Raw genomic sequence first — 72089 nt, forward strand, 5'->3', positions numbered from 1 at the left:
TCTGAGGGGAAAGGTCTATGAGAATGGCATCTTGGGGAAGACCACTAAATCTGTAAGCCACAAACCGTCCATTAAATTTCAATATATAATGCATTCTGGTGGAGAAGAAATTCTTACTTTCGTATACAAAAGGAGTTTAATAGTTATTGGAAGTAAGAGCAAAGGAAAATATCAGAAGACTTCCAAAGAGCAAAGGAAAATATCAGAACACTTCCAACCAACAAAACGATAAAAATAGAAAAGTTGAATTTAATGAGCAACCAAGACAGACTCATTTAACAACTTATGAGTCAGAATTTTATGATACGGTAATATGTTTACACTAGTATAGATGGAATTTGAATGTTGTTTTAAAACATATTTATGTTGATATTCAAAATTACTTTTAAATTTCATTATACATCCCAATATTTTTTTTGGCATTATCAACTATACAAATGAAAACAGGTTCTGTTCTATGTGGACCTATCACTCAGAGGAGGGGAGAGTTTTTGCCTTTTTTTTTTCTTTTTTCTTTTTCAAGTATATGCACTTGGTTTAATTCAGTCACAATAAATTCAATTTCAATAAGTACATTTCATTTTTGTCTTCCACTTATTAGAATACATTTCCTTCACTATATTAGAAAACAAAGATAATTTTATAGTATTTTCAAATTCTATATACATCGAAGACCTTGACCTAATGGCTATCATATACGGAAACAAATTGACCAAGTTGGATCATAAACACGCACTAAATTTACCAATTACAAATGCATTGTTATGGAGCCTTGTAAGCCACAAACCATCCATTGGATTTCAATATGTAATGCATTCTAAGTGAAGAAAAAGGTTTTAATTTCATACACGAGGAATTTAGCAGTTATTGGAAATAAGAACAAAGGAAAAGATCAGAACAACTTCCAAACAACAAAAAGTTTTTTTTTAAAAAAAAGGCTTAATCCATGAGTAAGCCATGTATAGTTTCATTAATGACTTTTGAGGCAGAATTTCATGATAATGAAAATATATATCTACCTTTAAATTTTTATTGTAAATCCCAATATTTGTTTAAGCATTCATTATGTCGCTAGCAAATAAACTCTCTTCGTCATAAACTATCTTTCAATGACTTTAGCTAATTGGGTGATAAATATTACTGCTACTATTTAAAAAAAAGGCAATAATTTTTTCATGAAAGTTGGCACTTAAAATGTAAATGATATTTTATAGTCATTAAGCTTTTTTTTTTTTTTTTTTTTGGTTTATATCCAATATTCTACATTCGTTATTTCAAATCTTAAAAGAAGGTCTTCGTCCTTCTATGTTTCTCAAACTTTAACGTTTAAAACTTTGTACTCAAATGTTCATTACTTCGATATATATATATATATATTTGTTTTTCGTTTGTCAACGTAAAAAATTCAACATGATAGGGAACTTTTTTATATATAAGATTCTTTATTTGAAAATAATTACAACAGAAGAAACAAATAAATGGGGGGGAAGGGAAACGGAAACAAAAAACAAAAACCAAAGAAATGACAAAAGTACTAAAAAAAATAAAATGAAATAAAAAACATGTACATTGCTTACAAAGAATTTAACTCAGACTGAGTTGGTGACTACAAAGAGAAGACTTTAAAAACACCTCTACACAAAAGCATTTTATAGTAGAAGCGTATTTCTTCAGCGGTTGGGTTATAATCAGAAACCAGAAATGAAATTGAAAAATAAACTGTGTCTTGGTGAAGAAGGAAGAAGCATCTTATATAAGAACAAACTTCCAATTAACCTACAATAATATGAAAGTATAGAAAATTTGGATTGAATGAGAAACCAAAATATGAACAACTTTTGAGGAAGCCATGGAAAAAAATTCATGATCATGTAAAGCTAATTTATCCTTTTTTCTTTTCATATTTTCCGCAGTCTCATGGTAAAATATAGTTATAATTGTCAAAAAGTATGGAAAATTGTTTATAGGTATAAAATAAAGCTATGCATGCCTTTCCACCTTATATATTCACATAATATATTTCTTCATGATATAATTTCTACAAGTTGCCTATTATATTTATATTCTATGTTTTAACCAATCATGGTCTTCTCTCTACAACTTGAATTGATACATTTGCTCTTCTATATTTCAACCATGCATGTTGAAAAGTCTATGGGAATCTAGTATTGTAAAACTATATATAAAAGTAATCATTTTCTAGTGTTTGATGAAATGTGTATTTTATTATAATAATCAAATAGAGAGTGACCCTCAAGGCAAGTATGTCGCTTTACCAAGTCAGTGATAAAGCAATTTTCTCTCCCTGATATTGATATACAAATTTCTTTCCTCGACCTTAGCTCCCTTTATGGCGGACAAGAATAAAACTATAACAAAAGTGGCTAAAAAGCAAGTCATTTTGGTTGTTAACATAGATAATAGTGATAATCAGATTCATTTTTTTCCAAATTTGTTGAAATTTTATCCACGAAAAGGCTTACTTTAAGGATGACATTTGCGAAATTTTATCCATGAAAAGGCTTACTTTAAGGATGACATTTGCAATAATAGTTTGAAGATGTTGCATCCTTATCTTTTGATTATTCAAACCTGGTTTCCCACTTTTCTTTCTCTGCAAATTTTAAAACTTGCTCTCTTTGGATTTTCAGCAAACTCTATGTGTTCTTTATTCTCTCTCTTTCTCTCTCTCTCTCTCTCTTTTTAGGGTAAATGGTGGCACTTTGATCCTTAAAGTCAATTTTTGCTTGAGATTTTGTCCTTCAAGTGCTAAAACATGATTAGTTTAAGGACCATTTGTGCAAGCATAATTCAAGTTCAGGGACCAAAGTATAAAACAAAGTTCAGGGACTGAAGTGCCAAAACATATTCAGTTCAAGAGGAAACGCACCAATTACCCTTTTTTTAACATCAATCATACCTACTGTAGTTTTCTAGTAGAAATTAGAAAATAAAGAAAAAGAATATAAAGAAATGAAACACTGAATATGCTGCCATGGGAATACCATTTCTCGTACTTTCGGTAACAAGATCCATATCAAATAGAAGAGATTAGGAAAGCCCCACATAAAATAATCATCTAGCTTTTCGCCTTTCATATATTAGAGTAGCTTAACATATAAAATAATTCCTTTTCACCACCATTCAATTATTGTCTAACAATTTTACAACGATGAGTGATTCACAGCTATATCAATCCATATTATTTACTAATTATTTTCTACTTTTGTCTAGTCAAAATTCTGGTAGCATAAGATCGTAAAAGTTGTTTGCCTTCCTTTTTATTAACTGTAAACTACTATCACGTTATGTTATAAATAAAACCAAAGCTTAGCAGGTTATTTAAATAATTGACTGAAAAAGGCATGTGAATGCCTGAAAAATTAGATATCCAACCCAACTAAGAATGCATTATTAAGATTTAAAAAAAGAAAAAAAAAATTATAGCCTTTAAAACTGTGGTTTAATAAGCAATACAAAGCATGTCAATGTCTGATTTAGTATTGTTAAGGGAACGATCCCATTATGCTGATAGATGCTTAAATCAAGCGGAAATTGAAAAAAATGAGAAAACTAACTGAAGATGGATCAAGAAAACCAATTTTTTGTTTATCAAATCATTTTTATGCATGTAAAGTACTCACTCTGTAGACTGTAGGCAATATTAATAAGTAGCTGTTCGTGATTCTAAGGAGCAAAGACTATATTTAACAAACCATTTATTGACAAGTATTTCTTGAAACATTTATAAATAGCAAAGTTTGTTTGGGTCGAATGAGACTTGACAAAATAAAGCATTAAAAGCTATTGGTTTTAACATTTTTCATCAATCTGCAAGCATTAAAGCCCTGTTTAGACGTCGGATTTTAGCAGAAGTTCTCTCCTTTAATATCAAATAAAGTTGTGAAAGATATTATAAAGGCAATTCAACTTTTGTAATATGGAGATTAACTCTCTAGTCTTGAGTAAAGAAAAACACTCATGTCTGATTAGTTCCCATTAAAATCTTGGGAGAAAATAATTTTTTTTCAAGAGCTATATATATAAAATGTGCGGCAAAAGTAATGACTTTTTTGCTTTTAAAGTTTCTTATCAGATGTAAGAATAACATGGTATCTAATACAAATGATAACTTTTGAAGCAGTGAGCTTCTATGCAAGGAAATTATGGAAAACCAGAAATGACAAAAGGCTTTGCTTATTACTTGAGTTGACAAAAGGTTTTGCTTAGTATAGTTTCAAATTATATTTTTGTTTACATGCATAACTAATTAATGTTGTTTTTTAGAACTGGAAAGCTATTTTGCAATTACAAGGCTAAACAGAGGCAAGTCCTGTTTTTGTTTTCTGTTTTGGTGATTGATTTTTCCTTTTTTTTCCTTTCTTTTTTTTTTTTTTTTGGGGGGGGGGGGGGGGCGGGGGGGTGGGTTAGGGAAGGAAAGGGGCGTGTTTAAAGTAAGAATGTCAAGCGAGCAAGGAAGTTATGCTCCCTCCTCCCTGTAAAATTGGTGTAACAACCTCAAACATATGAAATTGACACGATGGGGAAGCCAAGAATATGCATGTCAATATTCAAGCTAATACGCTTCACGGCACTTAACCAGAAATTTCACAAATATCGTAAGGCTGAAAACTAGTAGAAAATTAACATTTACTATAATATTGATTGAGCACGGCTTTTAAAACCATCACAAATTACAGCAGGTAGGGATAGTGAAACAGAAAAAAGAAATGTACTACTTGTAATTATATAATCTACAAGGAGATCCTTCTCCTTCAAGGTTTCAACAGTGTCCCTGAAATTCACTTCCAAAGAAATGAAGTTGACATTGAAAACCTCTTTGCTTCCTCCTTGAATATTTCGTGAAGCTTCTCATCTTCCCCAACTGGAAGTAGTCACAAACAGAAATGACATTTTCTGAGTTTAGTACAGTAAGTAAATGAGAAACACATTGTCAAAGAAACATATTATTATTTAGGAGTGAAACTTTAGAAGTACTATTTAACAAAACATATTATTATTCAGGAATGTTACTTTAGAAGTACTATTTATCAAAAAGTCAGTTTGACAATGTAACCTGACATGAACAAAGAAAGGAAAGCAGATATAGTAACAAACTGAAGAAAGAAAACATACTCTTTATCTTCTTCGCTGATTCCCTCTAGTCCTCTGCTTTATGGTTCTATATTTCAACCACAGATATAGTATTCTATCCACAGCTTTATCAACAACATCAAAGTAGGCTCCACTCCACGGTTTTCTCATTGCCGTTATCAAATACGGGACAAGAATTCCAGCTGCAAATCCCAATCCAATGCTCAAATAAAACCACTTATCAGTGAAGCTGTCACCATTACCAGTATCCATGGGAGTCATCCATTCCTTATCCGATTTCCCATTTTTGTCATCACCTGGACATTTTACAGCAAGTGGACCACCACAAAGGCCAACATTTCCAACAAAGGCCAACATTTCCAGCAAAAGAGGATTCATCAAACGTGAACATCTGATCTTTATAAGGAATAGGATCAGACAACTCATTGTTTGACAGATTCAGATACCCCAGGAATGAGAGTGGCCCCAAGCTTTGAGGAATAGCGCCGGAGAACATATTACTTGAGAGATCAAGAGAATACAATTGCTTCAGCTTCGAAATGCTTTTGGGAATGTGACCAGTGAAATGGTTTCTTGACAAGTTGAGAACGATCAAACCCAACAAGTTTGTCATTTCTATAGGAAGATCTCCACTCAAGTTATTCCCTGAGAGGTCTAGCATGGTTACAAGAGAGAGGGTCTTGGTGTATCTTAGGAGTTGGCCTTTCATATTTACAATAAAGCTTTCATAGTAGTTGCCAAGCTGCATGGTACTTGTTGATAAACATGAAATATGCTGGTAAAATACACCAGACAAAATGACCATAAACTATATAGAAATTCTTCTGTTAAAACATTCATATATCATTTCTTCATACATAAATTCATTAAGTTTTACAAGGCTATTTAAACTAGGAATATAATTTCAGAAACAATGAATATGGATGTGGACTGAGAACAATAATTACATATCATACTCCTAGAAGTCTTAGTACATGCATACATGCATCTGTGTCTATAAACTTATCAACTTTCTAATAAATAAACTTTATCTTCAAGATACATGGACTAATTCTCAACTAACAGTACCTACGTAGCTATCAGGATGCTTCCTAGTTTCGGAATTTTGGTGTGTAGGGGCAGCCCCATACAATAGATAACGGTTAATGATTTGGGCTTGTAACATAGCTTTAAAATGTCCAAAGCTAGCTGGAATACTGCCTGTCAACTGATTTTCTGCTACATCCAGGACTTGTAGTGAACTTAAATTTGATAACAGAGCTGGAAGTTCTCCTGAAAATGAATTAGACCTCAAGCTAAGAATTCTTAGATTTTCAAATCCTTTCCCAATCCATGGTGGAATTCTACCCTTTAATCTGTTGTTTCCAAGATTTAGGGTCTCCAAACTCGATAAGTTTTGGAAAGATGATGGGAGCTGTCCGTAGCGATTGTTGTCGTTTAGGTGCAATGATTTAAGCTCACTTAATTCACCCAAGAAGGTAGGAATGGCTCCAGACAAATGGTTGTAGCCTATGTAACATTTGCATTGATTTTGCAAATGAGCTAGAAGAATACAGCATCAATTACTTTGTTACTTCCCTATAGCATGTAGTACAGTTAACTAGTTACATATCGTTTTCCAGTGTTAAATCTGTTTCAATATTGATAGTATATAATGCTTATCTACATGCCATTTACATTGTTATTAGTATTGTTACAATTTCAGAAACACAAACATTCAAGAAATTAAATAATAAACTAGATCAAAACACCACAGAATTTACGAGGTTCGATTCAAGATTGAATCTACGTTCTCGGAGCTCCACAAGGAGTTCAAATGCACTATAACTGAATGTGTTTTACAGCTTATCTAGTTCTCTTTCTTTGTTTTAGAAGCTCCACCTAAAACCCATATACCAGACCCAAAATCCCCTTTTACAACCTTTCTCACCTCACAACTCTCACCTAAGAGAATACTAAAGAGAAAAACTTAAAGGGAAAGAGAAAGAGAACAAAATATATTAACATCAAAGAAAACGGTTGCTGCAGAATTGTTGCTGCTGCAGAACTGTTGCTGCTGTAAAACTATTGCTGCATATCTCTATTGCTGTTAGGACTCTTGGAAAGCCTTTACGTGACTGCCAGCTTCTCTTTAAACCACCAAGCCAAAACTCACAGTTTTGTTTAATGATATAAGGTTGAAACGACGTAGTTTTGATGACAGCAACTATGCAGAAAAATAACTCCAGCTTTGACTTCTTTGAATCACATAACCAACAATCTCCACCTTGATTCAAATAAGTCAAGCAATATAAAGTGCATTGAACTTCCTTTGCTTCTCAGCTCACTTTCTTCATTATCAACCTGTATCAATCTTGAGCAAACTTTTGCAAAACTCAAGCTTGCTCACAGGTAACACCTTAGTTCCCATATCTGCAGGATTCCTTTCTGTGGATATCTTTTCCAACTTTACCAAACCTTCCTCAACCACATCTCTATTAAAATGATATTTAATATCAATATGCTTAGTCTTCTCATGAAAAACTGGATTATTACAAAGTTGAATAGAACTCTGACTATCTGAATAAACCACTACCTTTTGCTCCAACAACTTCAACTCTTCTAACATGCCTTTCAACCAAAGTGCTTCCTTCATAGCTGCTGTTGTTGCAACATATTTAGCCTCAGCTGTGGAAAGAGCTACTTGAGACTGTAATTGTGATTTCCAACTAACACAATTGTCACACACAGTAAATATATAAGCTGAAGTAGATCTTCTTCTATCTCTATCTCCTCCATAATCAGCATCTACATAGCCTCTAAGTACCACACCATCTTTGCAATGATTAAATACTAAACCAAAATTTGAAGTTCCTTTCAAATACCTTAACAACCACTTCATAGCTTCCCAATGTTCTCTTCCTGGATTAGCCATATACCTACTCAAAACACTAATCGCATAAGCCAAATCCGGTCTACAACAAATCATGGTGTACATGATAGAACCAACTGCATTGGAGTATGGAACACCAGCCATTTCCTCTTGTTCTTCTTCAGTGCTAGGACAAAGCTTTGCAGATAACTTGTAGTGATTTGCGAAAGGAACACTTGTTAATCTTGATTCTGAAATTGAAAACCTAGAAAGAATTTTTGGAATGTAATCTTCCTTATTCAAGAATAACCAATTCTTTCCTCTGTTTCTTTTAATACTCATTCCCAAAATCTTCTTTGCAGGTCCAAGCTCCTTCATATCAAATTCAGCTTTCAAAGCTTCCTTAACTTGATTGATAGTCTCTAAACTTTGACCAGCAAGCAACATGTCATCCACATATAGAAGTAGATAAACTGAAAAATTAATATTTTCACCTTTGTAATACAAACAGCTATCATAACTACTCCTCTTAAAACCAATTCTAATTACATAGGTGTCAAACCTCTTGTACCATTGCCTAGGGGATTGTTTAAGCCCATATAATGACCTTTTTAATAGGCAAACCAACTCCTGTTTTGAATTCTTCACCTCAAAACCTTCAGGTTGTTTCATATAAATTGTCTCATCTAATTCTCCATGTAAAAAAGCTGTCTTAACATCCAGCTGCTCCAATTCCCAATTGAAATGAGCTACCAAAGATAGTATTACTCTAATAGTTGTATACTTGATCACAGGAGAAAAGATTTCCTTGTAATCTATACCTTCTACTTGTGTGAATCCTTTGGCCACAAGTCTAGCTTTAAATCTTATAGATTCTGAATCTGTCATACCTTCTTTCACCTTGAATATCCATTTGCAATCTACCAACTTCTGATCTTTTGGTTTGGGAACTAAAATCCATGTCTGATTCTTATGTAGAGATTCTAACTCCTCTAACATGGCATTTTGCCACTGCTTAGCTTGTTTACCTCTTACTGCCTCGGTATATGACTGTGGTTCATTTTCTAAAAGATCCTAATATGAAACCAAAGCAAACATATTATAATCAGAAGGATTAAATTTGGTTGGGGTTCTTACCACCCTTCGTTCTCTATCTCTGGCAAGTTGGTAATATTGTAGTGGATTATACTGCTGTGAGATGACAGATCTTTGATTTTGTTGAGGTGTTGTCTCTCCTTAGGGTACTTCTACTACTTCCAGCGGTTGTACTTGCTGAAATTCACCTGTTTCACCTACTGGCTGTTGAGTTTCTTTACTACTTGGCTGGTTATAAGGCTCCACCTCAAACTGTACTGGATTTTTAGTAGGTGTTTTACTAGAATCTGCAATTTGGTCACTCAAACAAGGCATTATATCTTCCTTAAACAAAACATCTCTACTAATAATTGTTTTATAGCTTTTTGAGTCGCTAACCCATAGTCTATATCCTTTAACTCCCTCGGGATAGCCTAGAAAAACACATTTAATGGACCTAGGCTCAAGTTTTCCATCATTATGATGTACATAAGCTGCACATCCAAAAACTTTCAGTTTTGTATAATCCCCTGGGTGACCACTCCACTTTTCTTCTGGAGTTTTCAACTCAATAGCTGTTGAAGGGCATCTATTAACTAAATATGCTGCTGTCATAATAGCCTCACCCCAGAAAAGCTTTGGTAAACCAGAACTAGTGAGCATACATCTAACCTTTTCTAATAAGGTTCTATTCATCCTCTCAGCAACACCATTTTGTTGCGGGGAATATGGAACTGTTTTGTGTCTCAAGATGCCATTTTCTTTACAAAAATTATCAAATTCATAATTGCAAAACTCAAGACCATTATCAGTTCTTAAAACTTTGAGTTTCTTGCTGGTTTGGTTTTGCACTAAAGCATGCCAGAATCTAAATTTTGTAAAAGCTTCATTTTTATGCTTTAAAAGAAAAACCCAAACCTTTCTAGAGAAATCATCAACAATAGATAAAAAATACCTATTACCTCCATGATTTAGTGTTGTTGAAGGTCCCCACAAATCTGCATGTGCATAATCCAAGATTGAGGTTGATTTGTGTGATCCTAGCTTGAAACTCAACTTGTGTTGCTTCCCCAAAATGCAATACTCACAGAATTCTATTTTACTGATCTTATTTGTTCCAAAGAAACCTTGTTTGTTCAGTACTTGAAGCCCCTTTTCACTAATGTGCCCCAATCTTCTATGCCATAGTTGTGTTTCATCATGACTTTCTGAACTTGCAGCTGCCGTAGAGCCTATTACTGTTTGGCCTTGAAGAACATATAGTCCATTCCTCTTGATACCTTTCATAACTGTTAAAGCTCCCTTTGAAATCTTCATTTGTCCATTTTCAGATTTGCAAGTGTATCCAGCTTCATCCAATACCCCAACAGAAATCAAATTTCTTTGTAAATCTGGTACATGCCTCACATTGCTCAATATTCTAACCACTCCATCTGCCATTTTGATTGAGATATTGCCTATCCCAACCACATTGCAAGCCATATTGTTTCCCAATAGAACCTGTCCACCACTGATCCTTTTGTAGTTCCTAAACCAATCCTCTCTTGGACACATGTGAAAGGTGCAGCCTGAGTCTAGTATCCATTCTTGACTTGCTTGATCAGTTGATACAGCAAGAACATCACCAATTTCACTCTCATTGCTGGCTAGAGCAGCATCTCCATCTTCCTCAGATCTTTCTCTATTTTCTCTGCTTTCTTTGTTCTTCCTTTTGTAACAATCTTTGATAAAATGCCCTTCTTTTTGACAATAGAAGCACCTTTTTCCTCCTGTTCTGGACTTAGATCTACTCTTCCCTCTAGATTTGCTTCTCCAATTATTATTATACTTTCCAGAATCTCTACTACCTTTTCTGCCTCTAGTAATAAGTCCTTCTCCATGTATATTTTCTTGTTTTTCAATTTTCATCTCCAATTCCTTGGATCTTAAAGAACTTATTACAATTTCAGTAGTTAGAACCTCTCTCCCATATTTAATTACATTCTTTACTTCCTTGTAGCTTTCAGAAATTGAATTTAGTAAAATCACAGCTTGGTGCTCATCTGAAAACTTCTCATTACAGTTTGCTAAATCCAAGCACAACCTATTAAGCTCATCTAGATTTTCATCTAAATCCTTAGAAGGATTCATCTTGAATCCAAAGAATTTTTCTAGAAGATATATTTTGTTGGGAAGAGATTTTACAGAATATAATTCTTCTAATTTTTTCCAAAGAGCAAAGGTAGTAACTGAATCATTTACCTTTCTCAGAACACTATCTCTGCAAGATGGAGGATTATGGTGCTATAAGCTATCTCATCCATATCCTTCTTCTGTGATTCGGTCAGTTCTGGAGGGAAGGAATTGTCTAGTGCTTTTGCCACTCTCTGCTGGACTAGAATAGCCTTCATCTTTTGCCTCCAGAGAAGAAAATCCCCTTTGCCATTGAATACTTCAAGTTCAACTTTTGAACCCATAAGTTGCTTCTTAGGAATTTTATCAAACACGTTGCAGGCAGGAATTAATTTCTCTCATCCTTGAATGTATTGAAAATGCTCTGATACCACTGTTACAATTTCAGCAACACAAACATTCAAGAAATTAAATAATAAACTAGATCAAAACACCACAGAATTTACGAGGTTCGATTCAAGATTGAATCTACGTCCTCGGAGCTCCACAAGGAGTTCAAATGCACTATAACTGAATGTGTTTTACAGCTTATCTAGTTCTCTTTCTTTGTTTTAGAAGCTCCACCTAAAACCCATATACCAGACCCAAAATCCCCTTTTACAACCTTTCTCACCTCACAACTCTCACCCAAGAGAATACTAAAGAGAAAAACTTAAAGGGAAAGAGAAAGAGAACAAAATATATTAACATCAAAGAAAACGGTTGCTGCAGAATTGTTGCTGCTGCAGAACTGTTGCTGCTGTAAAACTATTGCTGCATATCTCTATTGCTGTTAGGACTCTTGGAAAGCCTTTACGTGACTGCCAGCTTCTCTTTAAACCACCAAGCCAAAACTCACAGTTTTGTTTAATGATATAAGGTTGAAACGACGTAGTTTTGATGACAGCAACTATGCAGAAAAATAACTCCAGCTTTGACTTCTTTGAATCACATAACCAACAAGTATCATTCTCTTTCCCTAATCATATTAGTTATCATTTTGGACTATTTATATATGTATGTTTTATTTATTCAAAAGTAGGTCTATTTGAAGATATAGTCCGTGTTCAAATATAACCTGTCTATGTACATCATGTATTAGAGGAGGTGGAGAAAATTTTTGAGCAAGGGCAGAGAAACTGCATATAAATTGACATTCTTCACAAGACTTCACTAATTATAGGTGTCTTCAATTATGTGAATTCCAATAGCCTTCTCATATGTGCATAAAAATTGAATGCAATAGGAGATTGTGGGGTTCAATCATAAGGTCATACTGCCATGACCCTACAAGTTATCCTCATCGTTCTTCAATTTTATATTTTTGCTACTTATGTTTGGATTTTTTTCTTAGAACTTATATATTTGCATGATAGACTTGCTTATTACCTGCACACGTACATGTTTGTGCATGATAATCTTTTTTTATTATTTCTGCAGTTATTACAGTTGGTCTTTGGCTTCCCTTTTCTTTTTTATTTCTGCAGTTATTAAAGTGTGGTCATTCTTGTTTTGTTTTATTTTATTTTATTTTATTTCTACAGTTATTACAGTTGGTCTTCGGCTTCCCTTTCTACACAACAGAAGACATTTCATGGATGTTTAAATAAGAAAATGTGAGGCGTTATGATTGTTGTAAAGCAAGGTTGAGTCCTGCTATGATAACTCTTCTTAATAAAAAAAGATGATGAAGTTTTTGGTGTTTGGGTGAAGAGAATCGCACGGGATTGCCCAAGGTTCTCTTCCCTCTTGTGTGGGTTTGTGGTCGTCTGCGTCTCTCTTCTTGTCTCTCATTTGCTTCCTTTCCTTTTCAATTTTTCTCTCTCCAATTTCTCTCTGTTTCTATCTCTGCATTTTCTTTTTCCTGCTTTTCCCTCTCCTCTTTCTCTATGCTTTCTCTCGGCCTTCTTTCTCTATTTGGTTTTTTTTCTTTATTTTCTGTTTTTTGATATCTCTTTAAATTTTCTAACTACTTTTTCTTTATAATACTTCTTTTCCATTTTTTCCTCTCTATTTTCTTTCTCGACACCCTCTATTTTCTCCTCTGGTTTTCTACTCTGTTTCTTTTTTAACCTTCTCTTACTGCTGTTTTTTTCTCTCCACTTTTCTTTCTATTTTCTTTTACTAATTTCTGTGTGCTCTTCATCTCTATTTTGCTTTCAAAGTTATGTTATTGCCATAGGGTAAACTACTTATTCCACATGCTATCAATGCTTACTTTTGATATGTCCTTAAAAAATTAAATATTAAAAAAAAAAAAAAGCTTTACTTTTATTAGAACTGTACTATTTACCAAAAAAAACATAAAATAAAATAAAATGAAACATATTGAAAAAACTAACCACTAAACAAATAAGAAACTAGTAAGATTAAATGTATATATATATATATAAAAAAAAGAAAAATCAAGTAAAGAAAAAAAAAAAAAACTAAGATAGGCATATAGGAGAAAAAAAAAAAACTAAATAAGAAATTAGAAAGACACGTTAAGAGAATGTATAGAAACTAATAAACCTACCTAAGGTAAGAAATTAACAAAATTTTGATATTGTTTGTAAATTAATATTGCCAAATTTTAATGTATATTGTTATTTTTTTAAAGAAAAACTTTTAATATATTCTTTATCTTAGTATATTTTAAAATTTTATTATAATTAAAAAACTTAAAAAGAAAAAAGAACTTCAGGTAAATTCTTTCACTACATGTAATAATTATTTAGAAAATAGTATTAAATGTAAATAGATATTCATGTCGTCTTATAAACTTAAATGTAAATAGAAATTAAAATTTACCTTAAAAAACAGTTATTAGATAAAAGACTTACTACATTGCTTGTAAAAATTATCAACATAATAGTAATAATGTATTAGAAAAGAAAATTTATTTTTAAAAAAATTATCCAAACGAAAACATTAAACTAAAATTAATTAATACATAAATAAATATAGTAATGGATGAAAGACTTACTATAACTAATTACTATAAATATAAATAGGGAAGTAAAATTTACCTTGAAAAACAGTTGTTTTGATAAAAGACTTAAAAAGTTTAGCATAAAAAAAATATAGAAAAGAAAATTTAGGAACATATTAGAAAAAAAAATTAGCTTACAAAAAATTATGCAAACGAATTCATACTCCTAATGGATGAAATACTTAAAAGTAATTTATATAATTAAGGACATAAAATAGGATCTTACAATAAGGCATTGATAGCTTGTGGAATAAATGGTTTACTTTTGTGGCAATAACCAAATGGAGAAAGCAGCTAGAATAAAGAGTTAGAGTAATTAGAAAGAGAAGGTAGTATAAAAAGTGTAGGGTAAGAAAGTAGAGATAGAAAGTTTAAAAAATACCATTGAGATTAGAGATTCATGGAGAAAGTTGTGAAAAGTGAGAGATAGTTTTTGGAAGAAGAAAGTGGCGACAAGGTGTAAGATAAGTTGAAAGAAATGTAAATAAGAGATAAATTAAAAGAGAGATTGGAGATAAAATGTAGACAGGGAAAATGTTGTGGGAAAAAAGGTAAAGAGAGGGTGGAGTGGATAAAAGTAGGCAAAAAGAAACAATCCTGAAAGTATAGAAATGGGGGTAGAAAATAGAGAGAAAAATGGAAACAGGAAGTAAGTAGATAGATGGAGGTGGAAGAGAGAAGGTGAAGAAAGAGACAAAATCAGGGGGGGAGTTTTTGCCTTTTTTTATATTTATTTTATTTTATTTTATTTTAAGTATATGTACTTTGTTTTATTCATTTGTAATAAATTCAATTTCAATAATTACATTTTATTTTTGTCTTTCACAATATTAGATACATTTCCTCACTATTATTACATAATCAAGTTAGCATTCAATTTTCAAAATCTATTTAATAGACCACGATCTAATGGCTATCATATACATTTTTTTTTTTATATATATAAATTAATGGCTATCACATACTTGGAAACAAATTGATTAAGTTGGATTATAAACACCCACTAAATTTATCAATAAGAAATGCATTGTCAAAAAGCCTAGTTTGAGGGAGGGAAAATGCCTATGAGAATGGCATCTAGGGGAAGACCGTTAAATATGTAAGTCACAAACCATTTATTGAATTAAAATATATAATGCATTCACGTGAAAAAGACGGTTTTACTTTCATACACAAGAGGGCTATTGGAAATTATTAGAAAGAAGAGCATAGGGAAAGATCAGAACAATGAGCTCATTTAGTGACTTTCGGGGCAGAATTGCATATAATAATGTAGATATATAAGTTTATACTTGGAGAATAGATGGAATTTATATGTCGTTTGTGAACCATATATATGCTGATATTCAAAATTACCGTCAAATTTTCATTCTAAATCCCAATATTCGTGTAAGCATTTATTATCTGGCTAATAAATAAACTCTCTTGTCATAAACTATTATCCCAATATTCGTTGGCGTTAGCTAATTGGGTGACAAATTGTACTGCTACTATCTGAAGGAAAAAAAAAAAAGGCAATACTTTTTTCGACAAAGTTGTATTTAAAATGTAAATGGTAGCTTATACTCATTAAGCTTCTTTTAAAAAATAGAAAATTTAATCCAGTATTCATTCCCCTGTTTCAAATCTCAAAAAAGGTCTTCCTGTTATATTTATTAAACTTTACCATTTAAAACCTTGTATCCAACTGTTTATTGTGTCAAAATATTTATATGTACTTTTATTTTTCCTTTGCTGAACGTAAAAAAATACACATGATGCGAAGCTATTTTGTAAGATTCTTTATTTGAAGATGATTACAACAGAAGGAAATAAATAAATGAAAAAAAAAAGCAAAAACAAAAAAGAAAGCCCATCAACAAGTAAAGGTGAAGAGATTTGATACTGGTGTTGACTTTCAACAGGTAAGAGATGGAATGTGTGAAGTCCCACATCGATTGGAAAGGGGAACGAAGCATGCCTTATAAGAGAGTGTGGATACCTTTTCCTTAAGACGTATTTTGACAAAACCATACGAGCTGAACTCAAAGCGAATAATATCTCATGCAGATGGTCTGGGCTGTTACAGAATGAGTCTAGACAAGCTACGTAAAAAAAAGAATACTGCAACTCAATTAACCATGGAAGCTTGTTAACAATCCCAATCAACTCTAAACCCTCCACCATTGATCGATCAACTCCATTCATAACAAGTTACCTTAAAGAGACAAGACCAAAATCCATTTCACGTCATCAACAACCAAACTCCTATCAATATTCAGATCGAGATACTTCAAATTTGATATTTTTCCTAAACTTGGAGTTCCGAAACTTGGAGGAATCACACCAATGAATACAACATTTGAGATGTTTAGATATTGCAGATTCTCCAAATATTCAAAGAAATCAGGAATTGGGATGCTGGGGAATGTGTTCAAGCTCAAGTCCAAATGTTTCAATGATTTGAGCTTTGTTAATGAAGGCCTGATTTGGGCACTGAGATTAAAGAATCCATACTTGCTACAAGAATCATGAGATTGCAGATGTGGGTCATGGAGATCAACTGCAATAACAACTCCTGTATTGCTATCACGACTTATTCCCCACCATTGACAATAGTGGCTTCCTTTCCAAGAAAAAAGCCTATTTTCAGGATCATGAAGACCATTCTTGAAGTTTATAAGAGCCTCTCTATTTGAGTCCAAGCAATTCATCAACTGTGCATAAGTTTTAGAAAGAAAATGTCTTGTTACTGTAAAGCAGAAAATCAATAACCTCATAATCCTTTCCATCAAAGGTCCAACCTTTTCTGCCAGAAAGTATTGATGAAATTTCAATATAAACTGGCTTTTGGTAAAGAGGAAGAAGAAACTTTTATTTCATATTATAAGATCATATAAAGAGTTACTAAAAATAAAAGCTGGGAAAAAGATAAAGAACACCTATTAACCAACAAAAAGATTGAGAACTATAAAAGATGAAATCAATGGGGAAGTGAGGACTTATTTGTGGCTTTTCAAGTAAGCGACTCCTTTTTGTAAGTCAGTGAAGGAAGCTACAGAGAAAGTCATGATTATGTAGTTGCTGAAAATCTATGTACTATAACATTAATTATCTGAATTTTTTATTTTTGTTGAACCACATGAGCTTTGATCGTCATATTAGTCTTTGCATAGTAATATTATCCATTGTACTAAAGAAATTGGGTTTTACTGTATGTGAGATGTGTTACTCATAAAATTAATAGAAAAGAAGACATAGAACTTCAGAAAAGATAACATAATAAGTTTGCTGTGTACATATGATATCTAAAATTATGTACTTTCTAAAATGTAGCAGTATGCTAGCTCATAACCGATTCCAAGTGAGTTTTGACCGTTAATAAAGTTTTTGAGCAACTAAAAAGATGGTCTAAATAGAGACTTAACTCAAGCTTTATGAGTTTAAAAGGTGATTTATCCAAAGTTTTACACTAATTAAAAAATCCTAATGAAAAGCTTCTTAGGCATAATACAATTATTATGGTTTCCATTTGAAATGCTAGGCATAACACAACTACCCGGGTTGGATTCAGTAATTGTAATAGAACCTTGCTTAACTTGTTTTCTTCAATTCTTTCCTTGCCCTGTGTTTAATGGAAAACAAGCGGCAATTTTTCACAGTTTTAATTGCTTTAGTGTAGGACACTCTGTGCTGGCCTTTCTTCATGTTTTAATTGCTTTAGTGTAGGAGACTTTGTGCTGGCCCAACCAGATGATGATCTCTTGGCCGAGAAAAGGAAAACCTAAAAAAACATTTCTAATTGCTTGCCATCACTATTTGAATGTCGGGACCCATCCAAGATCCCTCATCGGAATCCTGGACAAGCCTTGATCCCAGGGAAACACCACTGAACCTTCCAATGGAAAATCCGACAGTATTTCCCCAAAGAGAATGACTTACCACAAAATTTACCTGCACAAAGTTACACTCCTATATGGTACCACCTTATCCATCTCACCTTACTACTATAATTTCTACAGTGGCAACACTTCGATAACAATTTATATAAAACACATACGTATATATATGCAATAGGAATAATCAACTAAATAAACAACCAATTATACCTTTAATCATTCACGTCCGCCCACACCACCCACTGATTGCTGTACATTTCAAATATTATGTTACAAAATATACTGATGCGTAATATAAGAAGTAAAACAATCATCACATCAACAACAATAATAATAATAGCAATCGTTTTCATGATAAAAATAGTACTAATATCATCTGTCATATTTACTCGAAGGTAATCACTTGTCCAAGAACTATCACATAATCATAGCTATCCCAAGGACTATCTCACCTGCCCAAAGGCTACCACTTGTCCAAGGACTATTATACTTACCCAATGGCTATCTTTCTTGTCCGTAGGCTGTGATACTTTTCCGGATATATCATATGCTAATAATAATAATAGAAATAATAAAAATAATAAAAATAAAAATAAATAATGGGAATAATAATAAAAATAATAATAATAATCATAATGATGATGATAATATTAGTAATAATGAAAATAATTGTAAACATAATTCTGATAAATAATAATTGTAATATTAATAATGAGAATAATATTAATAATAGTAATGACAATAAAAGGAATTAAGTATAATGCTAAAAAATCAGGTTATGAATAGATAGAATAATATGAGATCAAATAATAATTTAAAATTCAAAAAAATATTATCAAATATACACTCGTATCAGGGGTACAAACAATAGCCTCCAACATGTTGAGCAATCCATGATTCCAGCTGTCGCCAGTACACTGCTACCAATACAGTCCAAGATGGTTGCCTAGATTGGCTGTCCAGTCCCTTGGACTCGTAGGCAACATAGTGATGAGGCTAGCTCTTCTTGTGGTGTCCCACCGCATTGTTGCTTACCGTCATCCCGGCCATGGACGGGGACGGCTATGGCCAATATCAAACTTGCCTGCCCTCGGTCCGATGGCAACTCACGGGAGACATTATAATCTACGCGCTAATTACATCCACATCCACCTGTGCGCTAATCACATCCATAACTATAGAACACCGGTACGTGTATGATGCATCTAAAAACTATAAATTTTTTATAGTATTATTAAAATAATAAGTTTCGATAAAATAAGATAAAATCAAATTTATGAATAATAATTTAATTAATTAATTAATTAATTTATAAATATATTTTTTGGAAATACTAAATTTTAAATAAATATTTTTCTTCAAATCCATGAAATCAACTTTTACCAAAACAATATAAAAATTCTTACATAATTTAAATCACATAATATATTTTTGTTATCACGGTAGTTTAACACAATTAATTCCTTAACTTTTAGATCAATTCACAACAAATATCATTTAATCCACATATAATTTCACAACTTCACATATAAATAAGTATAAAAAAATATATTCTAACAGATACCACAATCTCACAATAAAATTAATAATAATTTAATAGCGGCTTAAAACTACAACTTCCTAAACTTTCGAAAATATTATTTCAAATCCATACTTATTCAATTCAACATGCATCTGGCATTTTTACAATAAATCATTATTTATATGCTACACATATACATTTTTTCAGACTGCCACATTAAAATAATATTTTATGTTAAAATGGCATCTTTCAAAATGCTCCATCATAATTCACAAATGAGGTACCTATAAGAAGCTAAAGAGACAAGAAATATGTTATCGAATTCCATTGGACTCAAATCGACTGGCGATTACCGAAAAATGGACGGAAAGATTCGATCAAATTTTAACTTCTCATATCTCTCAAACAATAAGGAATTGAGCTAAATGGATCTCAAAATTGAGCTCAGAAGGTTCGAAAATAGTACAAAGGAGTATCAATTTTGTAACACCCCGTCCCAAAGTACAACGGAAATTTTCCAACTTTGACCAAGGTTGTCCGTTGACCGTTGACTTTGACCGTTGACCGTTGACTGAGGTACCGTTACGAAGTACACGTTGGCACGAGTTCATAGACTAGTAGCACATTGAAAACGGAGCTACGGTTTGAAAGATATGAGCAAAACAAGTTGAGGTCCAAACTGTCCAAGGGATGCCAGAGTTGACTTTTTATTCATGCAAAGTTGAGCTTTGAATCATGCATGGTTGTGAAGTACTCATCGATATGAGTCCTTAGACTAGCGGCACGTCCGATTTGGACATGTGGTTTGAAAGTTATGGACCTATAGAGTTTTTTAAATACTGTATTATTTTAATATTATTTTTAAACGTGTAACAATGTGCCACGTGTGACTTAATAAATATGACCATGTGTCACCATGTTGAGATGCCACATGTCAACCATGCTTAATACTATATTATTTTATTATTGTTGTTTTATATAATAATATTATTTTTAATATTATTTAATTATTTTAGTTTTATTTCTTTTTCTTTCTTTTTCTTTTCTTTTTTCTTTTTTTTCTTTTTCCCCACGTGGGAAAAACACCCGAGCCTCTTCTTCTTCTTGTTCCTCCTTCTTCTTCCTTCTTCCTTCTTCCTTCATTTTTCTCCCTCCCGCCGATACATCTCTCTCTCCCGTGTTCATCTTTCTCCGGCCACCACAAGCCACACGCGCTGGCCACCATCCAAGACCACACGCCGGCGAGCTCACCAGCCAAATTTTGCCACCGGCCGGCCGGCGGCGGCGAGTTTAAATTTTCCAGCGATTCCGCCATTTCCGGCCAGCCCAGTCCAAATTGCCACCCCTTTTCCCCTATTTTGGGTCCTCTGAGTTCAATTATGGTCTCCAATCATTTAAATTCAAAGTGGTTCATGAGATACGAGGAGATCAAGACCGGCCGAAGCTTTCCGGCCAAATTCCAGCCACCGCCGGTCGAATTGAGCTCAATGGAGGTCAGTAATGTGATCCTCATCTCACAAGCTTTCCATAGACATATAATTTGTCAATTTTGGTTAACGTTTGTGTTAGACCCCCCGGATACCCGGTATTATTTGCCCGAATAAAATATTAATTTATTTGACTGTGTGTGAATTGTGTTCTAGGAGCACGGGTGAGTCGTGGAATTGATCCCATGGAGGATCTTAGGTTAATTGCGTGCTCCAAGTGAGTGACCCACCTTTAAAAATATTTTGGGGTGATTAATTATATTTATGTGGTGTTAAATTGATATTTGGAAATTATGCTCATGTGGTGGAATTTAAATATAATCGGGGAAAATATTATTTTATATATATATATATATTTACCCATTGATGCTAAACGGAATTTTGAGTCATTATGAAATTCCTGATTATTATTTTAATACGATTTAATTGTATTTATTATACATGAGCAAAGTATTTTCATTAATTAATTGTATTTGGGTTTCTAATATTATTTTTGGGCATAATTGGTTTAATTGGTGGTTTAAATTTTATAATTATGCCCGTAGAATATTATTTGTTGAACCTCGTGTTATGAGAAAAAATTGTTTTTATATTGTTATTGATAGTTTCGTACTGGGTATGTTAAAGGAAAATATGTGGGATGGTAAATTTGAAAACTGGTATATTTTCCACGGTGATTTTTGGAAAATCGGTATGGTAATAATTAATTTAATAATTATTTTAAACGCACTCATACAATATTGGTGTTCCGGTGTATATGTGGTTAGCGCGCAAGTATTATGTCTCCCGTGAGTTGCCATTGGACCGAGGGCAGGCAAGTCTTATATATTGCGCATCAGCCGCCCCCCTCCTTGGCCGGGATGACGGTTTCAGCAGCGGTACTATCGGGACGCCGAAGTGCCGTATGCAAGTTTCTCTCTTTAATCTCCCGCCAGTCGGTGCTCGGGACGCTGGGTATCGGAGGGCATCACTGGTATATGGTGTGGTGCGTCAAGTATAAATTTTCAGATAAAGAAATTTCAAACCCCAAAGTGTTCAAAAATTATCTATTATATTTTATAACATTTTATTTATATTTGGGGTATTTATCTATTGTTTATTAAATTGATTGATCCCTTGGTTTTCGGGAAGTACGAATATCAGGTTTTGTGAAAATGTTTTAAAAGGGGAAATTTCCAACGGAGTGAATAGTGAGAGTTTTGAGTGAAATTATTACTTTCAATTGTTTATTATTATTTATTTATTTAATTATGGTATTAATTAAATTCCTTTATTTTCTATATTATTAATGTTAAAAGTGTTCAGTAGATAGGGTCACTCACTGAGATGATTAGCATCTCACGTTTTTAAATTCTGTTCTCCTAGGTCCAGGTTGGGAGACGTTGATCGTCCGGAGCGAGCCCAACGTCTCAGTTCATCGCTGAAAGTCCAAGAAGTATTTTCTCTCTTTTTCCTCTTCATCTTGTATTACTTCTTTATCTGTCATCATATAAATTCCACATTTATTGTATAATGCTCTGTACACTGTATTGGACATGTAATTATCATAGATGCACTGGATTATTGTTACTCTTTGAAGTGCTGTAAATTTGTGCAATCAATTTGTAGTATTGTGGGAGGAATAAGGGGATGTTTTTAGAAGTGTGTTTCAGTGCAGGAAAGTTTTGGTATGTCCTACCCTTAGGGGAGGTGCTGTCAGATTTTCCGTTGGAAGGTTCGGTGGTATTTCCCTGGGATCAGGGCTTGTCTAGGGTTCCGGGGAGGAATTCTGGATGGGTCCTGACAAATTTGGCCAGGTGATGGCTGGATCACCAGAAAACCAACTTGCCATTGCCGACGATGAAGGGCCAATCCCCATGCATCCGGCAACGTTCGGCCTTGTCCTTCCGGTTACTGGCCGGGTTTTCCACCGGCTTGACATTTCTCGATCAACAACGGCCAGCTTGAGAAAATTCCCGATGTATTTCGAGATGGGATGTTACATTGAAACTACTAAAATTGTAACTAATATTTGAACTTCCTTTTTGTTCTTCGCTCTAGATTTTTTTACAGTTTCATACAAAAATATTAAGTCAAAAGAACAAGACAAAGAAAAAACAAGATGCAGAAAAGTAAAAAACTCATTCATACGGATTAAAGGCATCCATGCATTTCCATCTTATTCATTCATTTTTAGATTCCTTTACAAAGCAATTTCAACAAGTAGTAAATATAGCTAAAATATCAATAAAAAAATCACAATCTTGACAAGTAAAACGACAAAAAAAGGAAGAAAAAAACTATATTCACTGTTGTTTCCCTTTATTCCTCTTTTGCATGGTTCTATGTTTCAATCATAAATATAGTATTCTTTTTAGAATTTTATCCACAACACCCAAATAGCTCCAGGATTTCCTCATAGCCAATATCAGAAAAGGAACCAGAATTCCTACTGTAAATCCCAATCCAATGCTCAAATAAAAGCACTTATCAACAAACTATCACCACCATTATTATCCTTGGGAGTAGTCCAACCCTTATCTGAATCTTCTTCATCATCTCCTGGACATTTTACAGCAAGTGGAGTCTCACAAAAGCCAAGGTTTCTAGTAAAAGAGGGTGAATCAAAAGTTGATAGATGATCCAAATAAGGAATCCTTCCATATAAGTTATTGTTTGACAAATTCATATACCCCGAAAATGAAAGCAATCCCAAACTTTAAGGAATAGTACATGAAAACTCATTGCTTGAGAGATCAAACGACAACAATTGCTTCAACTCTGAAATGCTCTTAGGAATGTGTCCACTTATATGGTTTCTAGACAAGTTCAAGACCACCAAACCCAACAATTTTGTTATCTTAATAGGAAGATCGCCACTCAAATTATTTCCTGAGAGGTCTAGTGTAACACCCCGTCCCAAAGTACAACGGAAATTTTCCAACTTTGACCGTTGACCGTTGACTTTGACCGTTGATCGTTGACCAAAAGGGGTCAAAAGTTGACTTATTGTTCCGGTTGGAATTCTAGGTTGACTGAGGCACCGTAACGAAGTACACGTTGGCACGAGTTCGTAGACTAGTAGCACGTTTAAAACGGAGCTACGGTTTGAAAGTTATGAGCAAAACAAGTTGAGGTCCAAACTGTCCAAGGGGTGCTGGAGTTGACTTTTTATTCATACAAAGTTGAGCTTTGACTCATGCATGGTTGTGAAGTACTAGCCGATACGAGTCCGTAGACTAGCGGCATGTCCGATTTGGACATGTGGTTTGAAAGTTGTGGACCTGTAGAGTTTTTCAAATATTGTATTATTTTAATATTATTTTTAAACGTGTAACGATGTGCCACGTGTGACTTATTAAATGTGACCATGTGTCACCATGTTGAGATGCCACATGTCAACCATGCTTAATACCATATTATTTTATTATTGTTATTTGTTATAATAATATTATTTTTAATATTATTTAATTAAATTATTTTATTTTCTTTTATTTCTTTTTCTTTTTTTTTCTTTTTTTCTTTTTTTTTCCCTTTCTTCTTTTCCCCCACGTGGGAAAAAAGGCCACGGGGCCTGTTCTTCTTCTTCCTTCTTCTTCTTCTTCTCTTTTCTTTTCTTCTCTCCCTCGGGTCCACCGACCTTCACCAATTCTGGCCACCCATTGCCCACACGCACCGGCCACCGTCCAAGACCACACGCCGGCGAGCTCACCAGCCAAATTTGGCGGCGGCCGGCCGGCGACGCGCCCAGATCGGGCCGGTGAAGTCGGCGGCGGCGGGTTGAAATTTTCCAGCGATTCCGCCGTTTCCGGCCAGCCCAGTCCAAATTGCCACCCCTTTCCCCCTATTTTGGGTCCTCTGAGTTCAAATATGGCCTCCAATTTTCAAAATTCGAAGCGGTTTTGTCAAGACCCGTCCAAAATTCCTCACCGGAACCCTAGACAAGCCCTGATCCTAGGGAAACCCTACCGGACCCTCCTATGGAAAATCCGGCAGAACCTCCCCTAAGGGATGGACTTACCACAAATTCCTGCACTGAAAACACACTTCTATAACGTTCCCCTTATTCCTCCCACAATACTACAAGTTGATTCCACAAATTTCAGCACTCCAAAAATAAATAACAGTAATCCAGTGCATGATAAATACATAAGTGTCCCATACAGTATACAGAGCTTCATGAAGTACTACTAAGTATAGAATACAACAAGAGTGAAAGAAATATTACAACTGCAATAAAAGAAGAATAGGGTACTTCACGAACTAAGACAGCGATGAAGATCAAGTCCGCTCCGGATGAACACCGACAACCTGGTACCTAGAGGAACGGAATTTGAAAATATGAGATGCTAATCATCTCAGTGAGTGACCCTATTTACTATACAATATAATACCACGGCAATAAAGTAGATAAATAATATACTTGGAAATAATAATTTCTCTCAAAACCCTTACAATTCTCTCCGTTGGAAAAGTTTCCCTTTTAAAACCTTTTTACAAAACCCTTTGTTTGAATTCCCCGAAAACCAAGACATCAAATAAATACCAGAAATGGTAATAATTATATTTTTAATTCCAATACAGTTTCAAAATATTTATTTTAAAATCCCAATTCTGAAATCACTTGATGCACCCACTATATACCTGTGGCGCCAACAGTACCCAGCGTCCCAAGGTACCGCCAGACAGGAGGTTATAGAAAGAAACCGGCATACGGTCGCGTGGCATCCCACTGTGCCGCTGCTAACTGGTGTCCCGGCCATGGAGGGGCGGCCTACCCTTATCCGATGGCAACCACAGGACAACCTCATAAAATCACCTGCGCGCTACTCACACCCACCTGCGCGCTAATCACATCCGTGTGCACACTAACCATATCACATATAAACAGAACACCAGTACGTGCATGGTGCATCTAAAAATCATAAAATCCACATATTTAATTTATATATCAAAATCTCAAATCTTCCATAAACATAGCGGGTTTATTCCATCCAATTAAATCCGGAAATTCTCCACAATTTCTTTATAATCAGCATCATAAATCCCATGATTTTCAAATCCACCAACTCCCAAATCCACCAATTTAAGTATTCACATTTTCCCAATAGCATAAATAATTCTTGAAATATAATAATTAAATCACATAATATGCCATGGGCATACTTTATAAAAATTGAAGTCACCAACATAAACAAATATTTTCCTTGAAATATTTGAAAATCAAATCATGCCCAATTTAATGTTAAAACCACAAGAATTTCACAATCCTCAATACCATAAAATAATTTTCACATTTGCATAAATTTATATAATGCATATTTTCTTTAATCAAAATAAATTCACCAATAATTCCACAATAAATCAATTAAATATTTGGCACATAGAATTTAAATTCCAAATATTCAAATCACACATAATAATCACAAATTTAATTCCCGAAATTAATTTGAAGGTGGGTCACTCACCTTAAGCACGTATCTCAATCAAGATCCTCCGTAGGATCGACTCCGCTACTCGCACGTGCACCTAAAACATCCACAATACACCAAACCACAAATATTAATATTTTAATCGGGTAACTCCCAAATGGGTACTCGGGGAGCGAACACCAAACGACATCTAAAATTTACCAGTTATATACCGAATCGAAGCTCGAGTGATGAGGATCAGGGATTCGGTCTTAATTTCCGGTGATCGGACCCGAGGTGGTCGGAATCTCGCCGGAAAGCTTTCGGGTTTTGACTCCGTAATTCTCCCAAACCATCGCGAATTGGCCGAAAAGGATGCCGGATTCGGGTTCAGGAGGTCGAACACAGTCGAGAGGGATCAGTGGTGCAACTGGGTACTCGCCGGAACAGTAACTTCCGGCAAGCCGCCGCGGTCACCGGCAACCGTCGCCGACGGCGGTGCGTGCGGTGGCCGTTGGCTGAGATTTTTTGCAGATTTGTAGATCGAGGGGAGAGGAATCCAATGGGACCGGCGGTAAGGCAAACGGAGGCCGGACCCTCGCCAGAAAAAGGTCCGATCCCAGCGCGTCGGAGGTCCGATGGCCGTGAAATTTGGTGGGTAGGCCGGACTTGAGGAGGTGGTGAGGGGTGGCTGGCGCGTGTGGCCGGAAAGGGGTCAAACGGCGGTGGCCGGCGGTGGAGGGAAAAATTGCCGCCTCGATCTGGGCGCGTCCGACGGCCAACGGCCGTGAAATTTTGGGGTTTTGCCTGAAATGAGGAGAGGCTTCCTGCTGGCCGGCATGTGTAACGAGAATCGGCCGGAAAATTTGAAAATTCCGGCGGCCAGTCGGTCTCTCTCTCTCTCTCTCTTTCTCTCTCTTCCCCGAGATTTTTGTCAAATAAAAGCCACTGTGTGACACTGTTCATTCCACGTGGACCAATCAGGTGATGACACGTGGCATCACTGTGCACTTAAGCCAGATATAATAAAATATTATGGTATCCGGCGAACTTCAAACGTCCATAACTTTTTAACCAAATGTCCGATTTAAGCGTGCCGCTAGTCTATGAACTCGTATTGACGAGTACTTTACAACCATACAAGATTCAAAACAAAATTATAAAATGATAAAAAGTCAACTCCCGGCACCTTCTGGACAGTTTGCACCTCAACTTGTTTTGCCCATAACTTTCAAACCGTAGCTCCGTTTTCGACGTGCTACTAGTCTACGAACTAGGGGCATCATGCACTTCACCACGGTACCTGGTCAACTCAAAATTTCAACTGGAACAAAAAGTCAACTTTTGACCCGCTCGGTCAACGGTCAACCTCGATCAATGTGCACGGATTCCGGTGCGATTTAGGATGAGGTGTTACAAGTTTGCGAGATACGAGGAATTGAATCTTGGCCGAAACTTTCCGACCAATTATATTTATGTTGTGTTAATTTGATATTTGGAATTTATGCTCATGTGGTGTATTTTAAGTATAATCGGGAAAAAATATTATTTTATGTATATATATTTACCCATTGATGCTAAATGGAATTTTTGGTTACTAAGGATTTTTCGATTATTAATTTATTGTGATTAAATGGTATTTATTACACATGAGCAAGTATTTTCAATAATTAATTATGTCTGGATTTTATATTATTTTTGGGCATAATTGGTTTGAATATTTTAAGAAAATTATTTGTTTAATTTGGTGGTTTAATTTTTATAATTATGTCCGTGGTATATTATTTGTTGAACCTCGTGTTACGAGAAAAATTATTGTTTTATCGTTATCGATATTTTCGTACTGGATATGTTAAAGGAAAATATGTGGGATGGTAAATGTGAAAATTGGTATATTTCCCACGGTGATTTTGGAAAAACGGTATGGTTATAATTAATTTAATAATTATTTTAGACGCACTCATACAGTATTGGTGTTCTGCTGTATATGTGGTTTAGCGCGCAAGTATTATGTCTCCCGTGAGTTGCCATTGGATCGTGGGCAAGTAAGTCTTATATATTGCCCATCAGCCGCCCCCCTCCTTGGCCGAGATGACGGTTTCAGTAGCGGTACTGTCGGGATGCCGAAATGCCGTTTGCAAGTTTCTCTCTTTAATCTCCCCGCCAGTCCGTGCTCGGGACGCTGGGTATCGGAGGGCATCACTGGTATATGGTGTGGTGCGTCAAGTATAATTTTTCGGATAGAAATTTCAAACCCCAAAGAGTACAAAAATTAATTATTATAATTTATTACATTTTATTTATATTTGGGGTATTTATTTATTTGTTGTTTATTAAATTATTTCATCCCTTGGTTTTCGGGAAATACGAGTATCGGGTTTTGTGAAAATGTTTTAAAAAGGGAACATTTCCAACGGAGTGAATAGTGAGGGTTTTGAGAGAAAGTATTACCTTCAAATGTTTATTATTTATTTATTTAATTGTTGGTATCAATTAAATTCCTTTCTTTGTTATATTATAAATATTAAAGGTGTTCAGTAGATAGGGTCACTCACTGAGATGATTAGCATCTCACGTTTTTAAATTCCGTTCCCCTAGGTCCAGGTTGGGAGACGTTGATCGTCCGGGGCAAGCCCAACATCTCAGTTCGTTGCCGAAAGTCCAAGAAGTATTTCTTCCCTTTTTCCTCTTCATCTTGTATTACTTCTTATCTGTCATTGTATAAATTCCACATTTATTTGTATAATGCTCTGTATACTGTATTGGACATGTAGTTGTTATTTATGCACTGAGTTGCTGTTATTCTTTGAAATACTGTAAATTTGTGGAATCAATTTGTAGTATCGTGGGAGGAATAAGGGGATGAATATAGAAGTGTGTTTTTCAGTGCAGGAAATTTGTGGTAAGTCCTACCCTTAGGGTAGGTGCTACCGGATTTTCCGTTGGAAGGTTCGGTGGTATTTCCCTAGGATCAGGGCTTGTCTAGGGTTCCAGGGAGGAATCTTGGACGGGTCCTGACATCTAGGCTGGTTAAAAAGGAGAGGGTCTTAGTGTATATTCAAAGCTATCCTTTCAAATTCACAATAAAGTTTTCTTTGTAGTAGCCCTCCCATACAAGAGATAATGGTCGAGTTGTAGCACCTCGTCCCGAAGTACACCGAAAATTTCTCAAATTTGACTGAGGTTGACCAGGTTTGACCGTCATTGACCGAGAAGGGGTCAAATGTTGACTTTTTATTTCTGGTGAAATTTCACATTGACAGAGGTCCTGTTACGAAGTACATGTTGGCACGAGTTCATAAACTAATAGCACGTCGAAAATGGAGCTACGGTTTGAAAGTTATGAGTAAAACAAGTTGAGGTCCAAATTATCCAAGGGTGCCAATTGACTTTTTATTTTTGGGGATATGAGTTTTGACTCATGTACAAATGTGAATTATTCATCTATACGAGTCCGTAGACTAGTGGTACACCTGATTTGGACATTTTGTTGAAAAAGTTATGGATCTATAAAGTTTTTCAAATATAGTATTATTTTAATATTATTTTTAAATATGTGAATAGTGTGCCACTTGTGACTTAATAAAGGGTGTCATGTGTCACAATGAGGAGATGCCACATGTCAACCATATTAAAAACTATATTATTAATATTATTATTGTTTAAAAAAAAATTTCTTTTTTCCTCACGTGGGGAAACACCCACAAAAATTTCTTTCTTTTTCTTTTTATTTTCTTTTCTTCTTCTTCTTCTTCTTCTTCTTCTTCCTTCTTCCTTCTTCCTTCCTTCTCCCTCTCGGCTTCACCCTGTTTCTTTTTTTTTTTTTTTTCGATCATATGAAGCCACATGGGCCTGATGGGGAGGAAGAGGGGGAAGACTCCGGCTAGCAGCCGGAAAATGGCGGCCAACCGTCGCCGGATGCGGCCGGATCGAGCTTCGTTGCCGGCGACGGCAAGATTGGCTCCATCGGCAATCTGGCCACCACCCGGCCAAATTGATACTCCTTTCCACCTATTTTGGACCTCCAAAGCTCGATTTTGAGGTCCATTCAGCTCAATTCCCAGCCGTTTGGGAGACACGACAAATTAAAGTTCGGCCGAAAGCTTCCGTCCACTTTCCGGCCACCTCCGGTCGAGTGGAGTCCAATGGAGATCGGTCACATATTCCTCGTACCCTTAGCTTTCCGTTGATACCTTATTTACGAATTTTGAACACCGTTTGTGTTAAACCCCCCGGTACCGGGTATTATTTACCCGAATAAAATATTAATTTATTTGACCCTGTGTAATGTTGTTGTTTTAGAAGCACGTATGAGCCGTAGAATTGATCCTATGGAGGATCTTGGTTGGATTGCATGCTCGAGATGAGTGACCCACCTTCAAATTAATTTCGGGAATAAAATTTGTGAATATTTGTATTAATTGAATATTTGAAATTGATATTTTATGTGATAAATATTTAGTAGATTTATATTTGAAAATTTGATCCTCAATTGGGTGAATCAAAATATTTATATATTAAGAAATATTTTGATCCAAAGAATTTTATAAAATTGAAATTGAAATTATTAATTATTAAATTAATTTGTTGGAATATTTCATAATTGAATATTTCGAAAATATGTTTATGTGTTCGATATTATGAGAATTTCTATCTAGAATTGTATTACCAATTTATAATGTTTTTAATAAATGTTTTGGTGCCAAAAGAATATATTTGGAAATTTAAAGAAATAGTGGTTTTGATTTATTTTAATTATTGCTATGGCTATTATTCAATTATTGTGCACAATTATATGAATTAATTATATATGGAATTTATATGGTTTTCATATTATTGATTTAAATTGATTTTTGAGAATTTGAGAAAAATATGGATTTAAATTATTATGTTTCAAAAATATTTATGCATTGAAATATTAATGGCTTGACCGTATGCCATTGAAAAATTTGTATATTCAAATTGATAGATTTGAACTTGATGGATTTATAATGATGATTTAAAAGAGAATGTGGAAAATTATGGGTTTAATTGGATGGAATAAATCCGATGATATTTATGAAATTTTGAGATTTTGAAAAATATTGATTTATGATTTACGAGTTTTTAAATGCACCATACATGTACTGGTGTTCTGTGTATATGGATGTGATTAGTGCGCAGGTGGATGTGGTGAGTGCACAGGTGGGTGTGAGTCGAGCGCAAGTGATTTATGGGGTTGTCCTATGGTTGCCATCGGATGAGGGTAAGTCGCCCCTCCATGGCCGGGATGCCTATTAGCAGCGGCACGGTGGGACGCCACACGACCGTCCTCCTATCTGGAGGTGCTTGGGACGCTGGGTACCCTTCGCGCCACTGGTATATAGTGGATGCATCAAGTGGTTTTCGGAACATGATTTTCAAAATATATATTTTGAAATTATATTTAAATTAGAATGTATTTAATGTTGTTTTTATTATTTATTTCAATTGGAGATTTTAATACAAATTTTATGGAATTTTATTATGTTTTTAATTACCTATTTATATTAATGTTTTAACAATGCATTTTATCTTGATTTTACTATTTACATTGATTTGATGATTTTAAAGAGATCATACTATGTTCTTACCATTTATTTTAAATGGAGGTTTTAATTTGGTTTAATTATTCCTTTATTTAATTGTTCAATTAATTAATTCATTCTAATTATTTTAATTATTTCCTGAATTGTCTTAATGTAAGTTTCATTAATATTTTTGTATTATTTGTTTATGACATTTATCAATTATTTAGTAATTGTTACAAAATTATTTTTATTTCTATTTATATTTTATTTTCATTATAAATTTTGGATCCTTGATTTATTATACTTTATTTGATATTTAGTTGACTAATTGTTTCCTTGGTTTTCGGGGCATAGAAATAGCGGGTTTTGTAAAACGTTTTAAAAAGGAGAACATTTCTAACAGAGTGATTTGTGGGAGTTTTGAGACAAAACATTATTTCAAATATTTATTATAATTATTTATTTGATTGTTTGGTATTGATTAATTAAGTTTCTTTTATTGTTATATTATTAATATTATAATTGTGTAATAGATTGGGTCACTCACTGAGATGATTAGCATCTCGTGTTTTTAAATTCCATTCCCCTAGACCCAGGTTGGGAGACGTTGATCATCCGAAGCGAACCTAACGTCTCAGTTCATTGCCGAAAGTCCAAGAAGCATTTCCTCCCTTTTTCCTCTCTATCTTGTATTGCTTCATCTATCATTGTATTAATTTCATATTTATTTGTATAATGCTCTGTATACGGATTGGATAGATATTTGTTTAATTGCTTACTAATTCCCTGTTATCATTTTGGAGTGTTGTAAATTTGTGAAAACAAATTGTAGTAAGGTGGAAGGATAAGGGGATGTTTCTAGAAGTGTTTTTCGTGCAGGAAAATTTTGTGGTAAGTCCAACCCTTAGGGGAGGTTCTGCCAAATTTTTCATTGGAGGGTCCAGTAGGATTTTCCTGGGATTAAAGCTTGTCTAGGGTTCCGGTGAGCAATTTTAGACGGGTCCTGACACAAGTGCCCTATAAAATAGATAATGTGGTTAATGTTTTGGACTTGTGACATAGCTTTGAAATCTCCAAAGCTAGCAAGAATACTGCAACTGATTCTCTAGGTCCAAGACTTGTAATGAGCTTAAATTTGATAGTAGTGGTGGAAGTTCTCCTAAAAATGAATTAGACCTCAAGCTAAGAATTCTTAGACTTTTGAAACCTTTCAAAAACCACGGTGGTATTCTACCCATTATCCTGTTATATCCAAGATCCAGTGTCTACAAACTAGATAAGTTTAGGTAAGATATTGGGAGATATCTAGAGAGCTTGTTGTCACTTAGGTGCAAGGTTTGAAGCTCCCTTAATTGACCCAAGGATTCAGGAATTTTACAAGATAAATTGTTCATATTGAGGTCTAATACTGTCAAGAAAGAACAATTTCCAATGCATGATGGAATATTTCCTGTTAAGTTGTTACTCAAAAGATCAATGACTAAAAGATGATGATTATTTGCTATAGAAGCTGGGATTTCTCCATTCATATAGTTGTCAGAAAGAGAGAAGACATACAAATCATAACTCATGTTCTTCGGAATAGTACCAGAAAATTTATTTTTGGATAGATCAAGAAATTTATTGTTGTCATTTGGGATAGGAATGGACCCATTGAAGAAGTTTGAGCTGAAATCAACCATTGCAAATGGAGCTAAGCTTAATGGACTCAGTAGGTGACCTTCTAATTATTATAGGAAACATTCAACAATATTAAGATGGAGGAACGTTCCTAAAACCAGTAGGGCATGGAATCGATGATGCCTGACATTTGAAAAATCTAAATTAATGACTATATCCATAAAATGATTGGAAGAGCCATAAAAAATATCAACTCAGAAAGTTGTCCTAAACTTTCTAGAAGAGTTCCATTTAGTTCGGAAAGAATTTTCAGTAAACCTAAAGAAGCTGGGATGGGACCATGAGGAGAGCTATAGAGCAAACAAAGTTCAGCAAGATTCTTGGGCTAACCTAGCCATTCTGGTAACTTACCAACCAGGTTATTGTTTGACAAATCCAAATCCTGTAGACTAGGTGGTGGCTTCTTGGAAAGACAATCTGTTCCTTCAAGGATTTCGGATAAAGTACTAGTCACGTTATTACTTGATATATCAAAATGCATCAGGTAGCAAAGTTTTCCAATAGAGTTTGGAATCTCACCCTCAACATGATTTTCAGGAAGATTTAAGCGAGTAAGTAATGTCATGTTTCCAAGGGAAGTAGGAAGTTTCCCTTGTAGATTATTGGATGCAATATCAAGGACATGTATATATCTTTTCCCATCTTCCCCTCAACAATTCATGGCAACTTCCTGTGAGGTTATGATTACCAGCAATACATAAAAACTACAAATTAGGCAACTCACTAAAACCAAAAGTCAATCAGGTATTTCTGGATTGAAGGTGTTAAAACTAAGATCTAAGGAAACAAGTGAAGAAACATCTACAAAAGCAGGAGGTGGAATGGTAACAGATAAGCTATGAAATGAGAGGCGCAGCTCAGTTAAGGATGGGAGTTTCTTTAGTATCCTAATCCAGTCTAATCCTACCATTGAAAGATTAACTCTTTCATCACAAGATGTTCTAAAGAGACAAGACTTGTCACCCACCCAAGATTATCAACATATGAACTCCAAGACTCAACATCAAGATAATGCAAGCCAAAGAGGTTCCCTAAATTTAGAAGAATTGGGTCAATAAACCAAGCATCTGGGAGATTTAAATATTGCAAATTTTTAAAAGATCCCAAAAATTTAGGAATAAAGTATAACAAAAATTGTTACTAGCAAGTCCATATGACTTGTTTAGTAGAAAATATTGAACACCAGCTTCATTCTTCCAAATTTTCTTGCAATTTATTCCGAAAAACAAGCTTACATTAATAATGACATTTCACGGAGTGATTAATATTTAGTGCAAGCTAGAAAAGTTTCTTAAATGTGGAGTAATTGCACCACTAATCTAGTATTTGAGAGGTTTAAATACTAAACTTAGCATTTTTGTACTATTTATGCATTTGTATAAAAATGTAATTTTATTACCTAAACAAATAATTTTCAACATTCCTTTTGAAATGTCTATCCAAAAAAATTAAAATGGTTATCATCAATATATTTGAACAAAAATGGTATAAAAGCGAAGAAAAATGTATTGTGAAAAAATTAAATTGATAAAAATAATATTTTTTATATTACTTTGTGTTGAGCATAATAGGTGATTATAAAGTTAAGGGATCTTCCTCCTTATTTTCCATTTATAAGAAGTGTACAATTAAAAAAAAAAAAAAAGAAAAAAAAAATGTGATCTTCCTTCTTACTTCGTTTTGTACCTTATTCTCAATTGATCTATGGATGTTTGACCTCTCAAAAAAATAAGATTCTCTTATTTATTAATCAAGTTCAAAAACTGTTAGTGTTGACCTACATGACATTTGCCTAAAGTCCTAACTGCCGTGACATCACAGTTTGTCCTCATAGTTTGTCAAATTTATATTTTTGCTAATTATGTTTGTTTTTTCTCTTATAACTTTTATATTTGCATGATAGACTTGCTTACCTGCACATTTACATGTATTTTTTTTTTTTTTTTTTTTTGGTAAATCACATGTACACGTACTTACATGATAGTCTTGCTGATAATTTTCATTTTTTATTTCTGTAGTAATTACAGCTGGTCTTTGTCTTCCCTCTCTACACAATAGAAGACTTTTTATGGATGTGTAAACGAAAAAATGTCAGGGGTGTATATTTGTTGTAAAGCAATGTTGAGTCCCGCTATGATAACCCTTTGTTAACCAAAAAAAATATGAAATTTTTGGCCTTTGGGTGAAGAGAATCATGCGGAAATTGCCCGAGGTTCGCTTCCCTCTTGTGTGGGTTGGTGTGCTGTGTGTGTCTATCTTCTTGTCTCTCATTTGCTTCCTTTCCCTTTCTATTTTTCTCACTCAAATTTCTCTCTGTTTCTATCTCTGCATTTCTTTTTCTGCTTTTCCCTCTCCCCTTTCTCAATGCTTTCTCTCTTGACCTTCTTTCTCTATTTTGTTTTTTCTTTACTTTTCTCACTGCTTTTTCTTTATACCTTTTTTTTCCCTTTTTTTTTTTTCCTTTTTTTCCATTTTTCTCCCTATTTTCGTTCTCAACACCCACCACTTTCTCTCTAGTTTTCTACTTTGTTTCTTTTAACTTTCTCTTACTGCCTTTTTTTATCTCCACGTTCTTTTCTATTTTCTTTTACTAATTTCTCTTTGTGCTCTTTATTTCTAGTTTACTTTCAAAGTGAAGTGATAGCTATAGGGTAAATTATTTATTCCACATGCTATCAATGCTTAGTTTTGATATGTCCTTAAAAAAATTAAATGTGAAAAAAAAAAGCATAAAATGAAACACATTGAAGAAACCAACCATTAAACAAATAAGAAGTTAGTAAAAAATTATATGTACAAAAAGAACATTTAAGTAAATTAATAATGATAAAAAAAAAAAAGTAAGTTAGTAAAACAACCAAAAATAGGCATAAAAAGAAAAATAACAGAAACTAAATAAGAAATTGGAAACACAAGTTAAGAAAAGTAAAGAAACTAGTAAACTAGGTACAACCGTTATACCAGACACCAGAAACAAAATCTCAATATGAACTTTAGTTTTATTAAAGAGGATGAAGAATGTGAGATCCCATATCGATTGAAAAGAGGAACGAAGCACACCTTATAAGGTGGTGTGGATACTTTTACCTTACGATGCATTTTAACAAAACCGTGCGGGTTGGGCCCAAAGTGGACAATATCGCATGTAGGTGATCTAGGCTGTTACATTTGGTATCAGAGTTGGTACCCGGATCGGTGTGCCAGCCCCAAGGGGGGAGGATTGTGAGATCCCACATCGGTTGTAAAGTGAAACAAAGCATGCCTTATAAAGTGGTGTGGATCCAAAGCGGACAATAGGCTGTTACATTTGGTATCAGAGCTGGTACCCGGATCAGTGTGCCAGCTCCAACGGGGGAGGATTGTGAGATCCCACATCGGTTGCAAAGTGGAACGAAGCATGCCTTATAAAGTGGTGTGGTGGTTTGGGTTCTTACAAAGAAACTTTGAAGTCAAAAGTGGTGTGGTGGTTTGGGTTCTTACAAAGAAACTTTGAAGTCAAAGTAATATATAAACAATTTAAGGTTGTGGCTGCATTTTATTAGTATTTTCTTTTAACCAAATAGTAAATGTATTTGCGATTAAAAGAATTGTTAGAAGCTAGTTTCTCCATTGTCTCTCCATGGTGATGACTTAACCAAATAGTAAATGTATTTGCGATTAAAAGAATTGTTAGAAGCTAGTTTCTCCATTGTCTCTCTATGGTGATGACAAATTGTAGTATAGACTCAATACTGTCTATTTATGTAACCTGAAGTTCCTGTTACACACACCACTTTTGCCCTCCACTCATAACATCTCTCTCTCTCTCTCTCCCTCTGCTCTGCTCTGGACCTTTTGTCGAAGTGTACTCTAAGTATCACTCTTTTTTCCATCAGTGCTAGATGTTGTTATAATGGGAAAGAAATGAAAACGAAAAATGGGAAAGAAAATTAGATACAATGTAAATGAAAATTGACCAAACCCATGTACTAAAATTTTGTCACACGGATTACCTTCTAAATTTTTAATCCAAATGTTGTCTTCTTCTTTTTTCCCCTTTTTTTTTTTTTCTTTTAAAGAAAAATTCCAATCCGTATTGGAATCATTGAATCAAAACTAGTAAGAAATATATCAACGAATTGAAGTTTTTGCTCAGTAGGAAAACTCCACGTGACAAAATGAGAAAAAAGTTTCTATTCACTGTTCACACTTTTCAAAGTTTGGTCACTGTAAATGCTATAGAAAGATTGATGCAATGAGGTTTCTTAAAAGTTGGACGTTCAGTTCAATTATTTTATATATTACAAACTGATCATAGTCTTCTCAATCCCATGATTAAGGTAAAAAATATACAGCAGCATATCAGTTCCTTCTTTTTTTTTTTTTTTTTTTTTTGGGTAAATAGCTGCATACCATTTCCTTCAATATTGATTTGAACACACCGTTTATATAAAATAACAAATTAAAGTAAGGCTGGGAAAGTGAAACAAAAGAATAGATATATTTTGTAATTATATACATTATCCATGTGTTGAGGAAACCTTTCTCCTTCAGGCCTTCAAACAGTGTTTTCATAAACTCACTTCCAAAGAAATGAAACTTTTTCTTCTCTTTTAGGATATTTGGACCAAATAATTTGGTCAGGTTTCTCACTTGTCCATCTTGAAGTTAAGAACAGAAACCTTTTCCTTAGACCACCATCACATCACTAAACCTTCACAACTTTTACTCGTACAAAAATTGAGATTTTCAAATATAATAAAATACATGCCTCCCTCCCTTCTAGGCAAAAAAATAATAAATAATAATAAAAATAATAAAGAGAAGAAAAAACAAATGCTTTGAAGCATGAAATGTAGATGATACATAAGTAATAGTTCATAGATGGGAAGCACATTTTCAAATAAACGTAATACTATTTCGAAATGAAATAATAGTTCATAGATGAGAAGCACATTTTCAAATAAACGTAAAACTATTTCGAAATGAAACTATAGAAAAACTATTGAGTGAAAAGGGGTTTTGACAAGTAAAATGAATTGGCATAAACCAGTAACAAAGACATAAACCAGTAACAAAGAAAGCAGGGTATGCATTACAAGATGACTGAGTGAAGAAAGAAAACAGACTATCATCTTCTTTGGTTACTCCCTCGATTCCTCTGCTGTCTGGTTCTGTATTTCAACCACAGATATAGTATTCTATCAAAAACTCTCTCAACAGCATCGAAGTAGGCTACACTCCAAGACCCTTTCATCGTGATTACCAGATAAGGAACAAGAATTCCTGCTGCAAATCCCAATCCAATGCTCAAGCAAAACCATTTGTCGACAAAGCTGTCACCACTTGTATTAGCCTTTGGAGTAGTCAATCCCTTTTCTGGATCATCATCATCATCATCACTTGGACATTTTACATCAAGTGGAATGCCACAAAGGCCAGTGTTTCCAGCAAAAGAAGGTGCATCAAAAGTTGACATATGATCTGTATAAGGGATCCTACCAGAGAAGTTATTGTTTGACAAATTAAGGAACCCCAAAAATGAGAGTGATGCCAAAGTTCGAGGAATAGCACCTGAGAACTTATTACTTGAGAGATCAAGTGATGACAATTGCTCCAACTTTGAAATGCTTTCGGGAATGTGTCCGCTGATATGGTTTCTGGACAAGTTCAGAAACACCAAACCTGACAATTTTGTTATCTCTCTTGGAAGATCTCCACTCAAATTATTTCCTGAGAGATCTATGCCAACTAAAAGGGAGAGGATCTTGCTGAAACTCTGAGACTGGTCTTTCAGAGTTACAACAAAGTTTTCTTTATAATAGGTAGTCCCATACATCCCATAAAGCAGATAATGGTTTATGATTTGCTTTTGTTTCAGAGCTTTGAAATATCCAAAACTAGCTGGAATGCCGCCATGGAACTGATTTCTTGCCAGGTCCAAAACTTGTATCGAACTTAAATTTGATAGCACTGGTGGAAGTTCTCCTGAAAATGAATTGGCTCTCAAGCTAAGAATTCTCAGTCTTTCGAAACCTTTCCCAATCCATGGTGGAATTCTACCAATTAATCTGTTGTTTCCAAGATCCAGTGTCTCCAAACTTGCTAAGTTCTGGAAAGATGACGGGATCACTCCGGAGAACTTATTGTCATTTAGGTGCAATGTTTGGAGCAAACTTAGGTAACCTATGATGGCAGGGATTTTTCCAGACAAATTGTTGTTACTAAGGTCTAGTGCTTTAATATAAAAACAGTTGGCAAAGCTTGATGGAATGCTTCCTGTTAAGTTGTTATTAGAAAGATCAATGACTTGAAGACCAGGATTGTTACCTATAGAAGCTGGGATTTCTCCATTTATCTGGTTTCCAGAAATAGAGAGGAAAACCAAGGAACCACTTATGTTATCTGGAATAATACCAGAAAATTTATTTTTGGAGACATCAAGAAAGTAAATTTTGCCGGCTGAAAGAGGAATGGACCCTTTGAAGAGGTTTGAGCTGAAATCAACCACTGCATTTGAAGCTAAGTTTAGTGGACTTGGTAGACGACCTTCTAACAGATTATAAGAAACATTCAACCATAAAAGGCTAGAGGAATGTTCCCAAAACCAGTTGGGTATGGAGCCAGAAATGTTAGCATCTGAGAAATCCAAAGTTATGACTTGCTTTTGTGACTTAAGCCACGCAGGAAATGAAGGACCCAAATGGCATGAATGCATATCAAGATACCAGAGTTGGAATGGGGGAACCCAACTGGAACTGATATTCACGGTGAAAGAGTTTGAAGATAGATACAAAAGGTTTAGCTTACCTAGCTTTGAAAAATGTGTTTCAGTAACTATACCCATCAAATTATTGGAAGAAACATCGAGATAAGACAAATCAGGAAGTTGTCCCAAACTTTCTGGCAAAGTTCCGTTTAGCTCATTCCTTGCTAGACTAAGAACAACGAGACTCTTGAGCTGACTAAGCCATTGTGGTAATTTACCAACCAAGTGATTTTGTGACAAGTCCAAGTTTAACAGACTAGCCAGTGGCCTTTTAGAAAGGCAATTTTCTATTCCTTCAAGGAATTCAGGTAAAGTTCCAGTCAAGTTATTACCTGACATTAAGAAATGCATCAGGTTGCAGAGTTTGCCAATAGAGCTTGGAATCTCACCCTCAACATTATTGGAACCAAGATTCAAGTAGGTGAGAAATGTCATGTTTCCAATGGAAGCAGGAAGATTCCCATGTACTTTATTCCCCCCTAAATCGAGAACTCTTATCTTCTCCCATCTTCCTCTAAGCAATTGATAGCAACTTGCTGTAAGATTGTAGTTACTACTAAGAATTAAACTCTGCAAATTAGGAAGGTTGCTAAAACCAAGTGGGATTCTTCCAAAGAAGTTATTTAAGGTTATATCAAAAGCAACAAGGCTGGTAACATTGACAAGCCAATTAGGCATTTTTGAATTCAACTTGTTGTAACTGAGATCTAGGACAACAAGAGAAGTTAAATTTACACAGATGAGAGGTGGAATGGTACCAGATAAACTACAATCAGATAGATGCAACTCAGTTAAGAATGGGAGCTTGGTCAGGGACTTTATCCAGTCTGATCCTACCTCTGAAAGATCAACTTCATTCATCACAAGATGCTTTAGAGAGACAAGACCTTTTACCCATGCAAGATTATCAACAAGTAAACTCAAAGACTCGAGATCAAGATACTGCAAGCTAGACAAGTTTCCTAAATTTGGAGGAACTGGACCACTAAACCCAGCATTTGAGAGGTTTAGATATTGCAAATTTTTAAAAGATCCAAAAAATTCAGGAATTGGGTTGTCATCGAATGTGTTGAAACTCAAGTCCAAATGCCTTAAGGACTTCAGTTTTGTTAATGAAGGTCTAATTTCCCCACTGAAGCTCCCGAGTTCATACCTGCCAGAAGAATCAAAATCTTGCAGATGAGGATTATGAAGATCAACTGCAATAACAGCTCCAGTAGTGTTCTCACAGCTTATTCCCCGCCATTGACAGCAGTTGCTTGCCTTCCATGAAGAAAGCCAGTTTTCAGGATCATGAAGACCGTTCTTGAAGTCAATTAGAGCTTCTCGGTCTGACTTCAAGCAATTCATCGTCTCAGCATCAGTGTTGGGAAGAAATTCACCTATGATTGAAAAGCAGAAAATCAGTAACATTAATGGGAGACCTCTAATTGTTTCCATCATAGGTAAAACCTTTATGCAAGAAACCATAAACAAAATATCAAGAGCATAAATTTTGTTCTAGTGAAGAGGAAGAAGAAACTTTGCATTCAAAGCATGCAAAAGTAGTCGTATTTATTCTTGAAAAAGTTAGTGCTGATTAATAATATAAAATTGCTAAATGGACTGTGGTTCAGCATTACACGGTGATAACAAATGGTATAGACTCATTACCGAATTTGGAGACAAGCAGGTCGAATTTTCAAGCCAATGAGGAAACCACTAAGAAAAAGCTCTCTTGGTGAGTGATCTCTCAAGCTTTTACTCAGAAAATAATAAACTATAGCAAAACTGAATACAATCAAATCTATATTACTTCTTTAACACAGATAATAATGATCATCAGCTTCTTTTTTCCAAATTTGTTGCCATTTATTCAACAAAAAGCTTACTTTAATGGTAACATTTTGCATATAGTTGAAATTAGTTGCATCATTCATACATTTTGATTCTTCAAACCAGCTTTTTCTCTTTTTATATCTCTGTAAATAGAATAGATTTGGAAATCCTCACTGAGTGATTTAGTGGTAGAAAACAGGCACAGCTTATGATTAAAACAACGGGCAAATAGAAGGAACCTTTAAAGCATTCTATAGTAGGATTTTTGCCTTTCAACACTGAAGTCTAAGATATAATATAAACTAAAGTAGGTTTCATTCAAATATTTTCTCATTGCCAATGTGAAAATCTAAATCCAACACTCAAGCTGTCTCTCTGTTAGGAAACCAAAAATAAAATGCCATGTGCTAATGCTATTGTTGTGTACCTGATATTGATGTAAATTTTTTTATTCTTACGTAGTTCTTTGCCTGATTTTATGCAGAAAACAATAAACTCTAACAAAAATGGTTACAATGAGAAGTCCATATTACTTATTTAATAAGGTAATAATGAAGATCAGCTTCAATTTTCCAAAATTTGTTGCGATTTATTTCAGAAAGCCGGCTTACTTTAATAATGAGATTCCAGAGAGTGTTTTAGTGGGAGAAAAAAACTGTACAGCATTTGATTAAAAGAGTAAATAGATGTATCCTTTAAAGCCTGCTGTATTTTATAGTATGATATTTGAAAAGTGTTGTTTAATAATGACATTTGGAATAATAGTTTGATTATGTTGCATCCTTAGATTTTGATTGTTCAAACCTGGTTTCTCTCTTTTTTTTCTCTGCAAATTTTAAAATTTGCTTTCTTTTGATTTTCTGCAAACTTTGTGTGTTCTTTACACACTCTCTCTCTCTCTCTCTCGTAATTTTAAATTTTTTCCCCAACCTCTTTTTCTTGGTTTAAACATCAATCATATTAACTGTAGTTTTCTTTGTAGTACAAATCAGAAAAAAAAAAAAAATGGATAAAGAAATCAAATACCAAATCTCTCTATCATGGAAATACCATTTCTGTTACTTTTGGTAACAAGATCCATATCAAATAGAAGAGATTAGGAAAGCCACAGTTAAAGCCATGATAATGTAAAGCTAACCATTCATTTTTCCCATCGGATTTCTCAGTCTCAAAATAAAATATAGTTAAAAACTGTTTAAATGTATGGAAATTACTTATAGGTATAAAGCAAAGCTATTCATGCCTTTTCACATTATCTATTCATATAACAGATTTCTTCATGATATTATTGCTACAAGTAGGAAAAAAAGCTTTTCTTTTTTCTTTTAAGGCTATATACTTCACTTGTAAATAGCGATCTCTGCAAGTTGTCTGTTAAATTGATATTCTACGTTTCAACCAATCAGTCATGATATTTTCTCTACAGCTTCAATATAAAAAGGAGACATGTTTCCCTTCTACATTGCAATCATGCATGGTGAAATTCATGGGAATCTAGTATTGCAAACTTGATGAAAGTTGATCATTCTCTAATATTTTTTGAAAAGTGCATGCATTACTGTACATATATAGTCAACTAGAGAGTGACCCTCAAGGCAACTAAGTCTCTATAGCAAGTTAGAGATAAAGCGCAATTTTCTCTACCTGGTATTGATATACGAATTTCTTTCTTCTTAGCTTTCTTTATGGCAGACAATATTAAACTTTAACAACCACCAGCTTTATTTATTTATTTTTTTCTTCCAAAATTTTAGAAATTTATTCCACAAAAAGCTTTCTTTAATATTGACATTTGAAATAATAGTTTGAATTTGTTGCATCCTTACCATTTGATTCTTCAAACCTGCTTTCTCTCTTTTCTTGGTCTGCAAATATTTAAATGTTCTCTCTTTTGATTTTCTGCCAACTTTTGGTTCTATCTATTCTCTCTCTCTCCCCCCACCCCCCCGCAACTTCTGTTACACTAGTGGACAAGATCCATATCAAATAGTAGAGATTAGGAATACCCCGACATAGTTTTGTGGTCCATCCTATAAAGAAATTTCACGAATCCCATAGATAAAAAATACACTAACTTAAGCACCTTTTATTTATTTAAATCTCAAATTCTTTTGCATTTAATTGAGGGGTCTTTCCAATCAAATTTTACTTGCATATTTCTCATTCACATTCTTTTCCATTGTTCTCTAATTGTGTTTTTTTAATACCACAAAGCAAAACAAAATAAGAGTTTCCCACTGCAAAATAGAAATTTGACAAAGTGGATATGCTTTCTAATGATTTTAACGAGTTTCATCCGCCTGCAAGTATTAAGCGGATTTGAGCAGAGCTCTCTTCTTTACTATCAAATTCTGAAACATATTATAAAATCAAAAACTGGATAAGTGGATTGATTCTCATCACTGTAATGTGCTTTAAAGTAATAACTTTTGCTAAAGTTTCATCTTAAAGTCATTAAGAGCTTCTCTGTCTGACTTGAAGTAATTTATCACCTCAGCATCAGTGTTGGCAAGAAATTTTCCTATAATTATGAATCAGAGAATTAGTAACATTAATGGAAGCCCTATAATTGTTTCCATCAGAGGTACAAGCTTTATGCCAGCAGAAACCATAAAATTGAAATGTAAACCTGGTTTTGGTGAAGAGGAATATAAGAAGCTGTCGTAAGAACAGACTTTCAACTAACAAAAAGATGAAAATATAGAAAAGTTGAATTCAATGATAAACCAAAAAATGATCCACTTTTGAAGAAGCCACAGAGAAAGTTATGATCATGTAAAGCTAGTTAGTCCTTCCCATCGCTGGAATATAGATACTCTTGTTAGTGCTTCCTTTTTCGTTGTTTTTCCTTTTCAGATTTTCCATAGTCTTAAGGCAAAATATAGTTAAAAATTGTTCAAATATATGGAAAAAGAAATATATATATTTAGGTATAAGGTAAAGTTGTGTATGCCTTTCCACATTATATGTTCGCAAAATAGATTTCTTCATTATACAATTCTACAGCTAGGTAATGAAGCTAAAAATTATTCACAGGTAATTAAATGATAATCTCTGCAAGTTCTTTGTTATTTCTCTTCTATATGTCAACCATGCATGATAAAAAGTCTATGGAAATATAGTATTGTAAAATTATATAAAAAGTATTCGTTGTTTAGTATTTGATGAAAAGCGTATATATTATATTAAACATATAATCAAATAGAGATTGAATTTCAAGGCAGGTATGTCTCTTTATCAAATCGGTGATAAAGCATTTTCTCTGCCTGATTTTGATATACAAATTTGTTTCTTCTTATCTCTATTTGTCGCAGGCGAGAATAAACTATAACAAAAATAGCTACAAAGCAAGTCATTTACTTGTTTAATAGGTAATGGTGATCATCAGCTTCATTTTTTCTCCAAATTTGTTGAAATTTATTCCACAAAAGGCTTACTTTAATGGTGACATTTGTAATAATAATTGGAATTTGTTGCATCCTTAACTTTTGACTCTACAATGCAAACCAGCTTTCTCTTTTTTCCTTCTTTACAAATTAATTTTAAAATTTGCTCTCTTTTGATTTTCAGCAAATTTTTGTGTGTTCTGTATGTTCTCTCCCATCTTTCTCTCTTTTTTTTTTTTTTTTTAACATGAATAATGCTTGAAACTGTAGTTATCTTTATAGTACAGATTAGAAAATAAAGAAAAACAATGGATAAAGAAATCAAACACCAAGTCTTCTACCATAGAAATTTGATTTCTGTTAGTTTTGGTAGCAAGATCTATATCAGATAGAAGAGATTAGGAAAGTTCCACAGAGTGATTTTTGGGGGAGAAACCAGGCCCAGCATTTGATTTAAAAAGTATTCTATAGTTTATGGCATGAAATTTGAAGCGTGTCCTAAGGATTTTGACCATAAAATAATCATCTAGCTTTTTACCTTTCACACTAGCTTAACATATAAAAATGTTCCCGTTTCACCACCTTTCAATTATAGACCACTACCATCCAACATCTCTTCAATTTTTTAAAGATGAGTAACTACCAGCTATATATATATATATATCCATGCTAATTAATTACTACTTAATTTCAACTTTTACCTCGTCAAATTTTTTGTAGAATAAGATCATAAAAGTTGTTTGTCTTCTTGAATATTAGCTGTAAAATACTATCTTTTTAATTAATGTAGAAATAACAACAAAGCTAAACGGATTATAAATCATTGAATATTTGATAAATTAGATACCAACCCCACTAAGAAGGCATTATTAAGGAAGAAAAACTACATTGTCTATCAAATTGTGTTCTCATAAGCAATGCAAACATGTTGATCATAAGTAATGAAAGCATAAATTGAGTGGAAAATTATAAAATGAACTGAAGATGGATGAAGACAACAATATTTTTGTTTAAACGAATCATTTTACAATTTGATCACAGGCAATGAAAGCATTTTGCATGTACAGTAGTCACTCTGCAAACTGTAGGCCATAATATAAGTATCTGTTTGTATTTTAAGGAGCAAAGACTACATTTAATAAGCCATATATTGACAAATATTTAGTAAAAAGGGAAAAGTCCTTGGGCCACCTTCTCTACAAAGTTCCTCCATTCAAATTTTGACAAGTGTTATAAAATTTAGTTGACTAGAATTTTAACCAGCCAAATGAGCCAAATCAAAATAGAAACAAAATTGTATTGGGAAAAAAATTATTAAATTTGGAAAAATTATTTTTAGGTGTTAAATATTGAAAAAACAAACTAATAAAAATAAACTGAAGAAAAAATTAAACATAGAAATTTTTACTCGGCAAATAGGAAAAAAACATTTCCAAACATTTAACTAGAGGAAAATTTTTAATGAAGAGAAAATTCAAGTGGAAAAATGGGGGGGGGGGGGGGGGGGAAGGAATTTAAGTCCTAGTCAGCTAATTTTTGCCATTTGTTAAAATTTAAATAGAAGAACTTTGTAGAGAAATGTGGTCCAGGGACCACCTGATTTTTCTGCAGTAAAAAGAATGTTTTATAGAATATAATATGAAATATAAAAATCAAATGGATCAAATGGATGATATATTTGTTGTTAATCCATATCCATTGGAAAAGCTCAACGTGTTAATATATTAGGTAACGAATAACCTATTAAATTAAATGATAAATTTAAATATGAATATCTCTGGCATCTATTAATTTAACAGATTATATTTAAATGAGTAAAATTTAATACGAACATTATATGACAGGACACAATTTCCTTTCCACATTATCCTTTGCTAAGCCATCATTGTCACCTGGACAATTTTACATTTGGTGAGTAGCACAAATACCTACTTCTTTCACAATATCTTCTTAGAAAGTCAATATGGAAGCCATTGAGAAAATTCCGTGATAATGCAAATGTGTGTATTACCTGATATTGATGTCAAATATTTTATCCTCAACTTGAACTTCTCTGCCAGCTTTTATGCGGAAAAGAATAACGTATAACAAAAATTGTTACTAGCAAGTCCATATTACTTGTTTAGCATAGAAAATATTAAACATCAGCTTCATTTTTCCAAATTTTCTTGCAATTTATTCCACAAAATGAGCTTACGTTAATAATGACATTTCTCAGAGTGATTAATATCTTGTGCAAGCCAGAGAGGTTTCTTAAACGTGGAGGAATTGCACCACTAAGCTTAATATTTGAGAAGTTTAAATACTAACTTAGTATTTTTGTATTGTTTATTTATTATTATAAAAATGTAATTTTATTACATTAACAAATAATTTTCAACATTCCTTTTGAATTTTTTGTCCAAAAAAAATAAAATGGTTACCATCAGTATTATTTGAAAAAAAAATGGTATAAAAGCGGAGAAGAATATATTGTAAAAAAATTAAATTGATAAAAAAAATATTTTTGATATTAATTTGTGTTGAGCATAATGTGGAGATTATAAAGTTAAGGATGTTCCTCCTTATTTTCCATTTATTAGAAATGTAAAATTTTCCACACCAAAAAAAAAAAAAAAAAAAACAAAACAAAACAAAACAAAAAATCGCAAACGTAAAATTTTAATAAGCTGGGCTGAAATTTGGCATATATAGGCCGAAAGTTCAAGCCCAGGTTTTAACCGACCCAGAATGTAACCCAATGCCACTTGGGTAAGGTGAGCAAGAGAGAAAAACAAATAATAATAATAATTTGAATTTTGAAAAACCAACGGTAAGAAAAATTCAAATTTAGGAATGGTAATATTTTGTTTTATTGGTTTCTAGCCGTTATTATATTTCTACATTACGAACTTCTCATGGTGAGAATCCTTGTCGTACTTGCCAATGGTTGCAGGCTTTCCTGCCGGTTTGTTTTCTCTTGGTACTAGTCCAAATCCGCCAGATGGTGTCTGCTACATGGAGTATCCTCTTGTCTTTTTTTCTCTTTTAATATTTTTAAGAGTAAGGTTGTTTTTTATTATGATGTATACCATGATTAAATCCACCTAGTCTTCCTAATTCTCAGTTTCTGAATTCAAATTTGGATGAGGAAACTAATGTGAAGATCCGAACGGCATCTGAATGGACTATGGATTGTTTTTAACTCCAGAGGAAGTGTCTGAATGTTTGTTGGCAAGGAGAGAACGTTGCATTCAAGCATGTGTAATGCATACTTACTTTGCAAAGGTATAGAGAATTTTGCTTGTCGTTTTGTGCCTTATTCTCAATTTATCTGTGGATCTTTGACCTCTCAAAAAATAAGATTCTCGTATTTATTAGTTAGTCATGTTCAAAAACTGTAAGTGGTGATCTATGTGACATCTGCTTAAAGTCCTACTCCCATGACATTACAGTTTATCAGTTTTATATTTTTGCTCATTATGTTTGTTTTTTTTTTTTTTTTTTTTCCCTCTTATAACATGTATATTTGCATGATAGACTTGCTTACCTGCACAGTACATGAAATTTTTTTTTTTTTTATTGGGTAAATCACATATACATGTTCTTGCATGATAGTCTTGCTGATAATTTCATTTCCTTTTTTTTTTTTTTTTTTAAGTTCTGTTGTAACTGCAGCTGGTCTTTGGCTTCCCTCTCTGCACAATAGAAGACTTTTCATGGATGTGTAAAGGAAATGTCAGGGGTGTATATTTGTTGTAAAGCAAGGTTGAGTCCCTCTGTGATAACTCTTTGTTATTAAAAAAATATGAAATTTTTGGCGTTTGGGTGAAGAGAATCATGCGGGAATTGCCCGAGGTTCTCTTCCCTCTTGTGTGGGTTGGTTTGCTGTGTGTGTCTCTCTTCTTGTCTCTCATTTGCTTCCTTTCGCTCTCTATTTTTCTCACTTGAATTTCTCTCTGTTTCTATTTCTGCATTTCTTTTTCTGCTTTTCCCTGTCTTCTTTCTCAATGCTTTCTCTCTTGACTTGCTTTCTCTATTTTGATAAAAAAACTAAATAAATAAAAAAAGTAAATTAGTATAACAACCTAAAATAGCATAAAAACAAAATAAAACAAAAAACTTAATATGAAATTAGAAACACAGTTTAAGAAACGTAAAGAAATTAGTAAACTTAGATAAATAAGAAATTAACAAAATTTTGATATTGTTTTTAATTTTATATTGTTAAATTTTAATATATATTGTTATTGTCTCAGTAAAAAAAATAAAAAAAAATTCATAAAGGTAAGTATAGTTTACAATTCTTTCAAAAAAAAAAAAAAAGAAGTATAGTTTAAATTTTGAATGAAATTAAAAAACTTAAAAAGAAAAAAGAATTCAGGTAAATTCTTTCATTACTTGTAATAATTATTAAGAAAATAGTAGTCTTAAAACTATTAGATAATTTAATATTTAAGTTTTTCTAGTACGAATTAAAAAAATATTAAATATATTCACGTATAAACTTAATAGTAAACAGAAACTAAGATTTACCTTAAAAATAGTTATTGGATAAAAGACTTGCACATAATAATTATCAATATAGATAATTAATAATAATGTATTAGAAAAGAAAATTTACTTTAAAAAATTTATCAAGGAGAATACATAGCGTTGTTACCATTTTAATTACTATATAAGTAGGAAACTAGAGTTTACCTTAAAAAAACAGTAACTTGATAAAAGACTTATATACACATGTAGTAATTATCAACATACATAGAAATATGGGAGAAAAGAAAATTTACCTTAAAAAAATTGGGACTGAATGAAATACTTTTAATTAATTCATATAATTATGGACACAAAATAGGATTTAGAGGAAGGCATTGATAGTTTGTGGAATAAATGATTTACTTTGTTGCAATAGCCAAATGGAGAAAGCAACTAGACTAAGGAGCTAGAGTGATTAGAAAGAGAATGTAGTATAAAAAGTGTAGGGTAAAAAAGTGGCAATAGAAAGTTTAAAAGATTATATAAGATTAGAGATCAATGGAGAAAGTAGTGAAAAGTGTAGAGGTGAAAGATAAGTAGAAAGAAATATGAATAAGAGAGAAATTAAAAGAGAGAGTGGAGAAAAAATGAAAAGAGAAAGTAAGTAAATAGATGAAGATGGGAAGAGAGAAAGTGGAGAGAAAGACAAAATAAGGAGGCGGGGCCCCTGCCACCGGCACCGGGGGGGGTTGGGGCTGTTGATTTTTATTTTTATTTTTTTCAATATATGTAGTTGATTTAATTCATTTGTAATAAATTGAATTTCAATAATTACATTTCATTTTTTGTATTTCACTAATAGAATACATTTCTGACAATTTAACTCCATGTTGGGTTGGCTTTTTATAGTTTGTTTAGAATTATGATCCAAACAAATTTTATATAGAAGATGTTGATCTAATGGTTATGTAGACTAAGTTGGATTATAAACAGCCCCTAAATATACCTTTAAGAAATGCATTGTCAAAAAGCCTAGACTGAGGGGAAAGGTCTATGAGAATGGCATCTTGGGGAAGACCACTAAATCTGTAAGCCACAAACCGTCCATTAAATTTCAATATACAATGCATTCTGGTGGAGAAGAAATTTTTACTTTCGTACACAAAAGGAGTTTAATTGTTATTGGAAATAAGAGCAAAGGAAAATATTAGAACACTTCCAACCAACAAAAAGATAAAAATAGAAAAGTTGAATTTAATGAGCAACCAAGTACGGATGCATTTAACGACTTATGAGTCAGAATTTCATGATATTGTAATATGTTTATACTAGTATAGACGGAATTTATTTGTTGTTTTTATAACATATTTATGTTGATATACAAAATTTCTTTCCAAATATTCATTCTTCATCGCAATATATATATATATATATATATTTTCAAGTATATATACTTGGTTTAATTCAGTCGTAATAAATTCAATTACAATAAGTACATTTCATTTTTGTCTTCAAGTTATTAGAATACATTTCCTTCACTATAATAGAAAACAAAGATAATTTTATAGTATTTTCAAAATCTATATACATAGAAGACAAATCTAATGGCTATCATATACTTGGAAACAAATTGAGCAAGTTGGACCATAAACACCCACTAAATTTACCAATTAGAAATGCATTGTCAAGAAGCCTAGTTTGAGGGACGGATCAGCCTATGAGAATGGCTTCGAGGGAAAGACCACTAAATCTGTAAGTCACAAACCATCCATTGAATTTCAATATATAATGCAATCTAGTGAAGAAGAAGGTTTTAATTTCATACACGAGAAATTTAGTAGCTATTGGAAATAATAAGAACAAAGGGAAAGATCAGAACAACTTCCAAACAACAAAAAGATAAAAAAATATAAAAAAAAAAAAAAAAAAGTTGAATCTAACGAGTAAGCCATGTATAGTCTCATTTCATGACTTTTAAGGTAGAATTTCATGATAATGTAAATATATGTTTACACTTGAGTATAGATGAAATTTCAATGTCGTTTTTGAACCATTTGTATGTTGACATTCAAAATTACCTTCAAATTTTTATTCTAATTCCCAATATTTGTTCAAGCATTCATTATATCACCAGCAAATAAACTCTCTTTATCATAAACTATCTTTTAATGACTTTAGATAATTGCGTGATAAATAGTACTGTTACTATTTTAAAAAATAATAAAAAAAAGGCAATAATTTTTTCAAGAAAGTTGGCACTTAAAATGTAAATGATATTTTATAGTCATTAAGCCTTTTTTTTTTTTCCGGTTTTCATCCAATATTCTACATTCCCTATTTCAAACCTCAAAAGGTCTTCGTCCTTCTATGTTTCTCAAACTTTACCATTTAAAACTTTGCACACACATGTTCATTTCTTCAAAATATTTATATATATTTTTTTTGGTTGGTCAACGAAAAAATGATGCGGAACTTTTTTATATATAAGAGTCTTTATTTGAAGATAATTACAACAGAAGAAATAAATAAATGGGGAAAAAAAAAAAAAGAAACCGAAACAAAAATAATAACCAAAGAAACGAAAAAAGTAACAAAAAAATGAAATAAAAGACATGTATATTGCTTACAAAGAATTTAACACAAGTAGTACACTACTGGTGTACAACAAGACTGAGTTGGCGACTACAAAAAGAAGAGTTTTTATAAAAAAACTCTACACATATGAAACATCATAATATTACTAAATCATGAAATACGAGACACCACCTTATAATGGTTTGATGTTTGTTTCTTTTTTTCCCCAGCTCTGTCTTCAAAACATAGAATCCACGAGAGAAAGAAAGAAACAAGGAAAAAATAGAAACTGAAAACAGGCTCACCATTCTACATGTTTGAAGCGTGTTTCAGGAGTTGGATCAAAACCATTTAGCTTTTGCCTTTCATGGCTGGGGCTTTGACATATAGAATTATTCATTTTCACCCCTTCAACTATAACTGACCATGGTTCAACTCTGCAATTTTCCTTTTTTTTTTTTTTCTCTTAAATAAAAAAATAAGTAATCCATAGCTATGTATATCCATGTTAATTACTACAATTCTATTTTGATCACCTAGGTCAAATTTGGTTACAATAGTTCATGAAACTGGTTTGCCTTCTTGTCTTCTAGCTGTAAAATATAATCTCTTTAATATGGAGTCAAACAATAATGCTAAGCAGAGTACTAATTTAAAATGGTTGTTTTTTGCGACTCTAAATTAATGGTGAACATGAGGAGTTGATGGGATGATGTCTGGTGATGAAGTGAAGAGGAAGAAAGCAAGAGAAGCGGAAAAAAAAAAAAAAAAAAAAAAACCCAAAATTACAATTTTGTTCCTTCGTTAATGGTATGTTAGCCTAGGAATTCATGCCAGAACAAGAGAGGGGACTTTTCTACCTGGTTTTAGAGAGAGAAACAGTGGGTTCTTCAGAATCCCATAAATGGTGCCATGCTCTTGGTGATTAAGCTTGGAATCTCTTCAAGATAATGAAAATCATCATCTCCTTGCTTGCCCATGGACGTAGATTACCTTGTTCGAACCACATAAAACTTTTGTGTGTTTTTCTCTCTCTCTCCTCTTATATTTATGTGCTTGTCTCTTTCTCTCTCTAGATTTTTCATTGGGTTTGTTCTAAAATCATCTATTTCATTTATATTTGCTTGTTTGTGGACTAGTTGTGGTTTGTGTGCTGCTTGTAGATATATATATTGCTTGCTATACACAGGTTGAATCTCTACAAATTGGTATCAGTGCCTAGGTTTGTGAAATTCTAGGGATTGGAGTTTGGAGATTTGGGGCTTTTGTGTAGCTTGTTGTTGTTAGCTACTTGTAGTAGAACTAAAGGTTCCGTTGGTTGAAGCTAGGTTGATTACAGTGCTCCCAAGCAAACTTGAACATGTCTACTAAGTTTGAGGTTGAGAAATTCACGGGCTCAAATGATTTTGGCCTTTGGAAGATGAAAATGAAGGCAGTGTTAGTCAAGGAAGGGTTGGATATGGCTTTAGAAGGTGAAGAACATTTATTGGAAATAATAGATGTTAGAAAGAAAAGAGAATTATTGAAAAAGGGCATATAGTTCAATAATTCTTGATCTTAGAGACAAGGTGTTGAGAGAGGTGTTGAAGGAAACAATGGCAGCGGATGTTTGGAGAGTTATGGAAGAGAGGTACATGGCTAAATCGATACCAAACCACAACAATTTGAAGCAACGGCTATACGACTTCAAAATGAAAGAGGGAAGGTCTTTGAGTGATAATCTTGATGACTTCACTAAGTTGATTAAAGATATGGAGAGGATGCAAATCTCAATTGAGAGTGAAGATCAAACGGTGATTTTGCTTAATTATTTGCCTCGAGGAAATGAGCATTTTGTGGATACTCTCAAGGATGGAAGACAAACCTTGGATGTGAAGGAAGTTATAGTGACGATAGTTGCTAAGGATGCCAAGAAAAGCTTGAGTGGCAAGAGTAGTGATGGGTTGGGGCTCACGGTGAGAGGTAGAACCTCGGATCAGCCTAGTGGTAGAAAATGGCGAGGCAAAAGTCAAGGTAGAGTGAAATCAAGGGACAAAATGAGATGCTTCCATTGTAATCAATTGGGGAATTTCAAGAAGGATTGTCCGAAGAGTCTTGGAAAAGGGAAGGAGAAGCAATCCGATGGAGATGCAAGTGTTGTCTCAAAAGGTTATGAAAGCTCCGAAGTAACCGACCGAGACGGCGGTGTTAAGTGGATTCTTGACTCGGGTTATACTTTCCATGTGAGTCTGATAATGAGTTATTTTAATACATTTGAGAAACTAGATGGAGGACGTGTTCTCAAGGGGAACAATGCGGTTTGCAATGTTGAGGCGATTGGTATGATAAAGTTGAAGCTTCATGATGGAGTTGTGAGAACTTTGTCGGATGTGTAGTATATTCCCGGGTTGAAGAGGAATTTGATTTCTTTTGGTACATTGGATGAGCATGGATATAGTTATAAGGCTGAGAGTGGCACTTTGAAGGTCTTGAAGAGTTTAATGGTAGTGATGAAGCCTTCTAAAAAGAATGGCTTGTATATGCTAGATGGAAGTGTAATTCAAGGTGAAGCTTTGGTCTCGGTGAATGAGAAAGTGAGCGACACCTTACTTTGGCATAGAAGGATAGGCCATATTAGCGAGAAAAGGCTAATTGAGCTTAGTAAACAAGGGCTTTTTTGTGGACACAAGGCGAAGAAACTTGACTTTCGTCAGCATTGTATCTATAGCAAGCAAGCTAAGGTGAAGTTCAACATTGCAGTGCATCGAACTAAGGGGATCTTGGACTATGTTCATTCCGATGTATGGGGCCCCACGAGAATGAATTCAATGGGTGGTTGTAGAAAATCAAGGATGAGGCCTTCATTAAGTTCAAGAAATGGAAGGTTATGTTTGAGAACCAAACCAGAAAAAAGATGAAGATGCTCTGAACGGATAACGGGCTCGAGTATTGCAATGAGGAGTTCAATTCCTATTGCAATGAGCATGGAATTGTGAGACACAAGACCGTGCAGATGACTCCTCAACAAAATGGTCTTGCCAAATGTGTGAATAGGACCATTTTGGAAACAGTGAGAAGTATGCTTTCCAATGCTAAGCTACCTACAAGTTTTTAGGCAGAGGCTGTGAATACCACGGTGTACTTGATCAATCAGTGTCTGTCGAGTGCTATTGAGTTCAAGACTCCAATGGAGAAGTGGTCCAAGCACGCACTGAATTTAAGTAATCTCAAGGTTTTGGTTGCACTTCGTATGTTCATGTAAACAAAGGCAAGTTACATCCAAGATCTATGAAATGCATTCTCTTGGGGTACCTGGAAGGTGTCAAGGGCTACAGACTTTGGAATACAGATACAAAAAAGTGTGTGATTAGTAGGAATGTGGTGTTCAAGGAGAATGAGATGCTTGGGTTGGCAAAGGATGGGGAATTTTTAAGTGGAGGTGAAGTTGACAAGGAGACATTCGATCTTGGGATTGAGGATAATCCAAAAAAGAAAGTGACTCATGAGGAGCACCGTGATACACAAGTCATTCAAGAACAAGTTGATAAGGTAGTTGATCATACCGATGAGGAGGTGGTTGATGTTGATAACCTCCATAATTACAATTTGGCTCGTGATAGAGAACAGAGACAATCTAAGGCACCGGTGAGATATGGTTTTGCAGATTGTAATGCAAATGCTCTCGAAGTTGGAGAAGAAATGGACTTGGAACCTAACACTTTTGAGGAAGCTTTAGTTTCAAAAGATTCAATAAAGTGGAAGGCAGCCATGGATGAGGAGATGGATTCCTTACATAGGAATCAAACTTGGAAGTTAGTAGATAAGCCTAAAGGTGGAAGGGTTGTAGGTTGCAAGTGGCTGTTCAAGAAGAAGGAAAGTGTACCCGAAGTTGAGGCATCAAAATTCAAAGCTCGATTGGTTGCCAAGGGTTATACTCAAAAAGAAGGAGTGGATTTTAATGAAATATTCTCTCCGATGGTGAGACACAATTCTATTTGGATCTTGTTATTACTTGTGGTTCACAAGGATCTTGAGTTGCATCGATTAGACATCAAGACAACATTCTTGCATGGAGACCTTGAGGAAGAGATTTACATGGCTCAACCCGAAGGATATGCAAAGGGTGCCATACCTTGCTTGCTTCAAAAATCCCTTTATGGCTTTAGACAATCTCCTATGCAATGGTATAACAAATTCGACAAGTTTATGCTTGGTATTAGCTTTAAGAGGAGAATGTTTAATCTTTGTGTGTATTACAAAGAGTTGTCGAATGGGGACTTCATTTATATTTTGTTCTATGTTGATGATATGTTGATTGTGTGCAAACATATGGATGAGATTGATAATTTGAAGAAGTTGATGAGTTCTAAGTTTGAGATGAAAGACCTTGGAGAAGCCAAGAAAATTTTGGGGATCGATATATTTCGAGATAAGGAGAAGCTGGAGAAATTTATCTCTCAAAGGAAGTATATTGGGAAGGTCTTGGAGAGGTTTAACATAAGTGGTGCAAATCCTGTGATCATGCCTTTAGCACCCTACTTCAAATTGTCATCCAAGTAATGCCCGGAAAGTGAACAAGAGAGGGAAAGCATGGCTAAGATGCCATATGCAAGTGCTATAGGTTGCATCATGTATTTGATGGTATGTACTAGATCGGATATCACTCATGCAGTTAGTATAGTGGGTAGATTTATGAGTAATCTAGGCAAACCACATTAGGAGGCTTTGAGATAGATCCTAAGGTATTTGAAGGGATCCATGGATGTTGGCTTATTGTATCGGAAAGAGAACAATGATAATGGTGATTGTGTTGTCAGATATTGTGATATGGACCTTGGTGGTGATCGGGACAAGAGAAAGTCCTTGACGAGTTATATATTTTCGGCTTGGAGTGATACAATTAATTGGAGAGCATCATGGCAACCAATGGTTGCACTCTCAAGTACCGAAGCCAAATATGTGGAGGCAATAGAAGTAACAAGGGAGGCATTATAGTTAAAATTGTTGGTAAATGAACTTGGTGTTCCCCAAAACCAAGTCATTGTGCATTGTGACAACCAAAGTGCAATCTTCTTGGCAAAGAATCAAGCCTTCTCGGACCGTACAAAGCATATAGAAAATAATAACACTTTGTTGGAGAATTGATCGACAAAGGTGAAGTGGATTTGGTGAAGATTGTGGGTGAAAAGAATCCAATGGATATGTTGACCAAGATAGTGCCAACGGAGAAGCTTAGGCTCTGTATGATTTTAAGCAATGTGCAAAGCAAGTGATGAGGATGTGTGTGCAAGCAAGGAGTGATGGGAAGTGATTTGAAGAGTTTGTGAATTTAGAGTCAAGGTGAAGAAATTTTGTTTTTTGTGACACTAAATTAATGGTGAACATGAGGAGTTGATGGGATGATGTTTGGTGATGAAGTGAAGAGGAAGAAAGCAAGAGAATTTAAAAAAAAAAAAAAAAACCCAAATTATGATTTTACCCCTCATTAACGATATGTTAGCCTAGGAATTCATGCCAGAACAAGAGAGGGGGCTTTTCTACTTGGTTTTAGAGAGAGAAACAGTGGGTTCTTCAAAATCCCATCAATGGTGACATGCTCTTGGTGATTAAGCTTGTAATCTCTTTAAAATAATAAAAATCATCATCTGCTTACTTACCGGTGGATGTAGATCACCTTGATCGAACCACATAAAACTTTTATGTGTTTTTCTCTCTCTCTATCTTCTCTTATATTTATGCGCTTGTCTTTTTCTCTCTCTAGATTTTTCATTGGGTTTGTTCTAAAATCATCTATTTCATTTATATTTGCTTGTTTGTGGACTAGTTGTAAGTTGTGTACCACTTATGGATATATATATTGCTTGCTATACACAGATTGAAAATCATTGAAAGAAGACTTAGAAGTGTCAAATTCGTTTACTAAATTTTGGATGCCATCTTATGTGAGTTTATGTGAATGATTAGCAGATTGTTAAAATCTATGTACATTCATTTTGAATTCAAGTAATTGCCAGATTTTTGCTTAGTGAATATGTTTAAATTTTATTGTCTGGTCCTCTCGCATTTGCCCCAATTATAAATACTTGCTACTTGTAAGGCTAATTAAAACAGAGGAAATTTTTCGGACTCTAGAATTCTTGTTAGGATTGTAAATATACCCCATTTATTATTGCGTCAACCAAAAATATATAGATAATCTGTCACATAATTTTGTCCTCCAGCCTCTAATTGTAAGAGATATTGATCTTGGTTTCTATCAAGTAGATGCAAAATTTAAAATTGGAAAACAAAACTACTTTGTTGTCAACAAAAGCCAAGTTTGTTGGGTTTTAACTATCTTCTACAACATGAAATAAAAGGTTTATTTATTTGATTAAGCAAGAAATAGTTGAATTACATAGCATATCAAACTTCCACTAAACAAAGATTTTCTATCAAGAAAGATAATCTGTATATACAAGGCTTATTTATTTGATTGAACAAGCAAAAGTTAAATACATAGCACATCAACTTCCACTAAATAAAGATTGTCTATTCAGAAAGAAAATCTGAATACAGAAACTGCCATTCTCTCCTTAGTCTTGTGATCCAAAGTACTGAGCCTGCAAACAATAAAAATAAAGAGGTAATCAATAATATATTATTGCTTGTGGTCCAAATATCCGTTCAAGAAAAATGTTACAGTGGGTTCAAAATGCACACATAAGGGTAGAGAATCATCGTTCCAAATTCATTATTAAAATATCACTTGAAAATAAAAGATATAGATCGTACAGTTAGCAACTATTTATATATATGAATTAGCAACTATTTACATATATGAAACCCAACTTACTCTGTTGATTCTAATATAAAAATTGAAGTAAAAGCTAGTATCATGGTCTTCGATTGCTCTTCACAAACCTTTACATCCTTTTCTGAATAAAATGGCTATAACAAAAAGGATTAACAAAAAACTAATGACTACATGCATGCATTTCCACCATTATTCATTCACATGTCTTTGATTTCACCATAATGGAAGTACTGGCATTTAATCCTAAAAGTAAATCAATGATAAAGGTAATAAATTGAAGACAGAAAACATACACTTATCTTCTATGATGATGCCCTCTATTCCTCTGCTGCATGGTTCTATATTTTAACCACAAATATAGTATTCTTTCTGAAACTTTTTCCACAGCATCAAAGTAAGCAATACTCCAAGACTTTTTCATTGACATTACTAGAAAAGGAACAAGAATTCCTACTGCAAATCCAAATCCAACACTCATGTAAAGCCAATGTAAAGCCAATTATCTATGAAGCTGCCACCATTAATATTATCATTGTGAATAGTCAACCCCTTATCTGTATCATCATCGTCTTCATCACCTGGACATTTTACATCAAGTGGACTACCACAAAGGCCATGATTTCCAACATAAGAGGATGCACTGAAAGTGATCATTTGATATTTGTAGGGAATCTTACCAATGTAGTCATTGTCTGACAGGTTCAGATACCCCAAAAATGAGAGTGATCCCAAACTTTGAGGAATAGCACCTGAAAACTTATTGTGTGAGAGATCAAGTGATGACAATTGTCTCAACCTCAAAATGCTTTCTAGAATGTGTCCACTGATATGGCTTCTGGACAAGTTTAGAAACACTAAGCCCAACAGATTTGTTATCTTTCCAGGAAGATCTGCATTCAAATTATTTCCCGAGAGATCTAAGCTGACTACAGGGGAGAGGCTCCTGGTGAATTCCAGATGCTGGTTTTTCGTGGTCACGACAAAATTTTCTTCATAATAGCCATTCAAACCCCCATATAAACGGTAATGATTATGGTTTTCAACTTGGGTCATAGCTTTGAGTGTCAGGACCCGTCCAAAATTTCTCACCGGAACCCTAGACAAGCCCTGATCCCAGGGAAACCCTACCGGACCCTCCAATGGAAAATCTGGCAGAACCTCCCCTAAGGGTTAGACTTACCACAAATTTCCTGCACTGAAAACACACTTCTATATTCATCCCCTTATTCCTCCCGCAATACTACAAATTGATTCCACAAATTTACAGCACTCCAAATGAATAACAGTAATCCAGTGCATAATTAATACATAAGTGTCCAGGACAGTATACAAAGCTTCATGAAGTAATATTAAGTATAGAATACAACAAGGATGAAAGAAATATTACAATTGAAATAAACGAAGACAAAGGTAACTTCTCGAACTACGACAGCGATGGAGATTTGGTTCGCTCCGGATGAACGTCTACCACCCCTTGCACCTAAGGGAGCGGAATTTAAAAACGTGAGATGCTAATCATCTCAGTGAGTGACCCTATCTACTGTACACTTTTAATATTAATAATATAACAAACAAAGGAACTTAATTAATACCAACAATTAAATAGATAAATAAATAATAAACAATTGAAAGTAATAATTCACCCAAAACCCTCACTATTTACTCTGTTGGAAATGTTCCCTTTTTAAAACATTTTCACAAAACCCGTTATTTGTATTTCCTCAAAACCAAGGGATCAATTAATTTAATAAACAATAAATAAATACCCCAAATATAAATAAAATGTAATAAAATATAATAAATAATTTTTGAACACTTTGGGGTTTGAAATTTCTATCCGAAAATTTATACTTGACGCACCACACCATATACCAGTGATGCCCTCCGATACCCAGCGTCCCGAGCACTGACTGGCGGGGAGGTTAAAGAGAGAAACTTGCATACGGTGCTTCGGCGTCCAGACAGCACCGCTGCTGAAACCGTCATCCCAGCCATGGAGGGGGGCGGCTATGTGCACTATATAAAACTTGCCTGCCATCGGTCCAATGGCAACTCACGGGAGATATAATAACTTGCGCGCTAATCCACATATACAGCCAGAACAGCAATACTGTATGAGTGCGTCTAAAACTAATTATTAAATTTCATATTACCGTACCGATTTTCCAAAAAATCACCGTGGGAAATATACCCATTTTCAAATTCACCATCCCCCATTTTCCTTTAACATTTCCGGTACGAAACCATCGATAACGATATACAAATAATTTTTCTCGTAGCACAAAGTCCATCAAATAATATTCCACGGGCATAATTATCAAATTTAAAATCACCAATTTAAACAAATATTTTTCTTAAAATATTTAAACCAATTATGCCCAAAACTTAATAATATAAAAAAAAAAATCCAAACACAATTAATTAATGAAAATACTTTGCTCATGTGTAATAAATACGATTAAATCACAATAATAAAAATTGAAAATTTCTTAATAGCCCTAAATTCCGTTTAGCACCAATAAACATATACGTACTTATAAAATAATATTTTTCCACAATTATAATTAAATTTCCACCACATGAGCATAATTCTAGATATCAAATTAACACGAAATAAACATAATTAATTACCCCAAAATATTTTTAAAGGTGGGTCACTCACCTTAAGCAGGTATATCAGTCAAGATCCTCCGCAGGATCAACTCCACTACCCACACGTGCACCTAAAACATCCACAATACACTGAACCAAATATATTAATATTTTAATCGAGTAACACCCAAATGGCTACTCGGGGAGCGAACACAAACGACAACCAAAATTGACAAGTAATATACCAAATCGAAGCTTGAGTGACGAGGATCACGGATCCGATCTTACTTCCCGAAGATCGGACTCGAGGTGGCCGGAATCTCGCCGGAAAGCTTTCGGGATTCAACTCTTCGATTCTCTCAAACCGTCTCGAATTGGAGGAAGAGGACACCAGATTTGGATTCAGGGGGTTGAAATTAGTGGAGAGGGATCGGAGACGGGACTGGGTACTCATCGGAATAGGGATTTCTCCGGCGAGCCGTCGCGGTCACCGGCAACCGTCACCGCCGGCGGCGCGTGCGGTGGCCGGTGACTGAGATTTTTGGGGGTTTATAGATCGAAGGGAGAGGGTCTTAACGGTACCGGCAGTGACAAGAACAGAGGCCGGAATGTGGAGATCTCGGCGGTTGAAGGAATCGGCGCCGCCGCCAGAAAAAGCCCCGATCCGGGCGTGTCGCCGGTCGGTTGGCCGTGAAATTTTGGGGTTTGGCCGGGAATGGGGAGGCACTTCCGTCTAGCCGGCGCGTGTGGCAAGAATCGGTCAGAAAATTTTGCAACTCCGGTGGCCGGCGATTTTCTCTCTCCCTCTCTCTCTTCTCTCTCTCTTTCTCTCTCCTCCCCCATCGTTTTGCCAAATAAAAGCCACCATGGGTGACACTGTTCATCCACGTGGACCTCTCAGACGTCGACATGTGGCATCACTGTGTACTTAAGCTAGATATAATAAAATATTACGATATTCGGAAAACTTCACACGTCTATAATTTTTTAACCAGATGTCCAATTTAAGCGTGCCGCTAGTCTATGAACTCGTATCGACGAGTACTTTACAACCATATGAAAGTCAAAACAAAATTATACAACTATAAAAAGTCAACTCCCGGCACCTTTTGGACAGTTTGCACCTCGACTTGTTTTGCCCATAACTTCCAAACCGTAGCTCCATTTTCGACGTGCTACTAATCTACGAACTCGGGACATCATGTACTTCACCACGGTACCACGGTCAACTAGAATTTTCAGCTGGAACAAAAAGTCAACTTTTGACCCACTCGGTCAACGGTCAACCTCGGTCAACGTGCAAAAAAATTCCGATATGGTTTAGGACGGGGTGTTACATTGAGATTTCCAAAACCTTCTCTAAGATCTAATGTCTTCAACAAAGATAAGTTCTGGAAGGACGTAGGCAGCTCTCCAGAGAACTTGTTGTCGCTTAGGTGCAGTGATTTAAGCTTGCTTAGCTAACCCAAGGAGCCAGGTATGTTGCCAAACAACTTGTTCTTACTCAGGTCTAATACCTCTAGAAAAGTACAATTCCCAATGCTTGATGGGATCTTTCCCATTAAGTTGTTACTCGAAAGATCAATAGCTTAAATACCAGTAATTTTTACCTATAGAAGGTGGGATTTCTCCACTTATCTGGTTGTCAGAAATAAATAGGAATTTCAAATAATTACTGAATGAAATGTCATTTGGAGTAGTACTGGAAAATTTATTTTTTGACAGATCAATGATCCAAAAGTTGCCACTCAAAATAGGACTGGCTCCACTGAAGTTGTTTGAGCTTAAATCAAAACTTGCAACGGTACCAATGTCTAATGTTGGAGCATAGTTTAAATGACTTCGTAAATGACCTTCTAGATGATTATTGGAAACATTCAATGTGGATAGGTTAAGAAAATGTTCCCAAAACCAATGCGGTATGGAACCAGAAATACTTGTATTTGACAAATTCAAATCTGTGAGTCTTTTTTGTGACTTAAGCCAAGCAGGAAATGAAGGACCCATGTGGCATGAATCCATATGAAGAGTCTCAACTTGGAAAGGGGGAACCCAATTGGAATTGACAGCCAAGGTAAAAGAGTTTGAAGACAAATCTAAAACACGTAGCTTTTCAAGATTTAAAAAATGTGTTTCAGTAACTATGCCTGTCAAACGGTTGGAAGAAACATCAAGGAAAGACAACTTAGAGAGTTGTCCCAAACTTTCTGGGAGGGTCCCATTTAGTTCATCCTCGTTTAGGTTCAGATAGGTAACATTTTGCTGCAATATTCCAAAAGAAGCTGGGATGGGACCGCATAGAGAGTTACCGGAGGACAAATCAAGCTCAACGAGATTCGCAAGCTGAGTCAGGCACTCCGGTGATTTACCAACCAAATGATTGTTTGGCAAGTGCAACACCTGCAGACTAGGCAGTGGCCTCCTAGAAAGGCAATTTTCAATTCCTTCAAGGAATTCTGGCAAAGTTCCTGTCAAGTTATTTTTTCCTATATCAAAATAGACAAGGTTGAAGAGTTTACCAATAAAGCTTGGAATCCCACCTTTAACATTATTGGAAAAAAGATTCAAGAAAGTGAGAAATGTCATGTTTCCAGTGGAAGCAGGAAGTTTCCCATGCAGGCTAATGGATTCTAAGTCAAGTTCTTGTATCTTTTCCCATCTACCCCCCAACAATTGATGGCAACTTGCTGTAAGATCGTTGTGACCAAGATATAAAAACTGCAAATTTGGAAGGTCACTAAAACCAAGTGGAATTCTTCCAAAGAATCTACCACGGTTTAAACCAAAATTAACAAGGCTGCTAATTTAACAAGCCAATCAGGTATTTTTGAATTCAATTCATTAGACATAAGATCTAGGACAACAAGTGAAGTTAAATTTACAAAGGTAAGAGGAGGAATGGGACCAGATAAGCTACAATCAGATAGATGCAACTCAGTTAAGGATGAGAGCTTATTTAGTTTCATAATCCAATGTGATCCTACATTTGAAAGATCAACTGCATCCATGTCAAGATGCTTAAGAGAAACAAGACCTGTTACCCAATCAAGATTATCAACATATAAACCCAACTGCCATTCCAAAGTCAGACTATTATCAAGATCAAGATACTGCAAGCTAGAAAGGTTCCCAAAAGTTTGAGGAATTGCACCACTAAAACCCAACATTTGAGAGGTTTAGATATTGCAAATTTTTCAAAGATCCAAGAAATTCAGGAATTGGGTTGTCAATGAAGGCATTTAAACTCAAGTCCAAATGTCTCAAGGACTTCAGTTTCATCAATGAAGGGCTTATATCCCCACTGATAGTCGGGTGTCAATACCTGCCAAAAAACTGAAATCCATCTTGATGTGGATCACGGAGATCAACTGCAATAACAGCTCCAGAAGTGTTATCACAACTTATTCCCTACCACCGGCAACAGTTGCTTCCCTTCCATGAAGAAAGCCGGTTTGCAGGATCATTAAGACCATTCTTGAAGGCAATGAGAGCTTCTCGATCCAACTCCCAGCAATTCATCAAGTGAGCATTAGTGTTGGGAAGAAATTCTCTTGTCATTAAGCAGAGAAGCAGTAACATTAATGGAAGCCTTGTAATTGTTTCCATTAAAGGTACAGCCTTTATGCCAAAAACCATGAAGGGAATTCAATATAAACTATCTTTTTGTGAAGAGGAAGAAGAAACTTTGAATTGAAATTAATATATAAAAAATGTAACCTAGTGGCTGTTTTTATGCATGAAAAAAGTTATTGCTAATAATATAAAATTGTTAAAAGCACCATCTTAGTTCTCCGTTGCTGTTCCATGGTGATGATGAATAATATAGACACGTTACTGAGTCTGGAGAAAAGCAGATCATTTTTCCAAGTCAATGTGGAAGCCACTGAGAAAATATCTTCTTTTCTTTCTACTTGGCTATCTTGGTAAAAGGTCTCTGCCACCTTTTATTCAGAAAAGAATAAAATATAACAAAAATAGATATAAACAGGTCTGTATAACTTGTTTAATGTAGATAATAATGATCCCACTTCATTTTTCCAAATTCGTTGCAATTTATTCCACAAAAGCTTACTTTAATAATAAGATTTGGCATACAGTTGGAATTTGTTGCATCCTAATTCAATACCCTTTCGATTTCAATCATGCTCTCCCTCTTTCTTTCTCTGTTGCTTTATCTGCAAGTTGATGACAATTTGGAAAGCCCGACAGAGTGATTTAAGGCGGGTAAACAGGCATAAAATTGGGTTAAAATAGAGGGTAAATAGATCCATCCTTTAAAGCATTTTATAGTTTATTTATAGGGATGGTATTTGAAGCGTATTTCTTCAGGAGTTGGGTTATAATCATCTAGCTTTTGCCTTTCATAATGAAGGTTAACATATAAAACTTTTCATTTTCATGACCCCCCCTTCATTTATAATCGACCACAATGAGCACCTCTGTAATTTTTTAAAAATGAGTGATTCACAGCTATGTACGTGGTAACTACTACTGAATTTCTACTTTCCCCTCGTCAAAATTTTCGAAGGATAAGATAATTAAAGTTGTTTATCTTTACGTATATTAGCCGTTATAAAATATATGTTATAATGCACTTTAATGGAAGCCCTGTAATTGTTACCACCAAAGATACACACTTTTTGCCAGAAACCAGAAAAGAATTGAAAAATAAACTGTGTCTTGGTGAAGAAGGAAGAAGCATCTTAATATAAGAACAAACTTCCAATTAACCAACAATAATATGAAAATACAGAAAATTTGGATTGAATGAGAAACCAAACTATGAACAACTTTTGAGAAAGCCACAGAAAAATTCATGATCATCTAAAGCTAATTAGTCCTTTGTCCTTTCAGATTTTCCGTAGTCTCATGGTAAAATATAGTTAAAATTGTCTAAAAGCATGCAAAAATATTTATAGGTATAAAATAAAGCTATGCATGCCTTTCCACCTTATATATGCACATAATATATTTCTTCATGATATAATTTCTACGAGTTGGAAATGAAGATAAAAATTCTTTTACGATACTGTATACCATCTTCAGTTGTAAGTGGTAATCTAGGAAAGTTGTCTTTTATCTTTATATTCTATGTTTCAACCAGTCATGGTCTTCTCTCTACAACTTGAATTGATACATATTACTCTTCTATATTTCAACAATGCATGTTGAAATGTCTATGGAATCTAGTAGCGTAAAATTATATATAAAAGTAATCATTTCCTAGTATTTGATGAAAAGTGTATTTTATTATAATAATCAGATAGGGAGTGACCCTCAAGGCAAGTATGTCTCTTTACCAAGTCAGTGATAAACCAATTTTCTCTTCCTGATATTGATATACAAATTTCTTTCCTCGATCTTTGCTCCCTTTGTGTCAGACAAAAATAAAACTACATCAAAAGTGGCTAAAAAGCAAATCATTTTGGTTGTTTGATATACATAATAGTGATCATCAGATTCACTTTTTTCCAAAGTTTGCTGAAATTTATTCCACGAAAGGCTTACATTAATGATGGCATCTGCAATAATAGTTTGAAAATGTTGCATCCTTAGCTTTTGATTATTCAAACTTGGTTTCTCTCTTTTCTTTCTCTGAAAATTTTTAAAATTTGCTCTCTTTTGACTTTCTGCAAACTCTATTGTTCTTTACTCTCTCTCTCTCTCTCTCTCTCTAGGGTAATTGGCGGGCATTTTGGTCCTTTAAGTCAAATTTTGCTTGAGATTTTGTCCTTCAAGTACCAAAACATGTCAGTTTAAAGACTATTTGTGTAGGGGAAATAATATAAGTATCATTTGCGCAAGCATAATTCAAGTTCTAAGAGCAAAGCTAAACAGATTGTTTAAATAATTGACTAAAAGAAGCATGTAAATGTCCGAAAAATTAGATATCCAATCCAACTAAGAATGCATTATTAAGGTTTCAAAAAAAAAAAAGAAAAAAAAGATAGTCTTTAGAACTGCGGTTTAATAAGCAATACAAAGCATGTCAATGTCTGATTCAGTATTGTTACGCGAATGATCACATTATGCTGAGAAATGCTTAAATTAAGTGGAAATCTAAAAAATGAGAAGACTAACTGAAGATGGATCAAGAAAATCAAATTTTTTTTATCAAATCATTTTTATGCATGTATAGTACTCACTCTGTAGACTGTAGGCAATATTAATAAGTAGCTGTTCGTGATTCTAAGGAGCAAAGATTATATTTAACAAGCCATTTATTGACAAGTATTTCTTGAAACATTTATAAATAGCAAAGTTTGTTAGGTCGAATGAGACTTGACAAAATAGAGAGCATTAAAGGCTATTGGTTTTAACATTTTTCATCAATCTGCAAGCATTAAATTAAGGCCCTGTTTAGAAGTCGGATTTTAGCAGAAGTTCTCTCCTTTTATATCAAATAAAGTTGTCAAAAATATTATAAAGGCAATTCAACTTTTGTATTATGGAGATTAACTCTCAAGTCTTGATAAGAAAGCATCAATGTCTGATTAATTCCCACTAAAATCTTTGGAGAAAATATATATATATATATATATTTTTTTTTTCCAAGAGCTATAGATATAAAACGCAGGCAAAAGTAATTGCTTTTTTTCTTGTATAGTTTCTTGTCGAAGGTACGAATAACATGGCATCTAATCCAAATGACAACTTGTGAAGCAGTGACATGGCATCTAATCCAAATGATAACTTGTGAAGCGGTAAGCTTCTATGCAAGGAAATAATGGAAAACCAGAAATGACAAAAGGCTTTGCTTATTACTTGAGTTGACAAAAGGTTTTGCTTAGTATAGTTTCTAATTACATTTTTGTTTACATACATATCTAATTAATGTTGTTTTAGAACTAGAAAGCTATTTTGCAGTTACAAGGCAAAACAGACGCATGTTCTGTTTTTGTTTTTTGGTGAAGCTAATCACCTTCCCCAACTGGAAGCAATCACAAACAGAAATGACATTTTCTGAGTTTAGTAAAGCTAAGTAGATGAGAAACACATTGTCAAAGAAACATATTATTATTAGGAACGAAACTTTAGAAGTACTATTTATCAAAAAGTCAGTTTGACAATGTAACCTGACATGAACAGAGAAAGGAAAGCAGATATAGTAACAAACGGAAGAAAGAAAACATACTCTTTATCTTCTTCGCTGATGCCCTCTAGTCCTCTGCTTTGTGGTTCTATATTTCAACCACAGATATAGCATTCTATCTACAACTTTATCGACAACATCAAAGTAGGTTATGCTCCAAGATTTTCTCATCGCCATTATCAAATACGGAACAAGAATTCCGGCTGCAAATCCCAATCCAATGCTCAAGTAAAACCACTTATCAATAAAGCTGTCACCATTGCCAGCATCCTTGGAAGTTGTCCGTCCCTTATCTGATTTCTCATCATCATCATCATCACTTGGACATTTCACAGCAAGTGGACCACCACAAAGGCCGAGGTTTCCAGCAAAAGAGAATTCATCGAAAGTGCTCATATGATCTTTATAAGGAATAGGACCAGACAAATCATTGTTTGACAGATTCAGATAACCCAGAAATGAGAGTGTACCCAAGCTTTGAGGAATAGCACCGGAGAAACTATTACGAGAGAGATCAAGGGAAACCAATAGCTTCAACTTCGAAATGCTTTCGGGAATGTGACCTGTGATTTGGTTTCTTGACAAGTCGATAACGCGCAAACCCAACAAATTTGTTATCTCTATGAGAAGATCTCCGCTCAAATTATTTCCTGAGAGGTCTAGGACGGTTACAAGAGAAAGGGTCTTCGTATATCTTAGAGGCTGGCCTTTCATATTTACAACATAGCTTTCATAGTAGCTGCCAACAATCTCGTAGTTTTCCCATCCGAGTATGTGAATGGAACTACGAGAAGGCCTGTACAATAGATAATGGTTAATGCTTTCGGCTTGTGACATACCTTTGAAATGTCCAAAGCTAGGCGGAATACTGCCTGCCAACTGATTTTCTGCTAGGTCCAGGATTTGTAGTGCGCTTAAGTTTGATAGCAGAGTTGGAAGTTCTCCTGAAAATGAATTAGACCTCAAGCTAAGAATTCTTAGACTTTCAAATCCTTTCCCAATCCATGGTGGGATTACACCACTTAACCTGTTGTTTCCAAGATTTAGTGTTTCCAAACTTGATAAGTTTTGGAAAGATGATGGGAGCTGTCCGTAGAGCTTGTTGTCATTCAGGTGCAATGTTTGAAGCCCACCTAATTGACCCAAGAATGTAGGAATGGTTCCAGACAAATGGTTATTACTAATGTCTAGTACAGAGAGATCAGAACAATTTCCAATACTTGATGGAATACTTCCTATTAATTTGTTATTGGAAAGATCAATGGCTTTAAGATAAGGACCAATGTTACATATTGAAGCAGGGATTTCTCCATTTATCTGGTTATAACCAATAGAAAGGAAAACCAAGGACTGACTTATGTTATTTGGAATATTACCAGAAAGTTTATTTTTGGATAGATCGAGTATGTTAATGCCACTTGGTTTAGGAATAGACCCACTGAAGTTATTTGAGCTGAAATCAACTACTGCACCTGTTAAATGAATGACTTGACTTGGAAAGCCAAGTGCACCAAACTCTAGTCGACTTGGTAGTTGACCTGCTAGTTGATTAAAAGAAAGATTCAACCGTGATAATGAATAAGAAAATTCCCAAAACCAGTAAGGTATGGAGCCAGAAAGGCTAGCATTTGAGAAATCCAAAAAGTTTACTTGCTTTTGTGACTTAAGCCAAACCGGAAATGAAGGACCCAAGTGGCAGGATCTCATTGAAAGAGAAGAGACTTGGAATGGGGGAACCCAATTAGAACTGACATTCAATTTGAAAGAGTTTGAAGACAGATCTAAATAACTTAGCTTTTTTAGCTTTAAAAAATGTGCTTCAGTAACAACACCTGTCAATTTATTGGAAGAAACATCAAGTGTAGACAACTCGGAAAGTTGTCCCAAACTTTCTGGGAGGGTCCCATTTAGTTCATTCTCATTTAGTTTCAGAAGGGTAAGATTTTGCTTTAATATTCCAAAAGAAGTTGGGATGGGACCATATAGAGAGTTAGAGGACAAACTAAGCACAACAAGATTCTTAAGGCCGCCCAACCATTCTGGTAAATTACCGATCAACTGGTTGCCTGACAAGTCCAAGGACTGCAGACTAGGCAGTGGCCTCCTAGAAAGATTTTGGAGTGATCCAAAAGAATCTGGGATATGACCATTGAGAGAGTTATAAGATAAAACAAGCTTAACAAGATTCTCAAGGTGACCCAACCATTCTGGTAAATTACCAACCAAGTGATTACCTGACAACTCTAAGGACAGCAGACTAGGCAGTGGCCTCATAGACAGGCAATTTTCCGCTTCGTCAAGGAATTCGGGTAAAGTTCCATTCATGGTGTTGCTTGACATGTCCATTAACATCAGGTTGCACAGATTTCCAATTGAGCTTGGAATCCCACCCTCAACATTATTAGAAGCAAGATGTAAGTGACTGAGAAATGTCAGGTTTCCAATGGAAGCAGGAAGTTTTCCATCTAGACGGTTCCTTGATAAGTCAAGGACATGTATCTTCCTCCATCGTCCCCCCAACAACTGATGGCAACTTGCTGTAAGACTATTGTCACCTAGATATAAAAACTGCAAATTTGGAAGGTCACTAAAACCAAGTGGAATTCTTCCAAACAATTCACTTTCAGATATATCTAAATTAACAAGGCTGCTAATATTGACAAGCCAACCAGGTATTTCTGAATGGAATTGGTTATGAATAAGATCTAGGACAGCAAGTGAAGTGAAATTTAGAAAGGTAGGAGGTGGAATGGATCCAGATAATCTACAATTCCTTAACTGCAACTCGGTTAAGGATGGGAGCTTATTTAGTTGCCTAAACAAATCTGGTCCTACCATTGAAAGATCAACTTCATTCATCACAAGATGCTTTAGAGAAACAAGACCCGCTGCCCATTCAAGATTATTGACAAGTAAACCCCACAAATGGACATCAAGATACTGCAAGCTAGAGAGGTTTCCTAAATTTGGAGGAATT

General features: G+C 34.4%; 5 protein-coding genes across 7 annotated transcripts in view; all 5 read right to left on the reverse strand.

Moving 5' to 3' along the window:
• Positions 1–5139: 5139 nt before the first annotated feature.
• On the reverse strand, positions 5140–6788 carry LOC132800551 (receptor-like protein 43). The gene is made up of 4 exons (XM_060814494.1): positions 6782–6788; positions 6179–6624; positions 5562–5890; positions 5140–5506 (listed from the first exon to the last, which is right to left on the reverse strand). The coding sequence occupies exons 1-4, from the start codon at positions 6786–6788 to the stop codon at positions 5140–5142; spliced, it is 1149 nt and encodes a 382-aa protein (XP_060670477.1).
• Positions 6789–16363: 9575 nt separating this feature from the next.
• LOC132800552 (receptor-like protein 18) lies at positions 16364–34236 on the reverse strand. The gene is made up of 2 exons (XM_060814495.1): positions 34002–34236; positions 16364–16953 (listed from the first exon to the last, which is right to left on the reverse strand). The coding sequence occupies exons 1-2, from the start codon at positions 34234–34236 to the stop codon at positions 16364–16366; spliced, it is 825 nt and encodes a 274-aa protein (XP_060670478.1).
• A 4545-nt stretch (positions 34237–38781) lies between these two features.
• Positions 38782–41795, reverse strand: LOC132800553 (receptor-like protein EIX2). The gene has a single exon (XM_060814496.1). The coding sequence runs from the start codon at positions 41767–41769 to the stop codon at positions 38782–38784; it is 2988 nt and encodes a 995-aa protein (XP_060670479.1). The 5' UTR covers positions 41770–41795.
• A 21805-nt stretch (positions 41796–63600) lies between these two features.
• Positions 63601–65577, reverse strand: LOC125422383 (receptor-like protein EIX1). Its single transcript, XM_060814497.1, has 4 exons — positions 65442–65577; positions 65342–65387; positions 64830–65172; positions 63601–64737 (listed from the first exon to the last, which is right to left on the reverse strand). The coding sequence occupies exons 1-4, from the start codon at positions 65575–65577 to the stop codon at positions 63601–63603; spliced, it is 1662 nt and encodes a 553-aa protein (XP_060670480.1).
• Positions 65578–67606: 2029 nt separating this feature from the next.
• LOC107417500 (receptor-like protein EIX2) overlaps positions 67607–72089 on the reverse strand; it is a 5093-nt gene continuing 610 nt past the window's right edge. The window contains exons 1-2 of one of the 3 annotated variants that reach the window (XM_060814812.1): positions 69155–72089; positions 67607–67751 (exon numbers count right to left, since the gene is read on the reverse strand). The exon at positions 69155–72089 is cut by the window's right edge and continues 610 nt beyond it. In XM_060814812.1, coding sequence (XP_060670795.1) covers positions 69158–72089 — 2932 coding nt within the window. In that variant the 3' untranslated portion in view covers positions 67607–67751; positions 69155–69157. The other 2 variants (XM_060814811.1, XM_060814813.1) reach the window with 2 other exon arrangements.

The sequence above is a fragment of the Ziziphus jujuba genome, chromosome 2 (genome assembly GCF_031755915.1).
Source record: "Ziziphus jujuba cultivar Dongzao chromosome 2, ASM3175591v1".
NCBI classification, from domain to species: domain Eukaryota; kingdom Viridiplantae; phylum Streptophyta; class Magnoliopsida; order Rosales; family Rhamnaceae; genus Ziziphus; species Ziziphus jujuba.

Coding starts and splice junctions, on each gene's coding strand:
- LOC132800551 (XM_060814494.1), bottom strand. Junction 5,891..6,178: donor CTGATAGCTACGTAGGTACT/GTTAGTTGAGAA, acceptor GTATTTTACCAG/CATATTTCATGTTTATCAAC. Junction 5,507..5,561: donor GGGCCACTCTCATTCCTGGG/GTATCTGAATCT, acceptor TATAAAGATCAG/ATGTTCACGTTTGATGAATC.
- LOC125422383 (XM_060814497.1), bottom strand. CDS start 65,577: ATGACAAGAGAATTTCTTCCCAACACTAATGCTCACTTGATGAATTGC. Junction 65,173..65,341: donor GGATTTCAGTTTTTTGGCAG/GTATTGACACCC, acceptor GTTGGGTTTTAG/TGGTGCAATTCCTCAAACTT. Junction 64,738..64,829: donor CAAAAATACCTGATTGGCTT/GTTAAATTAGCA, acceptor CCAAATTTGCAG/TTTTTATATCTTGGTCACAA.
- LOC132800553 (XM_060814496.1), bottom strand. CDS start 41,769: ATGAATTGCTTGAAGTCAGACCGAGAAGCTCTAATTGACTTCAAGAAC.
- LOC132800552 (XM_060814495.1), bottom strand. CDS start 34,236: ATGACATTACTTACTCGCTTAAATCTTCCTGAAAATCATGTTGAGGGT. Junction 16,954..34,001: donor TAAGTTACCAGAATGGCTAG/GTTAGCCCAAGA, acceptor ACTTTCTGGCAG/AAAAGGTTGGACCTTTGATG.